The following is a 68,624-nucleotide window of genomic DNA, read 5'->3' as shown; positions in this document are numbered from 1 at the left end:
TCGCTTTAAGTCTGGCTCAATAAACTTTAAGTTGTCAAAGTCTGATCTGTGGCATAATAATTGTTTCAGATGATTTTAGATAATAGGATCTGAGTTCGAACTTGTTATCTGTATGACCCAAATCGACCTGAAATCAGTCTGTCTCAACCACACATGGGAAGTTGAAGTCATTTGTCTTCTGTCTCCGCAATGATTTTCTCCGTCCCACCACCTCATTCTGTCGTTCCCGTAGTCCCCGTGGAAATTCTCAAAACACCTCCTTGATGTGGTCGACCAATATTGGGGTATGCTACTTAAAACATCACAAAAAGTACTACCCAAAGCGTCACCAGAGTTCTACACAAAGTGTCGCCAAAAATGTTATTAGGTTAAAGCGTCGCGAAAGTGCAACAATAACTGTCGCCGAAAGTGAAGCAAATACGTTACAAATGTTGGGCGGAAATATTGCTTCTTATCTTCCTGGGATGGATTTAAACTCACTCACACAGACTGCTTTCTTCATCCCCAATTGTTTCTTCATTTCCCCCCTTTCCTTTCTCTCACTAGAATTTTGTGGGTTTTGAATCTGTTCAATAGTCTCTGAATATTTCCACAAACAAACATGGCCTCCATTACCACTGCTATAATTCCCTCAAAATTCTCTGGAATTCGAATTAAAAATGTAAGTAGCAAACTTCTGTCCAGATTAATCGATGTAATTTTGCTAAAACTTCTTGTAAAAATGGTATCTTGGTAACCCTAGTTTTGATTTGAAATGACTAGTAAGGGTTGGGTTCTAGTTTTGATTTTGTTTTGAAAAGATGGAATTTTGGGTCAGTAGTGAATTTCAGCTACTTATCTAAGCAACTCCATTAATGGGTAAGGTTGATTTTTTTGCTTCTTTGTTTCTTACAGGAACTTACTTTCAGAACCCTTCAAACTCCTTTTAATATTGTTAGTGGGAATACTAAAAGCTTCAGCATTCAATATACAAGGAATGACAATTTTACAAGGTCTACCATTTATTTTAGCTACTTGTTTCTTTTTTAGGGTTTTTACCTGTTTTTTTTGTTGATTTCAGAAACTAAATGTGAATATGCTAGGTGGGTTTGCCTTGTTGTTTTCAAATTATCAAAGGTAGTTATGTCAAGAAGTGTAGTTTAATAACTTTTGCCTTTTCATGTCTAAAGGTTGTTACTTTTCGATCGAAAAGGTCTCGGATGCTCATCCCACATTACTTCTGCAGTTGGTTCTGGTAAGTTTAGGTTTTCGTTAGAACATCAGAACACATAACTTGTTCGTCTTGCTCGAGAAAATGCAGCCTGTGTATATATTATATTATTTCGTAGTTTCATCTATGATTGCTTTCTTTGTTATGCAATTGTGTTATTTTCTTGATCATTTTTCTTTAGGTTTGGAGGCGTCTATTTCGGAGGATAAGGACATCAGCAGAAACTTAAAAGATGCAAAAGTTGTGATTGAGTCACGAGATGATGATAAGATTCAAGTGAGTTTATTGTTCTTTTGGAAATTATTCGGCTTATGTTCCTTGGTTAATACTCAATAGTGGACCAATCATGAACTTGGTGATAAGTCATTTTGAGAGATATTGTTGGAATACTCATATATTGACAAACATTTGATTCTTTGCTTGTAGATGATTCTCTTCTTCCTCTTGTTCTGTCAGATGGTTTAAACTCTTTTAGGATGCCTAAATTGCTTTACCTAAGTCGTGTTCCCTTATTAGCATTCAACTTTCAAATAGATAAAACCCTATATTTATACAAAGAAAGGAAGTAAATTTCGCTATATAAGACCGAAATAGTTCATAAATCCCGAATCTAAATTTCTTAATGAAGTGCTACATGAATATCCCTTCAAATTATTTTGTTTATGAGAATGTATATGCTACGTTTCAAGATGGTATTCTTGATCAACTGATTTTTATTATAGGTTAGAGCGGACATAATTGGGAACGAAACACAAAAAGTATTTGATGACGTTTTAGAAAACTTGGCTCGTGCAGCACCCCCAATCCCAGGGTTCCGGAGAAGAAAAGGAGGTAAGCTTTTAGTCTAACCTGTTTAGTTATACGGGCTGTCCTGTACATATTGTTTCCTTCCCTCATCTCCATGTTTATAAGAAACACTGTCCATAATATTTCGGTATTCTTGACTTGTGAGCTCCAAGTCGAGTCTCTCTTGCACAATTACAAGCCTGCCCTGATACATAAACCCTAAGCATCTTGAGTTTGACCTCTTCCGAACTCTGTGGATCTAGGTTATAACTCATAACGGGGCATGATTGGGCCGTTTTTGCAGTACTAGGGTAATGTGGTAACGCTTTATGAAAGATGTTATAAAACATAGCAATTGCTTCTTTGGTCTGTACATAGTTTATGTTTTCTGCAGATTTTTCTAGTGGAATTAGTATTATCTAGTTATTTCTGAAATCTTGGAAATCTGACATCTCATTTTTGTCTTACTCCAGGGAAAACATCGAATGTAAGTAGCTTCTACTCTTGTCTCATGTGTTGGTATGCCCTTTCTTTACTTTATGTCTTTTCTAATTCAAAACATTTGCAGGTCCCGAAGGACTTCATGTTACGGGCTCTTGGTGAAGAGCGTGTCACGAAATTTGTCATTCAAGAAATTGTCAGCTCCACCATGGCAGAATTTGTAAAGAAGGTAAAAGCTCATATTTACTCCATCTTAAAAAACTCTAGCATTATCGTAGGAAGTAATAGTAATCCTGTTTTTCTTTGACAACAGGAAAACATAACTGTAAACAAGAAATTCAAAACAACCCAATCTGCTGAAGAACTTAGGTCGGTTTTTTCCCCGGGAAATGATTTCGGTTTCAATGCTATTCTGGAGATCGAAAAACAAAACACAGAAGTGACCAGTTCAACACCCTCGGACATAGAGGTGCTGCCACAGTGAGCTGAGCATCTGCAGCAAATCCAATTTTGTAATTCCCTTGCTTTAATTTCATCAACTTTAGTTGTAATGCACAAGAAGAAATATAGCTTATGATTGCTCTAGGAATTAACTTTTCTAAATCAATTATAGTATGTTACCGTATCCAGTTTTACAATTTCAATGTGCACTAGAGAATCCGATTTTTGACTCAGCAAACCGATATCTTACAACTAGAAATGTGTCAAATGGTAGATTTATAATGATCAAATCAAATTATCAGGGTATATATACAAACCAGATGGGTGGACACTTCAAACAAGTCTTATATGGTATTCATGAAAAAATATCCTCTATATAACTTGCTTCTTATATAGAGTGAGGAGGGCAAACAACACCACGTCCCACCGAAAATAGGGCTCCATACTATTTCTTGGAAAATGATACTTGGCCCGAAAATCATGCCCGCGCATGGCCCGATTGCTATGCTAGGTGACACGACCAAAGTAGAAAATGAGCACGCCAGGTCAGCATTCATGCCATTGTGGCGCGGGCCGCCCGGGTAACATGCCCAAAGTAGAATATGAGCATGTCTAGTCAACATTGAGGCCATTTTCGGGCACTGACTTTCAGGCCTTGTAGCACCGTTGTTCATTGTTTGCACGTCTGGTGAGAGAGTAGAATATGAGCATGCCAAGTCGCACTATTTTTAGGCCATGTAGCACCGTTGTTCTTTCTTTGCACATCTAATGAGAGTGGAGGAGAATGAACATGCCAAGTCAACATTCTGGCCATTTTGGGCATGATTTTCAGGCCATGTAGCAACGTTGTTCTTTCATTCTTTCTTAGCCGGACCGATGAGAGAGAGAGAAAGAAGCATCATGCAACTTGCAAGAACTTAAAGTGGAGCAACTAAATATTAAAAATAAGTCATGATAAGGCACTGAGGCTCAAAAGTTGGAAAACTATGATACTTGAACAGAGTATGTCTACTTCTGCTGTGAATATACACCAATCGAACAAGTACTAGTAAAGTTATACATTTATCATCTGAGTAAGCTATGATGTTCCACTGGAGTTAGCAGTAGTGCTGTATTTGTACTTGAGGTAAGCTTTGATAAATGGTTCCAATTCGCCGTCCATAACCGAAGAAATATTTGAAGTTTCGTGTCCTGTTCTGACATCTTTCACAAGCTTGTATGGATGAAAAACGTAATTACGTATCTGCTGACCCCATTCTGCCTTCACTGTATCTCCCCGTATTTGTTTGATTTCAGATGCTCGTTGCTCCTCCGCAATGACAAGTAGTTTTGCTTTCAACCTGCTTAGAGCCTTGCTCTTATTCTGTAGTTGGGATCTCTCCTCTGTCATTACGAAAATTATAGTCGTCAGACTAAGTAAGAAAAAAAAAATCGTCTGTTTGTATAGTCTACACTCTACCACTTGAAATCAAGATCATATTTTTAACAATCAGGGTTTACGGCAAGTAAACGTGATTTGACATCCATATTCGTGTTCTAGATATGGGATTGTCAAACTGATTTTGGATTTCACACTATCCAATTGTCAGAAAGTACCCCTATGAAGGAATTATTCTCTGTTAATAATGATTAAGATCCAAGCTTAAAATAGACGGAAATCTAATCGTTTATAGAAGCTTTATGTAGAGTTTCAGAATCAAAACCTAAAAGAAATTTTATATTTTGCAAACATACCTGTGCAACGAACAGCAACACCGGTAGGGATATGGACAATTCGAACGGCACTTTCTATTTTGTTCACATTCTGACCTCCTTTCCCTCCTGCTCTGGAGAAGCTTATCTCAAGATCTTCTTCGGGTATCTCCACATCTAGAGATTCTTCAGGAAGAAGAGGCATTACTTCAATTCCAGAAAAGCTTGTCTACAAAAGATATAGAGTAGATCAAAGTTAGTGAATCGGAACTATCTGCCCACTTATAAAAGAAGAAAAAAAAATCTAATTTCTTGATTTCTTTTCATTTCCAATGGTAGTCGATCTACTAGCAGTTAATACTGATACCTTCAGAATAAGTGATGTTTTCCACTCATTTGAGATAAAATTGCATTATATGTGCCAAAAACAGGAAACCTCAGAAGCTTTACCTGCCGAAGACCCTTGGAGTTAAATGGAGATTGGCGAACGATACGATGTGTACCCTTCTCTCCTGACATGTATCCATATGCATAACTTCCTTCAAGCTCGAGAGTTGCTGACTTTATTCCAGCTTCTTCTCCCATGGATTTTTCTACCACTCTCGTTTTGTAACGCTGTTTTTCACCCCATCTCACATACATTCTAAGAAGCATGTCGGCCCAATCCTGTGCTGGAGATAATGCAAGAGTGTTATATAAACATCAAAAACAAAAGCGTCGGATTTGAGTGATAGCCATAGGCAACAAAAAGCCTATATAGTGAAGCACACTTTAGTTGCGGGGTAACGGAGAGAAGCGCCCGAATCTTACTGTTTAAAAAAACCCATAAAAGCTCATATATGTGATCATTAAGCTGCCATTGACCGAACTCAATCCTAGAAATTTGTGTCACGTTACACGCAAGTATAACGTGGAAGCGTCAAACTTGATACATTAGCCCTACGCATCATAAACGTCCAAGTATGTGGCCATTAATCTACTAGCATTACCAGATTCAAACCCAGATTATTGAATCCGGCCAGGAGCCACTTTACAGAATCAAGACATTCAAGTTTGTGGTAATGGAGCACTTGGATTGATTTTGCATGTTGCCAAAACCCAGAGTGGGATAAGGCGTAAATAGTAAGATGAAGTAGAAGAAAAAAAAGCATGACAAACAGAAATACACTATGATCAGATGTTCACCTGTGCATCTGTACCTCCAGCACCCGCTGTGATAGAGATAACAGCCCCCTCTTTATCATAGGGTCCAGAAAGAAGCTGTGTCAACTCAAAACTATCCAATGCCTTGTTCAAATCTTTGATTATTTTCTTGGCTTCCTCAACAAGTCCAGTATCGATAGAGTCCATTTCCTCGGTTAGTTTAACTATCATGTCTGCGTCCTCAACCTGCATTAGAATGTCCGACAACATCTTGCATTAGAATTATAAGCAAATAACCTTAAAAAAGTTTCAGCTGTCCTTTTATTTCTATAAATCGAACAAAATTCTGAAATGAGAAATGCCTTCCCCATCCTAAGACCTTTACCCCGGACACAACAAGGCACTCCTCACCTTGAGAGGAAAATCATGGAAACTAGTTCTTTTAAAGTGAAAAAAAATCTGATTTCGGCATTTCCAAGCAGTTTGTATAGATTATAACTTTCATAGAACTTATATTGGTAGTTTGTTTGGCCTTCAAAACAAGTCACATGAGGTAAACTTTATGGCCTCTAATTCCTAAACAACTTAAGAACTTCATGAACGTAGAAATTATAAACGAAATATCTTACCCCAAACCTGTTCGGAATAAGAAGCAAATACCTGTGATTTGAAGTCAGTGAGCAGTTTAATTTTGTCTTTGACCTCAGTCAAAGCAAGAAGAGTTCCCTGTGCTTTAGCACGATCATCCCATAAAGAACTATCGGCAGCCTTATCTTCCAAAACCTGAAGTTCTTCTTCTAGTTGCTGCAGACCAGAAGAGTTCCTAATCTCTGAAACACGTTCCATGGTAGTCTCGACATCTTTCCTTAAGGTGTAAAAATCTGCCACAAGCCCGAGTTCACATTTAAATAACATGGGATTGTCAATTTACCATATAAACCACCAAATCTAGATTGAACAAGTTTCATCAAAAATAAGCTTTGAAATTACTAGCAAGAAATAAATGGAAGAGTTCAGTGGGAGTAGCCCATCATGAACAAACGAATGTTTCACGACCAAGAACGTAATATCTAAGGTCTCTCAATTTGCTGCCAAAACAGTTTTGAGTCAGATGTCTGCAAACTGAATATGGTACCAGAGTTCCACCACCACTTGGTGTAGTGGTTGGACACCTACTCCGCATACAAGAGGTCCCAAGTTCAATTCCCATGGAGGGAAATCCATGATTTATTGACTTTCGGTATAAACAAGATAAAAGTATGAATAAATGGCCTCTCATGCCCCATAGGATGACCTTAAGGTTCTTTATATGGCGTTTAGGGCCTGAGATGTTTTCGAGATGGTAGTTATTGAGCTTATTCAATTCATGATGTATCAATGCTATGTAATGATGTAACGGCTCTTAAGTCCATATCAAAAAAATGGTACCAGAGTTAGGCCCACACCCGCAACTGCTCACACGTGCTCCACATTACACAGCTAAAAGACATGTGATAGGCTCAAAAAATACAACACATGAAGGGCGAATGAGAATACTTCCACATGAAACAAACGAAGCCTCATGTCCAAGAAGATAAATCAAGGGTCTCTTTTCTTTTTTACTTATATATCTGGGGTCTCTCTCCATTAATCGGCCAATTGGTTTTTGAGTGGATAACCCACACTTAATATTCAAAACCATCAAAATTTCTAGGAAGTGTTTGATGATAGTTGCAAAGTTTTAAGCATAAGAACATTTGAATTGTGAAATTCAGATTGATGCAAAATGTACCATAAAAACAAAAGTATATACCTTGCATTGCCCATTCAGCAGTTTCAGAGCTGACTTCAACATTCGATTGGCTATCAGATGTTGCAGAATTGACTGCAAGAACACATCAAGATGTTAATCAAACTACATGAACTAAATTGAAAACTAACAATTCAAATAGATAAGATAAAACCCTGAACAAATTTTATGGAAATTGAAAAAGGGTTGTATTAGATTGGCAAATTCTGCAAAGAAAAGAAAACCCTAGAATGGATAGAGTTAAATTGCTCACCAGAAGAACGAGAAATACAAAATGGGTATGATTGGTTTATGGGGAAAACGAAGTTAGAGTAGAGATGGGAATGAAGTGAAGTTAGTGAATATGTAGTTTTGGGTTGATTTTTGAGGACAGAGAGCTTCTGTGTTCTTGTTGGAGAGATGAAGGTAAGGGTATTGGGAATCAGGCGAAGAGAGGTCGGATGGAGTTGCAGAAACTCCATGGTTTAGAGAGAGAAAGTGCCTGAGTTCATTAACCAGTAAGACAAGGATAAGTGAAGTAGTTTCACTCACAGACCAAGACTGAGGAGGCTGTGTTTGTTATGTTGATTCTCTGAGTTAAAATCTGAATCGTCTGACTCGAATAAACTTAAAATCATAAATGTATTATTCATACGAGTCAGACCTACGACTCATAGAACGACTCATAGGTCTATCTACAAATCAATCCGAAGACTTCAGTTGTTGGTAATTCAATCTTAACCAATCCCTTTCAGTTATCAATCCGAAGACTTCAGTTGTTGGTAATTCAATCTTAACCAATCTCTTTCCAGTTCGGTTCATAATCTATCTAATCGGTTTAGTTCAATTGGATAATTGAACCACAAGATTATACTCAGAAAGAAATTTTCATAGTAAAATCTATTGCAATTTTATTTAGAATGAAGTGTTATGATGTAACACTTAAATGTATACAAGTTTTGATGGGGAGAGTGTACTATCAAGTCTGTCATTTTAATCTCCAGACTACTTAAATTTTCACTGTTCATCACTATTTAGTATATATAATATAAAATATTTTAAAATATACAACTGATATGGTTTAGTTAGTATTCTAAAAACTAGGGTCAGACCAGACTATTTTGTTTTAATTTAAATACCCAAGTCAACCCACTATTCGTTTGGTTAGGTCACCAAAACCAAAATCGCAAAATTTTGTGTGTGTTCGGATAATTTTTGTACAACCCTATGAAATATCATTCTAACCAATTATGACTTTAAATTACATTTTCAATCTTTCAGATCTGAGTCAGAAAAACAAACAAATACAATGTGAGCTGTGGGATTTGAGTGTTTGATTTGTGTTGCCCCTAAAGGAAAAGTGTTGATATGAGTCGTCTGTGTTAGAGAATAGAGTGTTAAAGAATAGATAGTCATATGAGTTATGTTAGATAGTCTCACATTGGATGGGCTATTATTAGTGTTGGTTCCTTGAGCCTATATAAAGGCTTCATATGTAATAGTTTATTGTTCAACTCACTATCAATATAACACTTCTCCCTCTCATATCATTTATCTTACATGGTATCAAGAGCTTATATACTCTAAAGAGTTCGATCCTTGGGTTTCCGATTAACCGACGGCGGTAGTCCGTCAATGGCTACCGTCTGTCGGAGTATCGTCGGAATATAGTTTACTTTTTCAATCTAAATAAGTTAGATTTTGTTTTTTAGTAGTCAAGTGTAGGTTCAAAGATTTTGATTCTTCACGTAAGTCTTCAACAATATATGGTTTTCACCATTAAAAGTTTGAAGGTTTGAAGATCAACCTCTAACTCTTAGATCTATCTATCCCTACTAATTAATAGTAGGAGATGATGATTTAAAAGAGTAAAGCAAACAACTATATATTGTTCAACTTTCATGGCGGTCTTCTTTAACACTCTATTCTCTAACATAACTCATATGACTATCTATTCTTTAACACTCTATTCTCTAACAGTCTGCTTTTCTCAATAAGGCCAGGCCAGCCACAGTCAAATTTTAGTCGGTCTATAATCTAACAATGAACTTAGATTAACTCTTAAATTAACCCTTGAACCATTCATTTGTTGATTCTCATATTTTGAGATTGACAAAACACGCATATTTACAAAATTATGAAAATTAAAAAACACAATGATTGCTCACTTCTATAAATATGCTACAGTTTTAGGAAACTATTTAGAAATCAACAAAATGTTGGCAAATAATTAACTAGTTGTTGGTCTACAGTACAAGAAAAAAATTGCTCGATTATACTATGGAGTTTGTATAGAATATTGAACGACTCTACTTTTGTGCGTATATGTAAAACTAAGCAGTACAATTGATTATGGAGTCGGATCTCTCAAGATGTTGCTTGAAAGGATTGTGAAGTGAACTAAGCCCTTGAAAACACAAATGGGATTAATAACGAACAACTTGATGAGGTTGAGTAAGAAAGAAATGTCTCATCAATCAAAGCAAAATATGAGTTGTAGTTGTAGAGGGAGTCTTCTTCTTAGTCAAGTCACAGATATGCAAATTTGCATGTCAAATGAACTATCTTTCTTTTTGTGACATCAATATACATTTTATAACAATTCTGTCCTCCAATATTTACATTCAGATCTTGAAGTAGATTAATAAAAGTACGCGTTAAGTCCAATTTTGAGAAGTGGTTCAACTAAGTCCATAGCAAGCGTATTGTGCATGTCACTATTTCAAATATTTCCCAAATTATTGAAGTTTGCATAAACCAATTAATGTTGTACCAAGTCTGTAAATTATTGAAGTAAGAGAGAACTAGCTCATAAATTTAAGATTATATATAAAAAGAAAAAATAACAATTCTGTCGTGTCAGAATCCTATGCTCGCGATCACTTTGTAATCAATAATCATACACTTGATTATTCAGTTTCTTCCTGATATAGCAAGAGCGTGATAACTCGACATAAAAACATTTAAAATCAATAACCAGCCTAGGTTTATCATAGAATTCAGTGCGTAAAACCCAAATAAACCCTAGCTAGTTACTTAGATTTGCTTCTACCATACTGGCACAAGGTATTAACAATTGTAGAATGTGCAACTTGTACAAGTGAGGCCTACTCTACGCGGCATATGACCCAATAACCTTTCCTTCTTACTAGTTAAAGCTTTAGTTAGTAAAAAGAAAATACCTATTAATTAACACTAATTAGTCCTCAAGTCAAATATAGGATAGACAACTTGGTTAATTAGTATAATCATGTCGACTAGTTTGACTATAATTAAGCTTTATAAGCTAGACATGCCTCAAGCATATCAAGAGAATAAAGCTTACATAATTCATTGACAAGTTAGCATGAACAAATTAAAATGTTCAAGTCAAACCATTAAACAATATTGTTGATTTAAGATTAAGAATCCAAATTACACATTAAAGAGTTATACCTTTTTGCAAATGTAACATGAAAAGTAACATAGTTGTCATGACAAATTAAATTATGCAATTAGTTAGACCATATGATACTTGTAGACAAAAATTTTGAACACCAAAAAGTTGAGTGCAATTTACTTTTTTTTTCCTTGATTATTATGTAGGGTTAATTGGGTCATTAGTCCATCACTTCTAATATTCAAACGTAGGATCACCATGATTAAACTTCAAGTTTTTTGTTTTATTGAAACTAAGTATTAATCAGGTTAAACTTGAGTGCAACTCGATTAATCTATCTAGAACTAGTCAGAAGTTTTATGGCGCGACAGACTAATTTTGTAACTCCAGGCGAATTTAAACTAGTATTCCCTTATAAAATTACCTTCCGCTCCTTTAGCCAAGGCATGTTAGTGTTTCATACAAGATACAACCCTAGATAGAGTTAAAAGGAAACTTCATATAGACAAGATAGTCTTGAAGAATGTTGATGAAAGCCCTAGCTCCTCGGCACATGTGAAGAGCCATTGTTTATGCATATTATGACATCAAACTTCCCTCCTTCGCACGTGCCGCTAGTTAAGGAAGACCATAATTCAAAGCTTCCATCTATATTTTATTACACTTTTCAAAAAATACCAACTTGAATATTTTCACCCAAGGTAGTAGAAGCATCTTACACTAGAATCTATATAAAGGTCCATATGTAAGACTTTCTCTCTCACCACTACCCCAACACATTATCTCTCTCTCCATTTTTTTTCTTCTTTTTCTCTAGATTTTTACAATTTTGAGAAGAAGAAGTTGATGAAAATGATGAGGAGAGAAGGGTATTGCAATATCGGGTTTGTATTGGTGTGGGTCGTTGCATTAGTAGTGTGTCCATTAACATCAAGTGTGGAGGGCGCAGTCGGGGTGCCCTCAACAGGTCTAGTGAGGAAATTCTATAAGCTTGATGATAAGTGTCCTGATTTAGAAGAGTATGTGAAACACCAAGTTAAATTGTTTTATGATAATGATAAAACTATTGCACCTAAACTCCTTCGTCTGCTCTATTCTGATTGCTTTGTATCCGTAAGTAAAACTCTAAGTGATTGTATTACTCTCTTTTTATTTATTTTTTCTAGATATGTTTCTCGTGAGGTTATAACCTATACTCTAATGTGATTGTAAATGTGTGTATGTGTATGACTATATAGGGTTGTGATGCATCTATTCTATTGAATGGGCCAAACTCCGAGAGAACAGCGCCACAAAATGCAAGGCTTGGGGGATTTGCATTTATTGATTTGATCAAAGAAGTTGTAGAGATAAAATGCCCTGGAGTAGTTTCATGTGCGGATATCCTCGTGCTTGCTACTAGAGATGCAGTTCATCTGGTAATCAATTTTGTTTTCTTTTATTAATATTTAATTTCTTAAAAATGATTAATGATGGTAATTGATTTGTATTAGTCGGCCGGGTATCGTGTACCTTTTCTCCATTTCCAAGGTCAAAAATTCAATTTTTTCAGTGTGGTCATACATGGAAAGGAAATCAATAATACTTTTAGAAAGATATATTTAATACAAGGTCTTAGTTAAAAGACATGTCAATATTTACTTTATGTGGGTTCCTTGTACAAACTCCACAAAACCCGTAAAAATCTTTGCAAGCCAAAGCAAATTGTGTGTCATGTGCAAATTTTGTTATGTGTAAATTTTACTTAGAAAGTTAGAATAAAATAAAATTGATAGATTTGTTCGGCCAAAGAGCATTATTGGTTGAGACAATTTTAACCTATTTTCCCCTTCTATTATAAATAAGATGTTAGAAGTTAGCTATTAAGAATTATGGTTTGGATCAAAGTTGTATAATTCTGACTTCATTACTAAAATTGAGTGTTGGTGGAATGAATAAAATTGCAGGCAGGGGCACCATCTTATCCAGTGCGGCTAGGAAGAAAGGATGGTTTGGTATCAAAAGCAGCATCAGTAGACCTTCCTTCACCATCAATAACATGGCAACAATCTCTTGCTTACTTCAAATCCAAAGGTTTAGATGTACTCGACATGACCACCCTCCTAGGTACATATATATTTTCTTACTCTACTTTTAATGATATCCGAGAGAGAGAAATATTAAATGGTTCAAAAAATAGAGTAAAGAGAATTATTAAATGGTTCGAAAAATAGAGTCGACTACAGGCCGAACATTGATGTGGCTGACTCCCATCGAGTGGTCCCTCTTGAGAGAGAAACAATTCGTCCAGTGAGAGTCAGTCACATTGGTAGTTGGCATGTGCCGATCTCACTTTTCAGGCCATTTAGCATTTTTGTTGGAGAAAAGACTTGTATACACACAGAGTTGTCAGACAAGTTTAACTGGTCGAATGATGTGTCATGTGAGAAAGTTGTATGATTGTATCTATGTATAGTAAAACAACCATTTGTTCACACAACAAATTTATCATATATAGGAGAATGAAAGAGTAGATATGGAGTAATTTTTTTAAAAAGTGTCCCTAACCAATTCCCCTTAATTGGTAGTAATTCTTTTGTTTGTTCGGTCGACTTTTTCTTCCCACAATACCATTCCTGTAGTGTCGTAAGATATGCATCTTCTATATCAAAACTATCGATATCAACTGTAGACGAAGACGGAGGTTCATCTAACGTCAACTACAAAGTGATAACTTTCGAAATTTTTAAGAAAATCTTTACCGGTAGAAAATACTTCAACTAGTCTAATCGTAGATTAATTAATCTCAATACTGTCTTTCAGTCAACCTTTTGAGAATCACTAAATTTGTAAGAACTGTCATCTTTGCCTAGCTTAATTTCGTTATTAAAAAGATACTCATTTAGCTTAATACTTAAATGTAAGAATATATATTAAAAATAATTTATTTTGACAAATGCAGGAGGACATACGATGGGTTCAACAAGATGTCGTAACATTCTTGATCGTCTATACAATTACAAAGGTACAAGAAAACCCGACCCGAACATGGACCCATTTCTATTAGCAGAACTAAGAGCCCAATGCCCATCAAAGTTAAAGAAAGGCGAACACGAAAAAACAGTATTCCTAAACCCAGAAAACGGTTCAAAATACCGTTTTAGCAGTAGCTATTATTCAAGACTTCTAAGAAAGCAAGCAGTTCTAAACATAGATCAACAACTACTTTTGGATACTGATGATTCTGAAAGCATAACTACTGAAGGTATTGCTAAGGAATTTGCAAATTCCACAACTGGGTTCGAAGATTGGAGAAAAGCTTGGGCTTTGTCCATGAATCGGATGGGTAGTATTGGAGTTTTGACTGGGACGGAAGGGCAAATTCGTAAACGTTGTCAGTTCATTAACTAAGTATGAAAAGTTAATCTATAATTTATCGACTGATTTAAGTTAATTTTGTCGATGTAATTAAAAGAGAAAAAAAAATGAAGAGAAATTATGGATTAATTAGGATAATGATAACTTTAGGATGGAGAATATCGGTTTAATAAATAAAGAGATGTAATGCTCTATTTCATTATATAAATTTACTAGTATATTTCTTTTGCGCCAATTTATACATATTTTGGATTTTGCTATTGTAGTTTATACGTTTAAAGTTAATGGTTTGTAGCACAAAAGTTACTATCTTTGAGCATGAGAGACTTGTTGAGCCCCCTTCTTCCAATTCGTCTAGAAACCCTAATAGCCAAAGGAGAGAACTATTTGCTTAGAGTTTAGACTACAAAACCAGTGATTCCAAGTACTAAGGGTTTGGAATGAAATGTACTTTGTTTAAAATTTTATGGGCACAATGAACATACAATTTCTCAAAATCCCTTAATTGGTATGGGTGATTGATTATCTGCACCATGAGCTCCTTCTTTCTCTTTATTTCTGCTTTGGGTCTTTTACTAGAAGTCAGGGGCGGAGCCAGGATCCACACCTAGCCCAAGGCCAATACCAACTAAGCCGCACTACTTTCTTTGTCAAATATTGCCTTCTAATATAGTTATTTGAGAACTAACCCTGGCTGTTTCATCCACAACACTACCTCCTAATATGGATATTCGAAAACTAACCCTGACTGCAGCCAGTGTTAGTCTCCACGTAGATCCGCCCTTGCTAGAAGTCCTTCTCGCACTCTGGCAGAAGTAGTAATAATGTATTTGGGATCTTGCTCCAGCTGTAGTGCATCCACACTAAGATACGAAGATCACATTTTTTTGTTGTTGAAAGAATATGGAGATCACATGATGGATATTTTTTTAGAAACCATCATTTAGTGATTCTTTGCTATTAATAGTATAAATTATAAATAATGAGGTGTATAGTAGATTCTATGACATTTAGGATGTCTAAATGTTTGAGGAGAGTCATGAGCATATTGTTGTTCTTATGATGTATCTAACCCAATTATTTCAGGATGTATGATTGTTGATATGATTTCTCTCTCCACCGACCAAATGGTCGACTAGTGGGCCGACCCATACGAAGGTGGTATATTTGAGAACTTAGAGCATCTCAAATGGGATACTCAAACTGTAACTCTCAGAGTGTCACATAAGATTTTTTAGAGTTTTTGTTAAAAAACTTTGTCCAATGGAACACTTTGTTAGACATTCTATTATGAGGTGAATGTAATTATTATATAGAGTCTCAATAGAGACATAATAAAATTGAAGTGTCTTCTTGAGTTTTGTAAGTGCCACCTACTCACACTCTAAAACTTCAAACTAATAGAAATCATTGTTTTTAACTACTTTTTCTCTATTGAATTTAGAAATGACGTGTGTATTAAGCAGAGGTATTTTAGAGATATCTATGGAGAAAAAAATAATTTAAAGTGTCTCTATATTGACACTTAGGAAAGAGTATTTCTTTGACACTTGACGACTAAGACTTTAGAATTTGTGTTAGAGTGTCCCAATTGGAGATGTTCTTAGTATCGCATTCTTAACAACTAACACTTATCACCTATAAATATAAACAACAAAAGTATGTCTTTACGTGAAACTCTCTACAGTTGGTAGTAACATGTTTGTTGTCTGCAAATTTGAGCAAGCGTTAATCCCTTGTAATAACCCTAGAGAAGGATCATCAGCACATTACTCTATATTTACCACATCTTGGTGGCAAATATGGAAACCAAGGTGTAGTACTCTGTTCCATGAAACAAGAACCTTCAGTCCCTGATTGCTTAGTGAATGTAACAAGTTTAGTTCAAGCCACAGATTAACTCTTCTCGTTACAATCAAAACATCACTACCAATGGAACAAGGGTTCGAGACACGCTGAACAATTAAAAAAAAAAGTAAGGGCTGGATCCCTCACCACCTAACACCATCAAATGTAACTTTGATGTAAGTTTCACAAAGATAACTGAGGATGCTGCAATTGGTATAGTATTCCATGATTCTTTGTCTCAATGTACTGCAGGGGTGTCAACCATCATCAGGTGTCGGTCAGTAGAAGAAGGTGAAACATTGGCGGCTCTTAAAGATCTATGCACGGCGGCCAAAAGCTTGAAGTTTGTTAACATCATTTTGGAAGGAGATTGCAACAATGTAATACGCGCAATCAATGGAGAAGCTAATACATCGCACTGGACTTGTCATAGACTCATGAACTCTATTAGATTACTTAAACCCGTTTTTGTTAACTTCTCTTGTATCCATGTAAATAGAATAGCTAACCGCAATGTTGTATAGGCCCTTCTTGTTGATGAACCGTTAGCTTGTAATCTCTTTTGATCTATGAAGCAGGGCACTTTAAAAAAAAACTAATAAGGTTTTTTTTGTGAACAAGCAGTTGTCACGAAACTAGTTTCTATCTTCTGTGTCCCGGGTTCGAGACACAAATCTTATATTACCTTTCAACAGAGAAAACTATGCCTCCACTAGGGAGATTTCAAAGGGCCCCCTCATTTTTGTTAAAAAACCTCCCCTCAAATTATTTCCCAAGTGAAATGGTTCATGGGGAGGTCTTTTAACAAAATCGGGGAATATTTCAAAAAAAAAAAAAAACAAAATCGGGGAGGCCCTATACAACTTCCCCCTCCACTATCTCGTTCTTCTTTGAGTGGCTGCCCGTAGTAAGAATTTTGGCCCTTGTACAATGGGAGAGGAGGCCTGGAAATCCTTAAAGCCCATGATAGAGTAATTACTAATTAGGGTTTTTGAGAGATAATAGATATCCTCTGGTATAAACAAGACAAACACGAAGGACTTCAAAGAAATCTGAAAAGGAACCAGCTTGAGACGCTTTGCTAAAGTTTCATAAAATGGTAAAAATTTGATCTTTAATTCCCTCTACTGAATCTGTTTGCTTCTTCTTTCATCTTCTAATGGTTTATATATTATTTGAGTTTTGGTTTATTTCCGGATTATCATTCAATGTTTATGATTTTGTTCATGTTTAAACTCAATGTCTCTAGTAATTATGTGTATTTTGAGATTATCTAATCTGGGTTACAGTTCCTTCACTAGTTATTTTTCTGGGTTTATACTGAAACTACTTAAAATCCATCTTGTTTAATGGTGTAATTGTAAACCCTAGCTTGTAGAATTTAAGTTATCAGTATCATTAGTTATGCAAAATGTTATATAGTTCAAACAATCTCAACTGTTATAGAGGGAACTTATAAGAAGCTAAGGAGACTCCGGAATTTTTTTTATGTTTCTCACTTTTGACAAATTGGGTTTATTTTGGTTTCTCACACTCTCATTGTGATCGAATTGAATATGTCTAAAAGTATACTTCTCCATTATTCATTTGGACCTTTGGGTAAGCTTTAGTATGTGTTATTAAAACGTAAACCTTGATTTTGTTAAGGGAAAAAAATGACATCTTCATATGTGTGCTGTCTTCACGTATGAAGGCTTTATGGGACAATGTTAAAAAAAACGATGAAGGTGTATGCCTTGAGGCATTGCGGTCACTTGATGCCTCGAGGCCTTCGTATTTGAGACCGAGGATAAACTGTGTGCATCTGAAGTCACCTGTTATTTTTGAGTTGTTGGACAACATAAAAACATTAGTATTTTGTTTATTAAACAGTTAAAGACTGTATATTATGGTAGTAAAGTAGAAAAACTCTGTTGTTTTTATATATTAGATGTCATTTTCCTTGCAAGAAAAAAGTTTACGCCTTTTACACATCGAGGCGTACGCCTAAGGTGCCACCTCGCTTTGTTAGAGCAAACTGCCTTGAGGTGTAAAACTGTGCTTAAAATAATGCCATGGGATTCATTTGAACTTCATTTTTGGAGACATTGTAGAGACATGTGCATACTACTTAAAATTGCTCGTCATAGTTTTGATTCATTCTATTTTCCTAACCTTAAAGTTAAATGATATTAGGACACCTAGATGTACTCAGTTGAGTTGTTTATATTACTATGTGTTTTTTAATCTAGTATAGAGGTAGCAGAATAGCAGATAATTAGACTAGGGGCAATATTTTCCCAATTAGACCCTTTTTATGCTGATAGTTTATTTTGTCACCTATCTATCATTCCTCCGCTTTCTATTTCTCTCTCCAAAAAGTGTAATTTCACCATTTTGGGTCATTGTTGTACTGAATTTTTTTCATTTGATCAATAGCCGAAGCAAATCCATGAAATTAAGGATTTCCTTCTCACTGCAAGAAGGAAAGATGCCCGTTCTGTGAAAATTAAGAAGAGCAAGGATGTTGTCAAGTTTAAGGTTAGGTGCTCCAAGTATTTGTACACTCTTTGCGTATTTGACGCAGAAAAGGCAGAAAAGTTGAAGCAATCACTTCCTCCAGGTCAGTACACTATCGATGATACTAGCTGTTCAAATTTTTTTTTTTTTAGTATCTTTATACCGATAAGGATTCCTTTTCCCTGATTAAATTGCCATTAAAGAAACCTACTACATTTACAAGTATAGATTGGGTCATCCCTTTGTTAACTTGTTCTCATTTATTCTCACACGACGAAGATAAGCACTTCTATGGGCAATTACAATCTTAAGAAAAAAGAAACAAGAGACGTTCTTTTTGAAAAACCTTTTCCTTATCACGGCCAAGGGTAGTTGGAAATAGTTCTTTGTACTGGGGTAATTGTTGATGTTGCTTTTCTAGAAGATCCACATATCGATCTGAATTCACCAATGTGTTTCTTCTTTTTGCTTGCAGGTTTGAGTGTGCAAGATCTTTGAAAGAGTAGTAGATTGTTGATGTTTTACTCAAGACTGGTGAATATGAGCTTGTTCTTATTTCCTCAATGTTATTTTTCTTGAATCAGTTAGAATCCCCTTTAAGTGTTCTATTTATTTGAGTTTGGATCATGAGCTTGAGTTTAATGAATTTGTCAACTGTTCTTTATTCTCATTTTTACGCAAAATATACAGGATGAAAATGGAAAAGATGATATGTTTTTGACCAATTTTAACCCATTTTAATATTTTAGAATTGAATCATTGTGGGATGATTACTTGGTGGTTTCTAAATTATGATATCCTCTCAAGTTGTATTCGAAAGCAAATTTCACAAGTTCAACATAAAATGATTCTTTGGTTTGAATTATTTTGGTTTTGAGTTGACGGATTTACACTTTTATGAGAACAAAATGAAACAAAATTACAAGCGATCTACGAACTTAAGACTGTCATAGGATAAAAGGACTTGGCCAGAACTACTTACGGAGCTACTTTGGCTCTTTACAGGGCTCAAAAGTTTGAATCTTTTCACTTTCTCTGTAAATAAGACTTTGCTACTCACAGAGAACATAGGGACTAAAATCAAATTTCGATAAGGATCAAACTGAAAAAATATATATTGATTATAAAGTAGAATATATTTCATATTCATTCTTAAGCCTCACCACTAACACCTTCCACCACCCTAACAATCACCACCACAACTATGAAAACAATCAACTCACAATCACCTACCGGAAACACTAATAACGGAAGAAACCAACAAAATGAAGAAGGTACGTTAATGGAGTCGCTTGGTGGTCACAAAACTTCATTAATGGAAGAGTTTGATATTGAAGAACTCAACTAAACTCTTCATTGGACTCATATAACAACATTCTAAGTGAAGACATAACTTTAGAGGTGTGATAAACTAATTTGTGGTGATTATTCTAAAAAAAACTTTCCTCACTTTTATGAAGACTCAAATTTTCGATCAAATAATGCTTAGAACGATGAACATTTTCGGTGGCGTTTTTTATCAAAAAAAATTCGGTGAAAACCAACAAAAACTATAAGCAAAATATGATAACAGAAAAAAGATGGATTTTTAGTAGGAACCCGAAAATTAAAGAACGTCAAAAACCAACAAAAAATATGGCAACAAAATCTCATCTTATTCTATGACAAGATTTCTTTGAAAACTACCTAAAGAGCTAAAGAGAAATCTATTTCCATGATTATATATGATTCGAGATAAATCTAAAACAAGATTTCACTGAAACTACCTAAAGAAGCCTTGAAATCCTAACACATCAAGATACAAGTTGAAAGCATGGGTTTAAAAATTTTTGGAGGGAAGAGATCAAGGGTTTTAGATGGAGGGAAAGTCCTATCTAGGGGTGGGAATTGGGCGGGTATGGGCGTCCATGGGCACTTGAAGCATCGGGCTGGGCGGGTCGGGCACAAATTTTCAATGGCTATTAGGGTAAGCGGGTTAAGTGGGCGGGCAATTTTGAAATTCGCCTTGCTCATTACCCGCCCAAGCCCATTAAGAAGTTCGGGTAATTCGGGTATGGGCGGGCGGGTAGCGGGTAATCTCATGACTTGAAAAAAAAAAATCACTTTTTCCTCTTTTTTTTATAGAATCTGGAAACACCATTCCTGATTCTAAAGAGACAATATGAGATTAAAACTAAACGTTATTTGTGTTGTTCCTTTTAGGAATTTAATCTCACATCGAAAACTAATGAAGAATTCTCATGAGATATAATATAAACTTACCCCACTCTTTGTTCCCTCAAAGCCAAAGACTACTTCAGTATTCTACTAAGAATTCTCTTGGGCCATTGCAAAGCAATATATTGGGTTCGTGTGTCCCTTAAGCATATTGTTTACCATCTCAACTAAGCCTAGCAACATAGACAGCTGGGGCTTCATCAACCCATAAAGTTGATGTAATTTGGTTGGTTATCATTGGGTGAGGTTAAGTGAGTGCGGGCATGGGCGGGTGCGCGGGTAGAGGTTTTAACCCATGCCCGCCCACTAAAATTTGGCGGGCTGGGCGGGTTGTGCCCGAGACGGGCGCGGGCGTCCATGGTCATCGTTGGGCTCGGGTGCCCGTGGGCGGGTTCGGGCTCATGGGCAAAATTCCCACCCCTAGTCCTATCTATAAAATAGGGGTCTAATTCTAAATACCTAATAAGTTGTGATAAAGTCAAACTATTTATAAATAGCAAAAAGTGTATCTACAAATAGTCGGCTCTCTAAATAGCTCTTGGTAGCTCTGTAAATAGCAGCGGCGAAGGACTTCTGTAAAATCGACTTTTGCAAAGAAAGTTGAAAATAAAGTTTATGTCATTGTGGTCCTTTATCCTTTTCTAATTGCTATTCATCTTCTTCATCATCACGCAACCTATCGTCGACTACTCTTTCCCCGACTATTTCTATCAAAGGGACAGAGGGAGAAGGCGGGTTGGTGGTCAGATAGAGTGGGTGTTTGGCTAAAAAAAGGCGAGAGTTTTGAAACTAGAATGTCTTCGTAAATATCGTGTATCCACATAGGGTGATTTTATAGGCAATGCCCAAAGTTGTTAAAGACAATGTATTTTGCTTCCAAGACTTAGTCAAATCAAGTCGACTAAATTTAGTTAGAAGCAATGCCATCCCCTTCTTCTCTGGTTCGTCGGCAGCCGGCGACAATTTCCGACCAGTGGCGGTAAGTTAAAAAAAAATGCTTTCTTCTGTTTCCTCTTCCTTCTTCTCTCTAACCTCGGCCTCCGGCGACCTTTGCCGAAGAAGAAGAAGGGGATGGCATTGCTTCTAACTAAATTTAGTCAACTTGATTTGACCAAGTCTTGGAGGCAAAATACATTGTCTTTAGCAACTTTAGACATTACATGTAACATCACCCCTCCACAGGATAGTATAACTTCATGGTGTCTCTCTTGAAGTTTTGTCCTACAACCAATTTCAGTGTCTCCCTCACACACGTCTTTAGTAAATGACAAGTCATTACAACAAAAGAGAAAACCAATGCATAATGTAAGATCAATTGTTTACAAATTGTATGTATAACAACATATTTAGTTTTTTTCTATCACGTATACTGAAAGATATATGTCTGAGGCATAAATTCTCATCATTTTTAGATCGACAGTATTAAAAATAAATTTTGACTTATTAAAAGTAGAAATAATTTATAACTTATCAACTATCCCAGAACTACATGCTAGATTAGAATGATCATATTTACTAAACATTTTTCCACTTTAAGTTAGTAGCATTGGTTTGGCGAAATAAAGAAAAATGAATGAATTTCAAATTAGAATGTCCTCGTGACACTACGTTACCTAATAAAATCATAAATTTATAGTTTTCTTTTAATTTTATCCCCACAACCATTTGTGTCTCAAAAGCCACGTCTTTATTAAATGACAACTACTATTAAATGACAACTACAACAAACGGAAATATGTAATTCAAACAAAATAAGATTTAATATTTAAAAGTCATATCTAAAACAACAGAAATAGTATTTCCTATCACATGTTTTAGACATACATGTCTAAGATCGTATTCTTATCACTTTTAGATTCAGAATATTAAAATAAAATCTTTGATTTGAGTGAAAATAGAAATACTTTATAACTTATCATGTGTTCTGAAGGTACATATTAGATCACAAGGATATTTCATCAAAATAGAAAAATCACAAGGATCATATTTATTTAAAAATTATTCCTATTTTACCATATTGGCTAGGTATTTTACACATCACTCCATACAAACTTTCCATATATTTGCCCATTCACCACCTCAATTGTACTCACTAAAATGGTACACTTACACCCTCCAAAATTTGAACCGATGCCATTTACTAATGTGCCAAAAATCTAATAGATCACGCGACGCTCACGTGCAAAACTCCTCTTATGATATTTATCTCTAGAAGAAATCGCCCTTTTACTTTCTCTCTCTATATTTTGCTCAAAAACAACAACTCTACCTCACAGTTTCTCAGTTTCTCTCTCAAACCGGTCTGAAGGTTAGTTTTCTTCTCTCCCTCCTAATTTCATCATTTCTTCCTCTTTCATCTCTTTCTTCTTTTATATTCGATCAAATCGAACTATTTTGCTCTATTATTTCGGATTAGGGTTTCAGATTACGATTCTATTCATATCTTGATTGTGAAATAGAAATGATCATTAACAATGCATGTGGTTTAATTTGTAGGATTTATGAGTTGATTTGCTGATTTTAATTAGAAAGTTAATTGAGAAGATGGATTCAAAGCGTTCAGAGGAAGGAATTGTACCAGTTAGAACAAGTGATAGAATCAGGAGAAGACCACCTGTTTATGGTAGAAATTACTTTTATTATTCTCAACCAAATATTAGTCATCGGAAGAAGAAGAATTCAAAGAGTCGAACTGCTGCTTCTCAAATTGCTAAATTTTTGTCTCCTGGGAATCGTCTTAAAACTGTACGATTCTTCCTCTCTTTAGCTAGTACTACTAATTTGTCATAATTTTTTAGGTGGTAAGCTTTGATTTTAGTTTAAAGTTATCATATTTGATATTGTTGAATGATGATTGAAATTGGGTGATTGTTGTAAATGAAAGTTGGTTGTGATTGGTAGTGTTGTTTGTGTTTCACTCATCTACCCAAAACACTAATTTGGTATCTGTTGCTCTCTTATTCTCTTTCTCTCTCTCTATGTATATGCGTGTATATTATATAAAACATACTCCATGATTTAGAATAATAAAGATTTTGATTTTAGTAATCATTTAGGAGCGAAAGCTGTGATGATAGCATACTAGAGTACCCGACATTTTGAGCCCAATGATACTTAGAATAACTTATAAGTTGTGCATTTATTATTGTACATGACCCATTTTCTCTCCTTTGTTGGTTTCATTTTCACGAATATGATGGCTCGAGATCATTTTTAAGTTTGAATGCTTTAAGAACCTAAGGTATTGTTCTTTGTAGCTTGTTCATGACTAGAGTCTCAATTAGATTTCTCAAGTTGTTTCTTTTTTGAAGAAAGCAAGAATTGTATTGAACCAAAGAAATGAAGATGCAATAACCAAGACGAGGTGCAAAAAAAAAGGAAACACAAATGAAGCCTTTAAACTAAAATGTTACAAATTTGTAATATTTAAGAAGTGCCACCAATTAGTTGTGAAGTCCCTAAAGGAAAATGATGAAGACGGATGCTTTATTTTGCATAAAACTTAAAAAAAGATAGATTACCGAATTTGACTTCCCCTTTTGAAGATAGTGTTGTTCCTTTCGATGTTTTAAAAATCAGTAAATGTGTATGCCTGAGGAGATTCGGTTGCTTTTACCTCAAGGCATATGCATAGGAAAGGCCGAAAAAGGGGTACGCATCTTAGCTGCGAGGGGTATGCCTCTGCTTGGGATTCAACTGTTGAAAAATGAAAGTATGGGCACATTGGTAATCTCTTTCTTCTGTAGTTAACAAAATAGAAAAACGGACTAAAAGGAGATAAATATGTAGCAATTAATGAGTCACATGTGTTCAATTAAATGAAGAAGATGATCAAGCTATAAAATCTGATGACAATGAAACTAGTGATGTTGAGGATGATTAAACTATAGTAATATTTGGTTGATTTTCTTATATTAAGTTGATTGACGAGATGGAGTTTATGTGCCACTTTATACACGTAGACTCCGTATTGTTGTAATTAATTAAAGTATAATGTAGTGATCTCTTTCTATATGAATTTGGTGTCTTTGACTCTTTTCTTTTCGAAATCAATATACGCCTTTAAGCATTGAGGTGAATGCCTTACGCCTCAAGGCAATGCCTTGCTTGTCTAGAGCAAACCTCCTTGAGGTGGAACACCATCTGTTAAACATTAGTTCCTTCCTTTTCGTAGCTACCAAATCGAGGCACGCAGGATAATTTTCCAAATCTTCCTACTCTGTATAGACACAACCACCACTGCCCAACTCTTACGCAGAATACAAACTGTGTGGATACATCCGAGTAGCAGTAGAAGAGTTCGCGTAGAAACTTAAAAGCCTCCATAGTATGGGGTTATGGAGGAGAAGGTAATTGAGCGATTCCTCACTTTTTATTTGCAAAGAAGGAATCTATTCACCAAAACTCCACCTTTCTTTCTAAGGTTATCCATCATAGGGATACTATTACGGGTACCATCCTAGCAAAGAAAAAACGGTATGTGGAATCAAATTTTTTTGAAGAAGGTAATATGAAGATTTGGTTACATTGTGCCCCCTATGGAAGTAAAGAAGGTAACATGAAGATTTGCTTGTGAAGCCACCATCTGGATTTGCCTTCTTAATACATGGACATCTCGTTACTAGTCAATACCATATTAACTCAAAGTTTAAAAAAAATACTAGTCAATTCCACTTGATCAAGGACACCAAGCACATTTTTCTCATGTCAATCATTGTGTGAGAGAAACTAAGGATGACTTTGTGAAGCAAATTGTGTCTGCGTGAGGGATACTGTGGTTAGACACTTTATATGTTACTTTTGAGGATCCAGTTTGGGGACAACAGTGAGATGGCACGGGGAAAGGATTTTCACTAAGTAGTTCTCTCCCCGTCCACTGATACTGCTTTCTTTAGCTGCGACTCTATTTCCCTGTAATTTGGTTGGGTTTTGTTGCTTGGACAGGTTCACTAGTAAATTTGTCATTTTGCTCACAAGCAATGGAGTAGCTTATGAATGTGGAAGCCCCTGCATCTTTTCTGAACATCATTGTGTAATTGAGATTTGTGAGGAATTTTGTAGATGCAGTTGGCATTCACAGAATACATATTTATATTATTTAAAAAGAGCGCATATCTGCTTTTTCACCATCCTGTATATAGCAACAATCATTTCCTCACAATGGGCATGTATAGAGACGAGAGATTCCTTCGCCGTTTTCGCAGTTTAAAACTTTATTTTTTTCGAGAGGATAAGATTTGAACCTTGGTCTCTTCAGTGGAGAGCCATACTTACAGTTCAACCAAAGTCAGCTCCACGTAAAGTTTAGAAACATTTGTAAAACAGACCATAATTGAAGACTACAAATATTTTAGCATTTGTACAATTGTATATGTGATTTGAGCATTCCCGTTGTAGGTAAGAACATAATATGAACAACAAGTTATTTAGGAACAAAAGTAATGTAGCTATGTTGAAGATCGTAAGTGAAAATCAAGTATTTTTGGGAATTAATTTTTCCTTTTCTCTTGATAGTATTTGACTATTTGTAAGTAAGGGAGATGTCCACATATTTGGTAACCTAGGTTTCTTTATTCGCAAAGCATACTTGCGCCTAATTACAAACGCCTGTTCCTTTATAATTAATGCTTGTCACCTTGTGTATACTATATATCTTACGAAAGGGGTACTTACTATATCAACTTTTCCTTAAATGCGTTCAACTTTCGTGCATATTATTTTTATTGAGATTCATGCGTATATAAGGGAAAGAGAGACGGGAACTAAATATGGATCTTCAAAAATATAAAGTCCTCCTTTCTTTCTAATGTTGACGCTTTCTGTTAGTACTTACATGCTGGGGTATTCTCTTTAGCCATCAATTTGGGATGCATATCTGATATTTATCAAACATTTCCCCCGTATATACGCTTTTGTTATGGGTATATTTTTAGGTTCTGATATTTTTCGTTTCTTGTTTTTCTATTCTTGCGCAGTCAGTGGAGACAAACCTTCGGCGTTCTACCAGAAAGAGGAAGCGTTCTAGACATCTTCGGGGTTACCAAACAGAAAGTTCCGCTTCTGCCACAGATGATGATCTAATGGTGAAAATTTATGCTCTTCCATACCATGTGTGCAATGCTTTTATGGTTGATTTAAGCCTAGTCTGCGAAGAAGGATACAATGATAGACAAACTTCTAGTTGGTAGGACGTAGGAGTACATAAATCATGGGTATATTTAGTGTTTTTGAAATTTGCGAGTCAATTGTTTGTGAAAATTTTGGGTACATATCAATATAAATAGGTTATATTTTGAAAATTTTGAAGAATTTCCTGAAAAATGCTACATTCAAATTACACTTTTTTTACTAATTCCAAAATGTGTGCACATTAACATGTATACCATGTGAATTGTTTTTCCAGTAACTACCAAGTTGATTTACTGGGGACTTTGGGTTGGCCATGGAGTAGTCTAGAGGAACCATGAACTTCAATTAATTAAGTTATGGAAACACGTCCGTTTCTCTTTGGGTGAGGTACCAATTTACCGTTTAAGGGACTCAGAGGATGTTTTTGAAAAGTGGGCTGAATTAAACTACATTCGGTGAATGTTCAATATAGGAAAGCTTTTATTTGTTTTGGGAAACAATAGCCACTGACTAATGAGATATCAGTACAACTCAACTGTTTTTTTTTCTTTTGCTTTCCTCCCCTAACATAACTTGAATTTTATGCAGAGGCCGCACAAGTTTCCTTCTAGAAAAAGAGTTGATAATAGTGCTAGTCAAGATGAGTTGTTTACTCCTTCAAGGCGTAAAAAGGTGCCTGAGGATAGACGGACCCCTCGTCGTGAAGGACTACGACCTCGGCGTTCGAAAATGGTGGCAGGTCAACAACTATATCAAGAATCTGATGATGATCAGGGTACGTCAGAAGAGCAGGTTGGGGAGGATGACACAGAAAATGGGAATGATGCTGAGGGTGGTGGTGAGGATGCTGGTGAAGGCGAGGATGAAGGTGAGGACGAGGATGAAGAAGAAGAAGAAGAAGAAGATGGCGAAGACGATGAAGAAGAAGATGGAAAAAGAAGATATGATCTTCGAAATCGAGCAGAAGTTCGAAGGTTATCTCCAGAGAAAGGAGGGAAGCAAAGGAAACGGTCACCTCGCAAAATCCTACGTCAAGGAATGAGAATCAAGAGCAACAAGGATGTTAAAAGGAGTGGTTCTCGGGCCCATAAACACCAGCACTTTACAATGGATGACGACAGTTCAGATGACTCTCTTCTTGTGGATGAGCTTGATCAAGGTCCAATTTTCCCTTGGGCACGTGGTGGAAATAGAAGTGGCCCACCGTTGCTTTTCGGAGGGATTGACACACATGCAACGACAGCATGGGGACTGAATGTTACTGCTTCTGGTTGGGGGCCACAGAGTGATGCCTTTGCTTTGACAACAGGGGTGCAGACTGCTGGACCAAGTTCGAAAGGAGGTGCAGATATTCAACCTGTACAGGTTGATGAAAGTGTTAGCTTTGATGACATTGGTGGACTATCTGAGTACATTGATGGTTTGAAAGAAATGGTTTTTTTCCCCTTGCTGTATCCAGAGTTCTTCGCAAAGTTCCAAATAACTCCTCCGAGAGGTGTTTTGTTATGTGGCCCCCCAGGTACTGGAAAGACTCTGATTGCACGAGCTTTAGCTTCTGCTGCGTCAAAGGCTGGTCAGAAAGTGAGCTTTTATATGCGCAAGGGAGCTGATGTACTTAGCAAGTGGGTTGGTGAGGCTGAGAGACAGCTTAAGCTACTTTTCGAAGAGGCTCAGAGGAATCAGCCGTCGATAATATTCTTTGATGAAATAGACGGCCTTGCTCCTGTTAGGTCAAGCAAGCAAGAGCAGATTCACAATTCCATCGTGTCAACTTTACTTGCATTGATGGATGGTCTTGATTCTCGAGGACAAGTTGTTCTAATTGGAGCTACCAATAGGATTGATGCCATTGATAGCGCGTTGCGCCGGCCTGGTCGGTTTGATCGCGAGTTTAATTTTTCATTGCCTGGTCTTGATGCACGAGCTGAAATATTAGACATTCATACACGCAAATGGGGGCACCCTCCTTCAAAAGAGCTTAGGATGGAACTTGCAGCCAGTTGTGTAGGTTATTGTGGGGCTGATCTAAAAGCCCTTTGCACAGAGGCTGCTATTCAGGCTTTCCGTGAAAAATATCCTCAGGTTTATACCAGTAATGACAAGTTTGTGATCGAGATTGGCTCAGTAGAAATCCAAAAGTATCATTTCTTGGAGGCCATGTCAACAATTACTCCTGCTGCTCATAGAGGCTCTGCTGTGCAATCAAAGCCATTGTCTATAATTGTTGCGTCGTGCTTAAAGAGGCAGTTTCAGGAAATCATGGATCACATATCTGATATCTTTCCTACTCGTTTAGGTTCGTCATATCGTACCAAGTTATCTATGTTGTCCTATGGTTCTTCATTTCCTCTTGTGTATAGGCCTCGGCTTCTACTATGTGGCAATGAAGATACTGGCCTGGTAAAGATCTCAGAACTTTTCATATTACAGAAGTTCGGTAATAGTGAAAACATTATCTGAAATAACTTCCATCTTTTGTTTAACAGAACCATATAGGACCTGCCATTTTGCATGAGCTGGAGAAATTTCCTGTTCATTACCTAGGGTTTTCAGCTCTTGTGTCCGACCCTGGCGCAAAAACACCGGAAGAAGCATTGGTACATGTATTTGGTGAAGCAAGGAGAACTACACCATCTGTACTATATATACCTCAGTTCGAGCTTTGGTGGGAAACAGTAAGTACTGCTCCAAATATAAAATTTTCAGAGCTTATGCTTAACCTGAATACTGTTAAAGAGATTTGGAGACCTTGCTAAGTTCTATTTATGTGCAATTGCTATGATAAATTTAGGCACACGACCAGCTTAAGGCTGTCCTGCAGTGTCTTTTGAACGAGTTGCCAAGTGACGTTCCAGTTTTGTTATTGGGAACATCATCAGTTCCACTGACTGAATTGGACGGAGCTTCTTCAGTATTTTCTCCACGCGATGTGTATGTTATCCTCTTCTATTACATTTAGTTCCGGGATTTGTGGGTTATCTTTGTTAGAATGCTTAAGAAGTTCTATTCGTGATCAGCAAGTATTTTTAGAGCTGAAAATTCATTGTGAACTATTCTTATGCTATCCTTTTGATCCAAGTCGTACGCGTAGACGCGGAAGAGGTATCTTTCACCTTGACTCTTTGGATTTAAAATAATGTCCTTTTGAGGACTCCGATTTTGGCCTTTTGACGACAGCTCCAAGTCAAGTAGTGTGGTTTTTGGCCTTTTGACGCTCTCAATTATTTTAACTTTGGGCTGTAGTAGATTGTACGTAAAGAAATGGGATGACAGTATCCATGAAATGCAGAATTACTGACCTTTATAGATTATACATGCTATATGAGTTCTATACATATTAACATAGTATATGAGTTCTATAATTACTAATATACTATACGAGTTCTTAACATATTGTGTGAGTTCTATACATACTAATATACTATATGAGTTCATACTACATGATATGATGAAAAGCCGAACCCAAATGCCTGTACTGGTTGCCTTATGCTATAAGAGTTCTATACATTGACACCACTAGCTAGTTTTGTAGCCTTGAGTAAGTTTGAGGGGTTTCTCATATTTTATGCTTCTGGCCATATTTGTATAGTGAGGTCTTTCCCGTTCATGTCTTATCAGTACAGTATATGTTGCAAATATTATTTATTATTTGCATGTAATAGTAATCATACTTTGCTAGCACCTCTTTGAAGTTCCACCATGTTGACAGTTATCAGGTGGAGAAACCAACAGAGGAGGACAGGTCTTTATTCTTTCATCAGTTGGTTGGAGCTGTTTTCTCTCTACTGTCCGAAGGAACCACGAGCAAACCCCAAGAACCTAAAACGCTTGAAGAACTTCCCAAGGCACCAAAAGAAACAAGTGGTCTGAAGCCCGCGGAGCGAAAAGCTCAGGCAGAAGCCGAGCAAAATGTTCTTCGTCGTCTGAGAATGTGTCTTCGAGATGTTTGCAACCGGTCAGGCAGTTTTTCACAATATATTGTCTCCTCTGCTCAGATTGTCTACTTATTATTTGCATTTGAATACATTTACCTGTTTACCCACTTCCAGGATTTTTTCATTGTTGACATGAAAATCTGAAATCTCCAAAGCTCTGAGCCGTTCGGTTTTCCTTTTTATGGAAAAAGCATAATTTTAGCTTTAGTGTTGTTTCACATTGTAAAAGATGCAGCATCAGGGGTTTTGATATGGTAAGAGGAGCAGATGTGTGCTACCTCCTCGGACCAATTTCTTATGTTACTTGAACACTGGGTCTGTCAATTTGCCCGAGATGTCTAATAATCGAATTAATTAATTAGTGTAAGAAAAGGCTAACGTGTTCTTAAATGTATTTTTATAAGTTTAGAATAGCTATCTATTTCACTTTAGTAAAGATTCCTGAAACAATTAGCTTGAGCAGAAAAATTGTTTGAAAAAAGAACATTTATAAGCTTATCAAATGACTTTATTATGCATAAATTTTAAAGAAAATTATTACTAGTCATTAGCTACTTGAATAATTAATCTGTTTATGTGAAGCACAACAACCCTTTGCTTAGGTATTTACTATTTTTTGTATAGAATTGTCAGGTGGCATTGGGGCTACGATTCTCTGGATATTTAAAAGTTTATCTCTTTCATTTAATGCAGGATTCTATATGACAAACGGTTCAGTGCTTTTTACTATCCTGTGACTGATGAGGATGCACCAAATTATCGTTCGATAGTCCAGAATCCTATGGACATGGCTACTCTATTGCAGCGTGTAGACTATGGGCAATATACGACAGTGCAAGCATTTATGCATGATTTTGATTTAATAGTAACAAATGCAAAGGTATGAATGTGACAAGTCTTGGTGCGTTGGTGGATGCTTTTTGTTGAATAAGTTTTCCGTTATCTATCTGAATTATCCTCTACTGAAACTTTTCTACCGTCTGTATGACTCGACATCGATGTTGTCTTTCCCTTTGGTCTCAAGATAAGAGGAAAATCTTTTCCTGTATAAAAGACTGTGACACGGTCAAAGTTAATTTAGGCCACTTTGTCTTTGTTAGATTTGCGATGAAATGAGAAGAAGAAATTTGGGATAAAAGATGAAAAACACTCGATTGTTGTCCTCTATACTCTTTTTTTACATGCTCCTGATTTTAGTTCTATTGGTTGTATTAGTATGAATTAATCGTTTTTGGAGCTGATTTCAGGCTTATAATGGTGAAGACTACAACGGGTCTAGAATCATTAGCAGAGCTTTTGAACTTCGTGATAAAGTAAGTTATTTTATCTCTTGTTGTAGTCATGGTGTATAATTTTTGGGGCATCATTTATAAATACTCGTCTGTCGAAAAATATTCACTTTTCAGGTTCAAACAATGCTTTCACAATTGGACCCAGCCCTGATCTCATCCTGTGACAAAATCGCAGCCCAAGGAGGGCCTATCCAAGTACCAGATGACATTGGAAGTCTTGCTTCTCCCTTGCCTCCTGTTGTTCAACCTCCAAGTGTTACTAGAGTTAGTGCTAGACTTCGAAATGTCCAACCGGAAGTAAATCTATGTCAAAGTTACGAAGCATTGAAGCGCCCAAAGAAAATTGTAGATGTTGAACAAGCAGGTATTCTTATCATGTTTATGTACTTTTTCTTATCATGTCCTTGAGAACATTTAGTGATATCGACATTTATCTTAATTGAAGAACACATATCCATGGTCTGATTATTTAAGGCTTTCAACAAAAAGCATGATCTCTGTATTTTCTCTCCACAGGTGGGGATCCTCAACAAGCTTCAACAATGGCAGAAGAAGCAAAGCCAAATGTAGAATTGCCAGTATCATCATCAAAGACAGCATCATCATCTTCGCCATTCCAAGAACAACAACCGTATCAGACAAATGGTACAAGCACTAACCCAATGGAATTGGACGCAGAAGAGCCAAAAGATAGTTCTCCTGCCAAAGCTAGTGGTAGTGCCAATGCCAGTGATGAGCACTTGAAACAAGTTCCTGAAAACAAGTCTTCTTCATGTCCCGAAGAAAATCAATCTCAAGATGAAGCAGAAATGGCTGAAGGAAAGAGAATTCTCAACAACCACAATGTTGTTCGTCTCGAATCTATTAAGACGAAGTTAATGAAGCGTACCGAAGGTTGTGGTATGCCGCTGCTTGAAAGGGTTTACAGTCGCCTAGTTAAAGCTGGACTTGATTTCATTGAGAGTGAAGATCAGAATAAGCTTTCAGCCATAGAGTTTCTATCGAGGTTTGCAGACAACGAAAGAAACTTTTGATCTAGTAAAAATCATCATCTCTCACCTTTTTTTCTTCGTTATAGGATTTTCAGTTGATATAAAAATTTTGAACAAATTTGTGATGTTTAGTACTTGATTGATAGATTTATTTAGAAAAGGATTGAACCAAATTGTGTTGTTACATAGTTCTCTTTTTTATGTCGGTTGGTATGGAGGGCGCTCTCCGTAGTATAGGGAGAGCATCTTATAGGGAGATATCCACGTTTGGTGAAGGGAGGTCTCCTTTTCTTAATGTTCTGTCCAAAAGATTTTATAATTATTTTGAAGACCCCGATAAAACCAAATCTTACTCCTGGAAGCCCTTCTCCACCCAAGTCAAACAAAAACTAACGCCTCAAATCTCCACCAAAACTTTACCAACCAAACCTGAAACTTTATTTTCCCCCTCGGAAGTTTTTTTAGGCAATTTTCGAACCTATTGAAGGCAATGCGCTAAAGACAATTCCTTTATAACATTAGTTAGAGACAAGGCGAAGTTAATGTCTTATAACATTAGTTAGAGACAAGGCGAAGGTAATGTCTATTTGAAGTTGACCTCACGACACCCGACACAATTGAAGTCGTTAGGTAATAGCCAGCGGGTAATTTGCAGTCCGAAGGCTTTTTTTCTTATAAATGTTGTGTGACTACATACTCCGACTAGGATTTTGCAGGAACTTTGGTTGGTTAGAATACTCGGACTAGGATTTTGCAGGAACTTTGGTTGGTTAATTTGTACAAAATAATTATTTTTCATTAGAGATACAATTAGGAATGACAAAAAAATAAATACGACGCCTGAGAGATTCGAACTCTCGCGGGGAAACCCCATGTACTTAGCAGGCACACGCCTTAACCACTCGGCCAAAGCGTCGTTGTTGTAGTCATCTGGTCTTCTTATTTATTTGAAAAAGCCCATCTTCATCTTCTACCCCACTTCCTCAAAAACTAGAGAGAGAGAAAGAAAGCCTCCTGTAAAATTGAAACAGAGAACATAGAGCTGGGGTTCAAATTTTAATCAATCAAACAAGATGTTGATCTTGATTCTATTTTTGTTATTTCTCTCTCTAATCTTCGGTTTCCTCTTCAAATTTGTCACCGCACAAGGTACTTTTTAACAATCGTTTCATTCATCTCTCTCTCTCTATAGATTCATTGATTTCATTTCTTCTCTTTCATTTTTTCTAAGGGGATTTCACACTAGTATCCAAAAGACATCCCAAACGAGAAGAAATTGAAGATAAGGTTTGTTATAATTAATCCCAACAAATATGATCCCTAGTTCAAAATTCAGTTTTTTTTTAATCATTGATGATTTCTTTTGGGGGAATTAGGTTTTCTGGATAACTGGAGCTAGCCGTGGAATTGGTAAGTATTTGATTAGTTAGCAGTTCACACTAAAACACAAATTTTGATACTTGTTTGATTTCTATGATTTTTTTGTTTAATTTTTTGCTACTTAAACTTGTTAAACTTGGTTGATTTGGTATGTGTTTAAGTTTTTGATTTTCTTCTTGGTAATTTCAGAATGAGATTCTTGTGTTTTTGACTTTTTTCACATTCTATGGGTACTTGTTTAATATGGACTAGGTTATTCTGTTTCAGTCTTCTTAGATCTTAATGATTCTCACAATTCGATTGGATAAAGAAACAAAATTTTCTTTCGAAACTACTCTACATGTGTTAACTCTAAGTACTCTACTTGGGTAGTTTCTTGTCACATATTTTCACTTGGATTCGTAGGGGAGGTTCTGTCGAAACAACTTGCTAGTTTAGGAGCCAAGCTCATTATTTCTGCACGAAACGAAGCTGAACTAGAACGCGTCAAAACACAACTTGTTGGTAAATCTCTCTCTAAAATATAAATGTTTTTGTGCTTCGTTTTTTACTCATTTATGTTTAGTGGGTGTATTTTGGATTTCCCTTTATTCGATTTTTTTTAGGTAAACATGCACCGGATGCAGTTAAGGTTTTACCTTTGGATTTGACGTCTGGTGAAGGTTGTCTTCGAGAAGCTGTAGAGAGAGCAGAATCGTTTTTTCCTGGTACTGGTGTTGATTATATGATCCATAATGCAGCTTATGAACGCCCTGTAAGTAGATTTATTAGAGTTTGTGTCCCGCTCTCATTAACATTCAATATAGCGTAAACCAAACCTATCTGAACAAAACAATGCCTTTTCTTTGAAGCAAACATTAATATTTAGTAGAAGACATTTACATAACAATGGTGTAGGATAGAATGATCCAAGGCAAATGTTGCAAGTTCATGAGCGACTTCGGTGTATATTGAAAATGAGATATGAACCTAGTGGCTAGTGGATCTGAATCTATTACTTGAAACTCTGAATCTGATATCACGAGTATCTATTGATACTTGTTGGGGATATGATTTTGGACCATCATTGGCATTAGCTATTGAGGATGCTCACCTTCAACGCGGTGAGAGATATGAGTTCGTATAAGAAGCCCTCAGCTTCAGTGGGAGATTTAGATTGAAGAACATTTGAAAGGAGTAGAATAAGATCACAGAGAGGAGTGACTCCGTAGTAGGAGATATCGGGTTATAGAGACATGAAGCTTATGATAGTTCCCTTAGCCTCTAAAAACATATATTTGCGTCTGACTATTGTTTTATTGCTTGAATCTATCTGTGCAGAAAACGTCTGTATTGGATGTGAATGAGGAAAGTCTTAAGGTACCAATGAATAGGCTGTACCATAACATTAAAATGAAAGTCATCGCTTAACATATATTATTCAAGTCTTACTTTAAATGTGTATCTCGATGTGTCCCAACAATAAGCATGACAGCTTCCTTTTTGGCAACTAGGCTATGCTCGATGTAAATGTTCTCGGGACGATAACTATCACTCGGCTCTTGGCACCCTTCATGCTGAGTAGGGGAAAAGGTCATTTTGTCGTGGTATGTTGAAGTTGAACTACATAGTTATCATTCAGCAAATCATATTTTTATTGGACAGTATCATTCAGCAAATCACTAGTGGTATTATAAATCATGGTTACGCTACCTCATAACTGGACAGTATCCCGTGATATTTATGAACTTTTTGAGTCATCTTATGTCATAAAACGTTTTACGCGACGTCAGTGTCCATTTCAAATAAGAGTATTGAAGTGATTTCAGCTTTGTGGTTGATGTGTCTCCTATACTTATATTTTATTACATTTATGTGCAGATGAGCAGTGCTGCCGGTAAAACACCTGCACCAGGTCAGGCTGTGTACTCTGCTTCCAAGTTTGCACTAAATGGATATTTCCATTCATTACGTTCTGAGGTATTTTTCTGAATTAAGCAATTCATTGCGTTGAATTCAACTAATATTTCAATTAATCGACTTTGAGAGAAGGGCTGAGCTCAATGGAACACGAACATGCGCTAGGATTTATCTTTAGTTGGGATGGAATACTTAATAATCAATCTCTGATGAGTTGGTCTATAGTCGAAACTAACACGCATAAGAACGAGAAGATCTTGAGGGCAGTGAACAGAAAGTCTATCTTTTACATGTTATCAGATTAGAATTATCGTCCTTTAAAAAAAGATTAGAATTATCGTGATCTGTGAAGAAGAATCTGTTTCTTGAAGATATCTTGGAAACATTTATGAAGTTCTTGAAATCAGAAAAGTTATATATACCAACTACTCTGGAGGAAAAATAAAAATCAACATTTGAAGGAGAAGGTGATGAACCATAGATTTGGGTTAAATTTTCATGATAGTTCATGGATGTGAGTAGTTTAAGTGTGTACCTGAGCGCCTTTGCCCATAGAGAATACTGGGGACGAAAGTCTCTGGGGGTTCCTACGGAGCAAGTCTCCCGTTGCTTTCGCAAACCAGTGGGGACAACCCCCCAAAAAAGCTAGTTTTCCACGCTGAGATCTATTAGATGGTTCTTGCCGCCTATTTCCATCTCATGCTTGCAGATTCGGTATTCCAAATCTTCTACGACATATCTGAATTAATGCATGATGGATCTTGACATATAACAGAGCCTATTATTCTATTTTTCTTATGTATAGCTCTATCAAAAGGGGATTAAAGTAACGGTGGTTTGTCCTGGACCAATAGAGACTTCAAATGGGTCTGGAGCAAGCTCTTCAGGACAAAAAGGTTCTTCCGGAGTAAGCATTTCAAATTCCATACTCAGTTAGGTAAAGATAATCATCAAATTGCTTCGTAATTTCTTCAAAGTCCACGTGTTTTTTGTCAGAAGCGTCTCTCATCTAAAAGGTGCGCAGAGCTGACGATTATTGCAGCAAGCCACGGACTAAAGGAAGCTTGGATATCAAATCAGGTAGTAGTCTGTAAATTTAGTTTTCTTTCCCCCCAGTATTTTGTTGTAGAATGGTATCAGTGAAGAATTTGATTTATTATCCAACTACAATATTGTATCTTTTTGTTTCTGTTAACTGATTTGATTTCATATATTTTTTTTTTAGTAAAACGTCTTAGAGAGTTGCTCTCTTATTTGCAGCCTGTTCTTGCTGTTATGTATTTGGTACAATACATGCCAACAATTGGGTATTGGATAATGGACAAGGTATGTACAGAAATGTTTGATTTGATCATGCGAGTAAAAATGAATACCGGCATTAGATTTCCGACCTTTTGTTATTGAAGGCAAATGAGTATTTAAAACACCTACCTTTTATTAGTCCGTGAGAGCGAAAATTATACCTTTATGTTCATATACCCTCCTACGTCTTTTCATCGGTCAATGGAATGCTAGGATCAATTTCATTCTTCAGCCAGTTGAGCTCCCCCTAACAGTAAGATTAAATGTCAACTCGTCAAGTGAACTACTTCCTTTTTTTCCATGCTTTAATCCCATTTCCTCAATTTCGCTGTATGCGAATCCAGTACAAACTTTTGGTATTCATCTTTCTCAGTTTCTTTTTCGTAATTTCAGGTTGGCGCAAATAGAGTAGAAGCTGCAGTAGAGAAGGGTAACACTTACTCATGGAGCTTGCTATTCGGCCAGAAGAAGAAGACATCATGAAGACGGTCGCTTAAACGAGTTTGGAAAACATGGTAATGACCTTACAGCTAGACGATATCGATCCAGACAATTAGTTTCATCGATAATGTTTGAAGCAGAAGCCGTCAGTAGTATAACTTATCCTTACTCAATGAGAAATTTTTTTGTAGAAATTACTCAATGAGAACTTTTTTTGTAGAAATTACTCAATGAGAACATGAGGGCTGAAAAATGACCTATTTTAACTAGTTTTTTGAAATATTTTTGTAGCTAGTCTTAATTAACTGCTCAAGAAAGACTTCAGATTTGGTTGATTTTAGACCTTTTTAGCATTACCATCACTCCACCATCCCAATCTTCTTCTGTCCATGTCTCATTTCTTCCTTTATTTCCCTCTTTGGTCCATAGTTTTTAATGCAAGGAGAAGGGAAGAAAATCAGTTTTTAGTCTAAAGATGTCAAAATGCTATCATACTTCACTTTTTACTTAATTCTCTCCCTTGTGTTCTTACCCAAATTTTCCCCATCAAAAACAACTACGAAATGTCGAGAATGAGTTGCATTATATTTAAAAACATTTTTTATGGGAGCTATACGAGTCATGCTTACAAACGATTTGCTATGATCAAAAACATTTGTAAAATATTGAGAGCAAACTGCGAACTAATTTTGCATAAATAAAATAACTACCTTTGACATTTTGCAAAATTTGCAGCATGTAAAACTATGTTATGAACAAAATAATTTAATGTCATCTAGAAAACAACCACAAAGGCGGAACACTTCACTTGTATCATTTTTTGTATTTTTGATGTACCAACACTAGGCACTATGTTGTAAAATTATGTAATTATGGTGAAACAACAAAAAATAATCAAAAAGCGGTTAAAAGTAGATGAACAGAAGTGAAAGAAAACTTCAAAAAATGAAATTGTTTATCAAGTGAGGTTAAAATAGTAATAAAAGTAAAATAAAACACAAGACAATGTATCTTTTGGGCTAAATAATATTGGGGATTTACTTTTAGGACTAAATCCATCTAATCAAAAAACATACATTTGGACCAAAAATTCATATTATTGTAAGGTTGGACTAAACCCTTATTAAAAGTGTACTATTCAGACCCATTTTTTATTTGTTAAAACCCATTTAAGCATAGTTAATCATGAAGTTGATTATTCAAATAACTATAATAAATCTTGAAGTTGATTATTTGAACCAAGAAACAAAATTCCTCAAAATAAATCATGAATAATACAAGAGAACTGTGAGAAACCCTAGTCTACAAAACACACTACAATAATTTAACACACCAAATTCCAAAAGCAGAATTAGCACTGTCGAAAAGATTTAGCAAAGGTGAAACATAACAAAATGGATATGTATAGACAGATATAACAGGTGATCGAAAGTTTCAGATGTTGATGAAGATGCATTTCAGAAAACATAATCAGGCAATTGGAGAGTGAATCTAGCAACTTCGACATTGATCGGGTCAGCTTTGGGATTCGCCAACCTATTTAATCAACAAAAGGAATTTCCATGAGAAAAGACAAGTACTAGTTGTTCTCCTCCCAAGTCTATACAAGCATATGAGATTCATCATAAAAGAAAAAAAGGAAAGTTTTGTAGTGATTTTAATTTTGTAGTGAAAGATAAAGAAAAAAGTAACAGGATAAAGAAAAAAGTAACAGCATTTTCGTATGACATGATTACGACTACAAATATGTTACTTTTCACAGGGATGAAGTTTTTGTGTGGTCTATCCATGTCTGAGTTGCCGCATTGGATCAAGTGACAGTCTCCAGAAGGAAAACCTAACTGCCTGAAATGCTGTATATGTAATGGTTGGACACAACCACTTCCTCTTGAAGCTCGAACATGCAAAGAGGGTTATAAGTTTTACAATTATGCATACGCTAAAGACGGTCCGTTCTCCTAAATATGCAATGTAACATGCAACAAGTAGATAATCGTTGAGAATATGCCGTGGTTTCCTTTCTTGATTCATCATTTTGATACTTTAACTTCACTTCCACTTCCTAGGATAACAAACGCTATAACTCTTATTAAAATATTCTGGATTCTGGAAGATGGAATACCTTCCAGGAATAAATGTGAAAGAACCTTCGATAGAACCAGAAGAAGCTTCTAATGGTGTGCAACTTTCATAAACGAATTCCTTCCCGCCTGGGACCAAGAGAGGGTACTGCAAAAGAAAAAAATAAACAAGTGATAGACAACCTTCTACACCTTGATAGAGAAACCACTTTCACACCAAGATAACTATTTGTTGGTCAAGTGATGCTCAATACTTATTTTATAATTGGTTTGACTAGTTATTAACTTATTATACTGGTACGACGAATACAGGGAGAAAACGAAGCCCATCAATCAAGACTAAGGAGTAAAAGCAAGAAGATGAACATAGAACGTACTTTCCCTATCACAGCTTCTCCATCCACAGCAGAGACAATGGTTTCATTAGCTCGGATTACCCAACGCCGCCAATAAAGCTGGCAAGATTCGAAAGACATACCATTCAGCATGCATCCTTCTAGCTGAAGACTCATGCGAACCGAGTAAGAAAACCAATATTTTTCAGCATCTTCTTGAAGGTCACTTAGCTCCGGGATGAATACAGCTGAAGCACGAATCTGACAAAATAATCCTTTAGTTGATAATGTGAAACCGAAAAAAAGGACACTGAAATAATAAATCAAGACGTAAAAGTCTATTACTAAAATAATACATATGAGGCTAACATTTGATTTGTCCATCAAAGATGAACTTCAACCTGAAAATAACTGTCACATATAAACATTTTCGTATCAGAAGTCAGAACAGATCCAGACTATTCTTTCCGTTTTCGTTTACAAACAATGGATTTAGACATCGGTTGATTACCTCTACCGTCTACACAATCAAGAATCATATCTTCTGAGTCCCCCCTAACCCCCCGTGTCCCAGAAAACGATCTCTCCACCTAAAATTTGCTGTGACCACTATGAGGAGACCAGTGATAAAGTAAGGGAATCTTCAAAGGAAGTAAGTCAACTGCTAACGATCTAACAGAGGACATTGCAGCAATCATGCATCATTGAACTAGGATACGGGACTAGGCTAGGACTAAAATATACACAGATTTTGTTTGTAATGGGGGGCTTCAGTTACATAACACGTAGCCTCAACCATGTACAGTTGTCCTTTTTTAAATACCTTTCTGTTCAATATATTATTTAGTTTCAAAAAAAAAAAAAGGAATTAGAGATCATCGACTGTATTGCAGACGCCCTTAACATTTGAAATTGTTAAGTAGAGTTTCTGTTAAGTTTTAGATACAACGCATGCACAGACGCGTGTAAGAGCGGCAACAAGAATTTACAGAAGAAATACGAACTCATTGATACCTTAACGCCATGAGTAACAGCAGTAGAACAGAGTGGTGGCGATTCAGGGAATAAATTAATACGCCGGACTTTTTCTTCCTCACGAAGGTGAATAATCCCATTGTGCAAGCGTCGGCTGTGCTCTTCTAACCATAACAGCATTCCATCTTGTTGTCCCACACTATGAATATCATGCACCGAGCTTATTAATGAACCAGGTACGCAGGGGATCATTTCTCCATCTGCAAATAAGCTCCTTGTGCCCACAAAAAGTTGACCACTACTACAATTAAGGAAAAAGAGCTTCTCACTGTAAGTGGACGAAGCTGCCACTACAATGTATTTAGACTTCCTCGAAAAACCAAGCTGACGTACAAACTCTTGTGTCTTCGTAATTACCTCAGCTAGAGGTAACAAATACACATTTACGAGGTGGTCATAAAAAGAGTACCCTCCTATAAGACCCAAGGCGCTCATAGGAATAGTCCCTGAAGAATTCATTTCCTGACCGTCACAAAGACGATATAGAATCTTGGTTGGAAGTGGTAACCTCACTCCTAAAATATATTCAACCTCTTCTATATCATCTTGAGTTGCACCCTTTCTCAACGTATTACTAACTTCAGGGAAATTAATGTCAGTCCAATTTTTAAGTGATCCCCAACATGTTTTCGCTCGCTTCACGAGGGGCCATGGATACATACTGTACTCCTGCCTCCATGTTCGATATGCTTCCTGTATAAAGGAACACAGTACAGAACATTCAAAAGCCAATTATAATAGTCTAAAACCATAAATCTTTAAAAGGTGCTCTAAGGATCATGGGAATCGCAGTGGACACTAAAGTCATTCTTTACGGCTGGTACCTAACTTAACCCTAAAAGGTTAACTGTAGATCTTTGTACAGCTTTCTTCTAATTTATAGTAGTTCAAATGATTCAGAAAAATGACCTAGCCACCTATGCACACTTCCTTAAACCCATTAGACCCACTAACGAACAACAATTACACTACTATTCCATTTCATAAGAAAGAACATGTCAGGCAGGGAAGGAACCAGAATTCTAACTTGAGAGGGGCCGATATATACACAAAAATTGATACTTTTACGCAATATTTGCATATTATGCTGAGTTTTAATTTATAATCTATTAACGTGATACATGGTGTTGTTATTATGTCTTAGGAAATACATGATTCTTTGTCACACTTAATCCTGCTAGCAGAAAAATACAATATCTAAGTTGACTTCTTGAAAGGAGCTTGCATTTAGCGGTTAGTCGTTCAACTCATTCGAGCCTCTAACTATAAAGAAACTCAAGGGGCCACTTTTTGTACTGGAATCTAATTTGTATCCTGCTAAACAGACAGTGAAGCTTACGGATATTGGTAACGGCTTATGTTTGAGCGCAACAGTAGTTTTTTAGACAAAAAGAGAAAGATGATCCCTCTAGAGTCTAGAATATCTGTGACATTTCCACCTTTCTGTAATCCGTTTTTGATGATTGATGCAAGATACTGTTGTTATACAAGAAACAAGAAGGCACTTTATGTAACTGTATTAACGAGTAAGAAATAGGCTCATCAAATTACCCGTAAGTTATAACACTTCGGCTTTACCTCAATCAAATAAATTAGTCTACTGGTGATTAGTCCACACTAGCTACCTCTTCACCGATATATGGTGCGTAAGTGTCAAACTACATTAGCTTCATCCATCAATTTGGTTCTGCAATGGAAAGGTCGTATAAAACTATTCGTCAAGGGTGCAGGGGAACGTTGCCCCTTGGTCTATAAATATACATTCCGATTATGCAAACACAGAAAAGGATGATCCGCGACCCACTCTCACCAGAATAACCAACCACACACCATGGGGTTCCTCTGAAATTTAAAAATCACCAACTTGGAAAGCCTTAAGATGTCAAAATTCGCAAAACTCACCTACCCAGACAGCACTAAGATATTAAAAAATACTCAACAAACCGCAAATTCAAAATTTTATCTACAAATGTTCAATTTTTCCCCTACCAGAAGAAATAATCGGTACATATAAATTAAGCACGGCAGTATAAAAACTGAATTCTGTTTTCTCAAATCAATTAGGTTTTGGTTTTGTATAATAAATATACCAATAAGTTATTAAAGGGGTTGCAGTTTGTATTATTAGGACAATATACGAACAACAAACGATTAAATGAATTAATGGGGAGGAGTAAGAATTTGATAAAATCAGAATTAAATAAGAAAAGGGAAACCGGGGTTTGATTTTTAATACCTTGAAAGAAGAGGTAGGGTTTCCAAAAGGATCTTGAGGGGAAGTAAGATTAAGATCTTGAGAACAGAAGTTAAGCCAGATGTTGTCTTCGGATGCTGAAATCTTGAGTCTCTTGTTCACGCACCCTACAAATGCTGCATCTTTAGGACCTAACTTCGACAATATCACGTTCAATTCCAAATCTCCCAATTTCTCTAATCCCATTTCTCTCTCTAACTATTCGCTCTCTTTCTCTGTACAACAATATATTACTCGTATAGATGGAGAGTGAGAGGTAAAAAGTACGTGGCGCGAAATTAGCGCGCCAGGAATTCGATGCACCAAAATCTCTAGCCTTTGTAATTGTGACTAACCAAAAGTGGGACATAGTTGCCCACAAAGTAAGTGTTCCTGGTTCTTGTTAAATTTATCTCATCAACTCTTTTGATTTGGGTTTAACTATTTTGTTAGCCATTTGGTTGAGCAAGTGGTCCATTGTGTTAGACATAAATTTTAAAAATCTGGAGGTTCCGGATTCGGTTTCTATAAGAAGTAAAATTCATGGTTGTTATGGAATAACAAGTTTGTCAGACTTTAAACCTATTTAATATGTTGATGGGGTAATTTAATTTTGACGGTTATCGTGCTTATTATATCTTAATGATGTCTTAATAATAAATTGTTTTTGTTAGAAGAACCTCTGAATTTGGGCTCTAAGTCTCCTAAATCAGTAGACTCCGCTCTTGATCTGAAGTTACGGAATATAAAGTGTATTCAGTAGAAACTACTTGGTATTTTTGAAATAAGTAGATTGAGCTGATTATGTGACGAAATTAGCTCAATCTAACGAGTTTGAGCTAAAAAAGAAACGCACCAATGCCTCTTTTGAAAAAACACATTTTGAATTACTTTTAAAACTTCCCTATTTTATTTTGAGGTATTAATGTGCGCCGCATGACATCCCTTGGTAGGCCACAATGGTGCTTGTATTTTTTTTTGAGACGGTGTATTTGTATTGTTCTTGCAATAAGGGAGCACAAGAAGATACACGAGTGTACTTATTCTTGAATCTTGATGGCATTTAACAATGACACAGTTCTTGTAAGAAGAACTGAAATGATCATTATTATTACACATTGTCCCCTTCTATATATTCTTTACTTTCTACTTTATACCATTGTTAGTATCTTTGGTTGTTTTCTCACCGGATCTTATTTTGACGAGAAAACTATTAAAACAAATTGAGCAATCTTATTTGTTTACTACTGATCTTTATGAATCTGATAAAATGATCAGATGACTGGTGGTATAAAGGGAACTCACAAAAATAATCCGTTTTGAGAGCTTAAGTTCATCACTAATATCTCTCTCATGCAAGCTAGATTATAAAAGAAATTCTCATAAAAAAAAAAGATTATAAAAGAAATCCAAACTGGTAACTTTAAGTCCAAACATTCTCCAAATTGAAGTCCAATTACTATGAAACCTTTATCGGAATTACATTTTCTTTTACCTGTACATGATATTAATAGTTTGTTGATATCAGAACTCAGTGGTACACATATAGACCTTCTTCTACTGGTATTTGTATTCTACTACAGGAAAAGGAGAAACCTAAGTAGAGAAAAAGTACCTGCAATCGTAAGAGAAGTAAAATTCATTCATACTAGTCTAAAATCAGATGTAAACCTAAAAAAGCAAAAATCAAACAACACAGTGGATTAGTTAAACAACATTGAAAATTGTTTCTGACTGCATTTAGGGCTACCAAGCACTGTTTTTGATATTTGTTTCTCAGCTTCTTCGAGTCAACTTTTACTTCATTATTCCTAACTTGCAAAATTATATATCTCACAAGTTCGAAATAATCAGAGTGTATAAACTCTCCTTTTGAGGTACCACATATGCAACATTGCAACCACTAGTTTTTTTTTTTTGAATTGTTCAACGTGTCTCGAACCCTTGACCTCTAGGATGGAAGACTATACCTCTTACCACTCCAACCAAGGGTTGTTGACACAACCACTAGAGTTAAGGTGTGTACTTCGTCGCACTGCCCTTCTGATTTAGCGCCTTTTTGAGTGGCAATATGTTATTTTGGTGTTCGGTCATGCAGATAAGTATATCTAATATATCAAGTTCTATCATTTACTTGTTATTCAATTGACTTGTTTATTATATATTATATCAAATAGTTGTATTCTATAATGCTAGGTGTAAAATGACTATATGCTATATAATCTGGGTGCCCCACCCTGCCCTCACCACCCCGCTCCGCTAACCGTTTCGCCCTAAACAATTATAGAAGTAGCGGATTAATAGATATCCTGCTTCTTTACCACATCCCTAGCATGAAAACCTAATATCGACGAATGAGTAAGAAAAAAAAAGATAGTAGTAGTAAAACTCACATTGATATTTGTAAGCCACTACTCCTAGTGTGTCTGATCATTCACATCAATGATCCCCACCTCTTCGAAACCCATTATTTGGTAACTCTTAAGGAATGAAGCAACAGATGCTGGTAATTTCCTCAACAATAATCCCTTGGTATTCTTTATACCAATAGAAGCAACCTTTGTTACAAAACGAATTTCATCTTCATGTTGCTCATACACAAAGAATAAGGTAAAGGCGAAGACAATAGCTGCAATTACGAAAACATAAAGCGATGTCAAAACAAACAAGAAGAAAAATATATGAAGGTAGAAAGAAAGTTTATTTGTAACGTGGCACGTGGGACAAGTTAGAATTAAGTTGTTTACCTGTTCGGATCAAAGTAGAGATGGGAAGGGAAAGAAGTAGCTTGATCAAGTATAGGGAAGTTGTTACCTGTCATGTTCAATATTTTCAGAGCCCCACGAGAAAAATGAATTAATGGTGTGTTTGGATGGCGGAATCATGAATCCGCGGATTCATGGTTCCTTGGGATTCATGATTCCACGGATTCATGAATCCAAGTAATATCTTGTGGCTTGTTTGGCAACTAAGAATCCTATGATTTATTATTATTTGAGTATTTTTAAACGCCTTAAGAAAAAATATGATTTTTGAAAAGAATAATGATTTTGAAAAAAATAATGATTTTGTAGAAGGAAATATTTTTTTGTTGATTTTAAGTTTGAAATTTAGGTTCATTAATCCAAAATCCTAGCAAATCCTAGGGGGTAGGGTGGGATTTTGGTCCAATACAAATTTTGGAATTAGGAATCCTTAGAATTCAAGAGTCCTAGGATTCTTGGTAGCCAAACAGACCAAGGATTCATGATTCCTACCAAATTCCACTTTTGATAGGAATCCTACTTAGGAATCCTGCAACCAAACACACCATAAGATTGTAAATCGCTCAAGACAAGAACTTGAGGAAATTATTACCTTGAAGAAAGTATTCCAATTGTCTCCATGGGCAAATGCCCTCAACATACGCACTGACTGGTTCCAGGTAGATGCTGAGGATACAACTAGATCTTTCACCATTGTTTCTGAAACTTCAAAATCAGAAGGCTGCATTCTTCTAACACTAAGATTAAACCTGTTGCAGAAACTTCTATCAAAGTTTATCGATAATGGATGAGAAGAGTGCTCAGTCAGGAGAGTTATATATTTTAATATATGAAAACTTGAAAGACTGCCTATCTTTTCAGAGATGCAATACCACAGTCACATTTAAGCTAACTTTATGGAAAATTAATGGCTGAAAGCACATGTACTTACAGTGGAGATGGTAGTTTGCCAATGCCGTAAAGGAACACTGTCAATAGGAGTAAAAGCTGGGATACCGAAGATATGAAAGTTCTTCCAGAGAGGAGAAACCATTCCAAAAACAAAAATAGAACAACAAAGTATGTAAAGGTTTTCTTCTCATCTCTCCACAATAATATGCTTGCCACTGCAATAAGATAGTAAAACTTCATTTTCAGAGAGACTTACAAAATACTAAAGATGTTTACACTTCACATTTATAAACAAAAATGAATACATAGACTAAATATATGATCAATTTACGGTTTAGCGTTTAAAAACAAGTTTTATTTCAATTTTTCGTACCAAGCAGATAAGAGGTTGATTTAGTAGAAGTTTAGCACAGCCACAAAGATATTGCTCTCTACTTTGAAAAATTCAAGGGGGTTGATATATTATAACATCATTCTAGAATATGGTATAACAATAATGAGAACACATAATAACACCATGGCTTTTTAAGCAGGGACAGACTTAGATCTCTAAAATTGTAGCATTTAATAACATTGACAAATCAATTAAAATTTCCAGTGTTAATCAGTAACAAAAACACATGTCCAGAAAATATAGAAGATTGAAACTACAATTGAAAAAAGAAATAGTTTGTGCCATACTACCAATAAAAAAAAATTGGAGTCGTACTCGTACCTCTTCCACTGCCTAAAAGTTTCTCAGTTTTTGTTTGTTCACCGAAGTCTGCATATCCAGAATTAGATGAATCTTCATTTGAGTGCAAGAATGATTTGGTCGTTAATGCAATACCTTCCTGTAAAGTCAGTAAAGACACACAATAGAAAAAAAATCGAACACGCATAAATGAATTCTTTCCACTAGGCTATAGTAATCAGCAGACACAACCTCGTTTCTACTCATAATGGGGCTGAGATCAAAGGAATCCACACTTTTGGTTTATGCATCAGCGGCAAAGTATGAGACACGCGACTCATGATGTCATAGAAGCATAACTCATGGTCATCGCATCCTCATTGACAAGAAATTCGAACGGTATAAATTTATGAAAGTCATGAAAGATATACGAAGTGGATCAGAAAACTGTAAGATTGTTTTGCTCATCGAATTCTGACAATTTAGACATGGACCTCGAGGATTTAATTGTTCAAAATCATCCGTTGGTGGGTCCTATCACTAATTCTCACCTAGTCCTATTAACACTTAGTTGGAGAGAACAATGCATCCCCCTGAATACTTACCTAGATGAACATACCCAGCGAAGCTAGTATGAGTCATGCTCTAATATGCAAAACATTACTGGACCTAATGTCTAAGGTTTTTCTGCTTTCACAAGATAAAATAGTATGACATGGAAAACTTCACTAGGATTGAAATCTTTCTTAAGTTCATAGAATCATAAGTATGGTGACTTCAGCTATACACATCAACTAAAGCACCAGAACTTACCTTAAGTGAGACAACTGGTGAATACCCAATATCATTTTGAGCTTTAAAACAACTGAAAGTCCTAGTTCGAGACATGGCATGAAGAATTGGAGTATAAGCTGATTCGACATTTCTTTGCTCCCCCAACATTCCTACAAGACTGTTGGTGATCACAAACAAGCGGCGCACCAGCTTAACGGGGAACCGGAATTTTGGCCTGCAATTATGACAGTACCAGCTTTAACAAAACGTAAGAGCTCGTACATACAATATGAAGAAACCAGATGAGCTGAGGTTATTTCAACAATCGACATAGCGAACTAAAAAAAAGAAAAATAAACCTCTAGGGATGGAACAAGACAAAGACTAATTTGTTTTCTGTATTCACATCATATGAATATATGATGCCATCCCTAACTTTTACTAAACTATAACTGAATTAGCTTATCAATCATATACAAGTTACCGTTACGGACTTCAGAGTGACGACGATCTATGACTAATGATTTTTACTTAGTTCCAGCTTTACAAAGAAAAATCAAGATGTGCATGTCACCTTTTGTAGCCAACGCCTTCCACTACGAGACATACAAAATCCCAGAACTTCATTGGCTCCACATTGGTGATGAAAAATGCCTGAAAAATAGTTCATACATCAGCATTTCCTTGAATGTGAAAATCGTTTAAGAAGTCAAGTTTGAGAGATTTATACTTTAAAGCATGCACAATAGGTAGTAATAGTGTAATACCTTTCCGGCCACAGATGCCATCCTAGAGCGAAGAGCTTCCTCTGCACAGATATTTGCATGTGCAATATTATCAACATATGTGAAATCACACAAATTTTCACCATTGCCTACAATACACTGAAATGTGAACCAGTTAGCTTAAACAACATTAATGAAGATACGCAAGCGATGCTTTCGTGAAATAATAACGTGAATTTTCTCAAACCTTCTCAAAGCCCACTCTTGCTGGAGTCAAGAGAAATGGTATAAGATTTGTATCCCCGGGTCCAAAGGCAAAACTGGGGCGCAATGCACATGTTAAAAGACCATCGCTAGAATTCGAGAACAAAACTAATGCCTCCGCCTGGGCCTTAAAATCACTTAGCACGTCCTTAAACTGCACCAAAAATAATACCAAATGAGGAACACATCCATGAAATTAAACCCAAGTACCCAACTCCATAAACAACTTATCTGGAGGACAAAGAATGAAAGCTCCGAGAAAATATACCTTCCAAGGGTATTGTAATGACTCATCCCCATCGCATATATCATGCAAACCGTCGATAACAAAATCCGCAGAACTGGTATATATAAGCCTTTTGACTTTGCATTCTCGGCAAGCACTAATTACATTTTTGGTACCTAGGTATTCATACCATTTTGAGATTTAGCAACAACATTTTGCTTATCAAACAGCCCTCGCCAAATGAAGGGTGGATTTTACCTTGAACAATTGTCATATACTGAAGATAGGCATCATTCAAGGATAAGTCTGTTGTATCGGTGTAAAATACGATTGTGGAACCTTCAATAGCTGCAAAAGGAGGATATTAGAACATACGATACAATCACTTCTCACTCTTTAATTTTGGAAATAACTGAAAATCTATAATTCCAGCAAATGTTTGCAAGATTAAGGAGGAAAGCAATGTAAGAACTAGATAATGAAAGCCTTACTACGATATCTTGTTTTTTGAAACAAAGGAATATAGACTGGATGGCAGTGAGAACGAAACAAAATGATAAAACGAATACAAGAATCAAATTAGAAGAATAGTGATTAAAGACTAAAGCTACATCTTACTCTTAATTCTTTGTTTCTCTTTGTGCAAAGTAAGCAGTGACATAGATAAGTCGTGATAAATACAACGTATTGATAAGTGATCATTACAACTATTTAGATCAATAGAAATAAATCATTAAAGTAATTTAGCCAATTAGCCCCTGAAATGGCAGAACCAGTCTTTCAAGCAAATCACAAACGTCGGAACTGTATCAGAACAATTTAGAATGAACTTGAAATCCTTTTTCATAAGGATACATCATTAGCTTACTAGAAATCGAAAAAAGATTACCTACTTGTTTTTTCTTTCGAAATATGTGTCATCTTCTCATTAGAGAGATCGACACCCTTCCAACCTTATCCAAAATTTCAGTGTACCAATCATGGCTCGTATCCATAAGCAAATAAAAATATTCATTAAAGAATTCCAAATCTTGAAAAAAACTGAGTTCAATTTAAACATTAATTAACAATAGACTTTTTATATGATAAAAAATTGAAATCAACGAATTAGTCAAAATGGCGACTGAACTACTTCATTAGAAGTAGTGATATCCATTAGGACAAACAATGAGGAGTTAATATCGGATTAAGATGCAAGAAATAACTGTTTATTCATATCTTGAACTAAACTCAGAGTTAATCGATCACTAAAATGTACCAGTAAATTTATCATCGTTATAGATCAGTTAACACTAATAACACATTCTTGATCAAATCTAAAACGCAATGCAGAAAAACTAAAGATAAATTGAAGCAAAACTGAAGATACTGATTCACCTCTATGAATTTGCGACTTATCTCGAACATTGACTTGATAATACGAAGCCCGACCAGAAGAAATCGCATCATATAGAAGTGAATTTTGATGATTAGAATCAGAAGAGGGAGAAGGACTACAATCAGCAACACGAACGATCCAATTATCCGATTTCAACAACATAGAAACGAGTGATTTTCCTATGAAGGTTTGGCCGCCTAAAACTACACAGATTCTAGGGTTTCCGTCAAAGGATTCCTCTTGAATCGCCATTGAAAAAGAGAAGAAATGAGAGAGAAAGAGTGAGATCAGTCCAAGAGAGAGAGAAAAAGAGATGAGTTTAGAGAGAGAAAAAGTGGGTTTAATGGTTTATATAGTATTTGGCGCCCAAAGAATAAGAAAACCCATTTCATTTGCCGGCTTTCCTATTTACGGGTGGGTTTTTAACTTTTTAACAACTAACGCTAATTTAGGTGCCGTTTGGTGAAACTGACTACCAAAACCCTTGACTTGAGGTTGAAGGTTCATGATTTATTTTAGGATTAATTCTAGTTTAACCCCCTAATATGACCAATTTGCATATTTGGCTCCTTAAATGTAACCACTTAAGCCCCTCTTAAAGTTTTAGGATTGTGTTCAATATAAATTTGGGCAAGTTAATCCCATCTTTTTTTTTTTCGGAATGTACCCTTATGGTCCTACAAATTACTAGTACTGTATTTTATTATAGGTTTTAGTGATTCTTCGAAATAAGATTAAATGCAGTGAAATGCAGCCTTTCATCCAATGATATGTGCTACAATGCTACTTATAGAGTGAAATGCAGTCTTTCATTGGTTGACTTCTTAATGTGAGCAAACAAAAAGAATACAACTATGCAAGTATAATACTCTTGTGATTTGCTCAAGTTTCTACTATCTTAAAATGTATTAAGAAGATAATACATGAAAAGAAATACAACATGATGTATCTTAATTCCCATTTATAATATTATCATTGATATCTAAATTCAATCGATTAAAACATTTTTTTCTATTAAGGGACTAAACTTCCAGTGTGACCAGTAATAATAACTAAAACAATACCATAACTTTAGTTTTAATAAACTTTTTCACTTAATACACTTCTTATCTAGATTTTCGGTATAAGAAAAATACCGATCTATTCATAGACTTTTAGTGAACTAAAAATCGATTAAGATATCTAAGTTGCGCACTAGTGTTGCTTAAATACCAAATTAATATCATTTTAGGTTCATTTCTTTAAGCAAATATGTACAATCCCTTGCAAACTATTTGTAAATTATATGCAAATATTACAAATTCGTAAAAACTTTACTCTGTCGATATAAACTCTAAGATCCTCGAGGTCTTAAGTTCAATTCCTAGAGGAAGTGGAATCCATAGTTATTGAATTTGGGTATAATAAGTTTGTGGGCCTTTAGATCTTATGTTATCTGCGGTTTTAGGCCCCGTGCCATGTAATGACTAACGTGTGAAACACAAAAGACAACGATAACGTGTTAGTCGTCAAGGCACGTGCAAGTTTCACGTGATTACCCACACTAGGATGAAAAAACTGGTCTTCGTCCCTCCGGCATGAACCGAACGGGTCGGATTTTACAAAGGAAAAGAACAAAGAAAACAAGAAGCTATAGAGAAGAAGAAGAAGAAGAGTAGAAGGTATTATCAAGTAAGTTCCTTGAATTTCCTTTATTGTTCTTTTTCATGGTGTTGCCTAATTGGTAGTTACTGAAAAAAAAACCCTAGAATTGATTTGAATTTCCTTCAAATCAAAAGCAATTAATTCTTCAATCTTTTCAAATTTCAATTTGTAGAACTTAACCCTAAAATTCAATTGTACAAGTCGATAAACCGGCATATGCTCTATGTTTATTGAATGGTTGTATTTGATATTGCCACCCCACCCACCCTTTATATCTTTCTATCCTTTTATCTTTCTCTATTAGCTCTTCTCACACCATTAAGATTAGGAAGAAAAAAATGGGTGAAAGTGTTTATGCATGCACCTTAGGTTTAGGCTAAAATTTTCAAGTCGATATCTTTTGGTATAGCTTATAGGAAATCCCATTTCAGAATAGTTTAGAGATTAGTGGAACTGGAGTTTAAGTTGATGGAACTGAATCACCTAAGCTTGAAAAGTCGGAAATGAGGAAAAGTCTAAAACTCATATCTTTTGGTATAGCTTATTCGAAATCCCATCTAGAACAGTTTAGAGACTAAATCACCTAAGCTCGAAATATCGGAATGTTGGAAAAGTCGGCTAAATTGGGCTTAGTAGGCACCTGACTTTCTCAGCTTTGAAAACAACGAGAGCCCCAGGCTCTAGTCGAGTCGGATAGTCATACCTTGCGGGTTTTACCAGCTAGACGCGGTTTTCAAGCTTAGAGAAGAAGTGGTCCAAAATAATAATCCATAAGATACTCTTGTAGTGGATGTTTAATCCGTATTTATTTTTGTTCATTTATAGTTTTGATATTGGTTTTGTTTAGTACATAATCAATATTATTATTCCAACTCTTTATCCTCTTATATCTTGTTTTTCTTCATCGGTTTTGAACTAGCTTTCTTCTAATGTTGTTGTAGAGTTTCTTTAGGCTTTACATATCGGTTTATATTTTTTTTAGCTTTGTAGGCTTAGATATATTTTGAATTCTCGAATATTTTTACAATTTTGTTTTGAGCTCTACTAAGAAATTGAAGCAATTTTTTTTTTGTCACGATTGATTAAGTCTCTCGCGTCTTGTCTCTTTAAGTGCGTTCGATCATTACTGTAGTTTGTTGTGCATTTAGGCACTAATATCGCTTTAATCACAGTGACCTTTTATACCGAACTTATCTCTCTCTCTCTTTTTTTTCTTTAAGTTGTTTATCTTAGTCAGTGATGTTATATGAGCTTCACCTATAGTAACATTTTTTTGTGGAGTTGACACCATAATCAGAAACTAATAAAACTCTTCAAATGCTCTCATCATTTTAGTTTACCATATTTGTTAGAGGTTTACCTAGGTCAATTCAGAAACTAATGGAAAGTAGAAGTAGGAATTAGTAATCAAACGAAATAGACAGTCTTAAATGAGTAAACAATTAATAAGTACTGACCAGGCTCACCAGGGTATGTACAAGACGACCTATCCTGATCAAATGGTCGGGTAATTATCACTTAAAAACTTACCAAAGAGGAGTCCTGCATACAGCCACCTGAATCTGGCACAAATATTATTTATTAACCATAAATATGAATCCGGTACAATGAGTTTGAATAAGCATGTTATATCATAGGATATCTGTAGAAGTGTCAACTTTATTACCCCAAATTGCATTGGCTACGTTGTGGAACTCCGGTAATTAAATAGTTTTCTATCTATTTTGTATCCCTAAAAACGAATTCATGTGTTCCATTTTACAGTGAACTTTGCAGCATATGTGGGTGAAGATAATGAAATAATGTTAGAAGATTCTGTGAGAATGGAGGTTGGCGCAGATATGGACAATAAGATGGTAGAAAGTTCAGGTGTGAGGGATGCTCACGGGAGGGTGGACGGAGAAATTATTGCTATTCCTGATGAAAACGAGTTACATATACATGAATTAGATGGAAATATTGAACCATGTGTAGGCATGGAGTTCGAATCTGAAGAATCTGCAAAAATATACTATGCTACATATGCTAGACGAGTTGGTTTCATTACTCGTGTTGGTAATTGCCATCGATCAGGTCGTGACAATTCTGTAATTAGTCGGAGATTTCTTTGTAATAAAGAAGGGTTCCGTTTAAATAATAATAAAATAAAACGTCTTGAAGGCAGGAAGCCTCGAGCAATTACAAGGGAAGGTTGCAAAGCGATGATTATGGTAAGGAAAGAAAAATCAGGAAAATGGGTCATTACGAAGCTTGAGACAGAGCATAATCATCCACTGGGGATACCATCCAACAAAGGTCGCCGTTCTTCCATTCAGGCTAGGCCACAGGTTAGTTCATTTCTATACACATTTAGGTTTCATCTAAAGTAGCTTAACACATTTAGGAAAGTGGAGTCTGTTTCTACACCAGGACATATTTCTATATATATTTTACGGGATTAGTTTTTCCTTCCATGTTTTGCTGTCTTTACTCTTCACTGTACCTGGTTCGCTTTGTTTGTTGTTTCCACGAGATTTGAGGGATTTCATTTTTGTGCTACTCAAACTAGTCTCGAAGGATATATGTGTACCATATGGATGTGATGACTAAATTATGAGCGGAATTATTAGGTTAGTACTCGAGATGACATAATTCATATGTTTATACTCAAGACCACTGCTCCCCCCCCCCCCCCCCCCCCCCCCCTCAATCCACCCGTGGTGATATTGAGACACTAAATCAATAGTAAACTAATTAAGGACTTAATTGTTAGACGAGTCGGTGAGTGGACATTTCAAATGTCCTCCAAGTACATTTGATTCCCGGAAACTGGGGGACCTTCTTGTGGATAGATCTGATGAAGGAGGTAAAGGAAGGACTTTTTCACTGTTGACGTTTAGAATTTGAAAATTGATGGTGATGCACTTTTACTATCTAGTGACAGTATATTTGTATCTCTCATGATGTAACGAGAACGTTGATGAGTCCAAATTTCATGAAGGTTATCTTCATTTTACTAGCCAATAACTTGTACAATTAGACTTTCGATAATATAGAATGTAATCTAAAAGCTCACTTAATTCTCTTTTTTCTTTTTTCTTTTTTCTTTTTTCCTTTTTCAGGACGAGAAGGACAAGAAAATCCGAGAATTATCATCAGAGCTTAATCGTGCAAATCAACAGTTAGCAGAGTGTAGGCAACAACTAGACATAATATTGAACGATATTGAATTACATACAAACCGTCTAACAAAAAGCGTTCAAGAGATAGTCGAGAATGTAAAGGAAATTGAATCTGAAGAGCAAGAGAATCAAGACTATTCTTATCATACTAACATCTAGCTATCTAGTTCTGGTATATTTTCAACCATTTCTTTTTAACTGAGTACTTACCTGCCATCTTCATTCAAAACACTAAACGATGTTCGGGAAGAAGTACTATGAAGTGCTTCCTATATTTATATATACATATTTTTGCTTAAATTTTTTCATGTTGGGGTTGGGGGATCTATAATTTTAGGCAAATTTGAATTATTTCCTGAGATTGTGAATGGTTCTTCTTTTAGATTTGCATCTACTTTTGACTAGTTCGACTTTCGGATGCTATTTGGCAGCATTGTGTCAGAATAATTCTCTTCCTGTTGTATCTTGCGAAGATCTGAATGATTCAGAATGATCGGTACTTACTAACAGTTCAGTCTTTATTGGGAAAGAAGCTTGAAGTTCGAAAACTTGAAGAAAATGTAAGAAGATTGTCTCCTGCTATTCGTGGTTCATTTACTCCCTTAGTTGTGCAGAATGGAACTCATCAGTTTGTTTGCCTGCTCCTTTTCAATAACCAACTTGATATTGGTTTTAGTTTTACAAAGAATATGGTTTAGTTTTTTTTTATTCCAAATTTGACTCATCTGACTCAGGCTGACTTCAACTTTTTTTTTCTTCTGTTTCGGGTTTATCTTGATTTTATTTAAATCAACATATAATATTTTTATTACTATTCTCTTAATTTGAATTTCTCTTATCTGACTCAAATGGGCGTAAAAAATACTTGGAACCATTCAGACTGGTTTTTTTTTTTGTTTGATGAAAGGAAATAGCATTAAACAACAAAATATACAAGGTCTCTAGAGTAGTGAGGGAACAAAAGAAGGTACAACATTCCAAATTTCTCTCTGCCCATAACGTCTATCCCATTTCGCTAGAGCATCTGCCTGGACATTGTTTTCCCTTGGAACATAGGTGAAGATAATGCCCGAGAACTTATCTTTCAGAGCTATCACTTGTTTTCAAGATCTTCTTAGATTGCCAATGAAGCCCTTCACTGTTACTGTTGATGAACTGGATCACCACTTGATTGTCACTCTCTATGTGTACATGATTGATGCCCAGTTGTATTGCCCATAACATACTAGAATGAATTGCCATGCTTTCACATTCTTCCGCGTTCTGGCATCGCACTGAGTCAGCTGCTGCTATGATGAAGTTTGCATCTGCATCGTGAATGATGCAGCCAATTCTTGCTGGTTCGGTGATTGTGGAGAAGGACGCGTCGACGTTTAACTTTAGGAATGGTGACGATGGAGGTCTCCATTTTTTATTCTTTGGTTTTGCCCTGCATTTGTTAGTGATAATAGACTCGATTTTGAGTGTTGGTAGAAGAATTGTTGATCCGTGAGATCATTTGTATAGGAGTTTGTTTATTGGTTGAAAAGCAGTTTTCGCACCTGGCTTTCCAAATAAACCATAGTATTTTCGCATATAAATTGTTAGTCTCTTCATCGAGGCTTTTCCATTGTTTTATCCATAGGTTTACCGAAGTTAATTGCTCCGTTCTGACCTGAAAATGAAACCAAATTGCTTTAGCAAAAGTACAATGTAACATCACATGGTCTGAAGTTTCGTATTAATTACAGTTAATACAAGAGTAAGAGTTGCCAATAAACTTTCCGATTTTGTCTTTTACTGGTAGACTGTTCGTACAACACTTCCATAAAAATAATTTTATGCGCGGGATCATATTCATATTCCAAATAAAGAACCAATCATTTTGATCTTGCATTGGTTCTACACTCTCTATCTTAAGAAAGTTATACATAGATTTAATCGAGAAGTTACCTGATTTAGTTAGCGTCCAGGTAGGTTTGTCCTCTTTGTCTGCCTGCAAATTTATGCTCGCAATTGAGCTGCAAATATCATTATTAAAACAATTATTTATGACACTCATATTCCAGTTATTATTATTAATGAGTTGCGCCACCCATTCCAGATTCGAACAGCTCTGATTAATGAGAGGGGGAGGGTGATTGGGATTCCAATAGTCATGCCAGATATTGATGTGATTACCTTTGTTAATATCCCAAAATACCAGACTCTCCACCTGATTGAATTGTTTGCTGATAGATTTCCAAGACCAGGAGTGATTAGCTTTGGAATGGGAAGGTTTTTTAGATTTGGGGAAGTATTTCCCTTTGAGCACTTGAACCCATATAGCTTGAGGGTTATTCAGAAGGCGCCAATTAATCTAGTTGAGAAAGGCTTGATTATCAAGGAGGGGGAGGCGAAAGCCCAATCCGTCAAGTTTGCGAGGCTTGCAAATGGCTGACCAGTTCAGAGTGTGGAAGGTTTTGGATTTTCCCCACCAGAAAGTCCTTTGGAGGGACTCGATGCTGGTGCAAATGCCTTTAGGGATGACAAAGCACTACATTTGGTATCGGAGAACGGCCGCTGCGATCGTTGAAATAACTACCGAGCGACCAGCTTGGGAAAGAAGATTAGCTTTCCACTTGGCGAGTTAGTTTTTTTATTTGGGAGAGAATAAGATGGAACGCTTGCTTTTTGTTCTGATCAATGAAAAGATTGGTACCAAGGTACTTATCTCCCGCGGAAGATTGATGAACCTTGAGTTCCCAAATGATCATCCGTTTCAATTTAGGGTACGAGTTCTTGGAGAAGAAAATGTTGGATTTAGAGTAATTTACCATCTGCCCGGACGCCTCGCTGAATTCCTTCAGGATTTGCTTGAGCTGGTAGATATTTTCGAGGGAATTTTGCCCGAAGATGATACAATCGTCTGCGAACAAAAGATGTTTAATCGTGAGGTCCGAGTTGGGGATGGGAAAACCTATGAAGGGGGTGTTGTTATTGTTCTTCTCTAATAACCGACTGAGGCCTTCCATGGCAATGGCGAACAAGAAAGGAGAGAGCGGGTCGCCTTGTCTGATCCCTCGACTAACGTCAAAAGTCAAGCCAGGGCGACCATTGATAAGAACCGCCATTGAGCTGGTAGCTAGGCCGGTATTAATGAGATTGATCAAAGTGGAGAAGCCCATCAGTCTCATGTGTTGTCCAAGTAACTCCACTCAATGCGATCAAAGCCCTTCGACATGTCAAGCTTAAGACCGAAATAGCTTTTGGGCCCCTTGATCTTTTAAAAAAAATGAATGAGCTCCTGACTGATAATGATATTATCGATGATTTGCCTAACGGGCACGTAAGCGGCCTGAAAAGGGGAAATAAGATCAGACAAAACAGGCTTGAGACGGTTCGCTATAATTTTAGTAATGATCTTATAGGTAGTGTTAAGCAGACTGATCGGTCTGTAGTCAGTGGAAGATTGGAGGGTTTTAGTTTTAGGGAGGAGACAGATGTGAGTGTGGTTTGAATGAGCTGGAAGAGAAGTATTGCTAAATAATTGGGAGACCATGAGAATAATGTCTTCATGCACTGTATCCCAGTTGGCCTGGTAGAAGAAGGGAGGGTAACCATCCGGATGATGGGTCATGAAAATGTCCCATCTGAGTCGTTTAATTTAGTCGAGTTAGTTCGTTTCGAGTCTTTATTATAATAAAATGGTTGGTTTTCTTGATTAGGTGTCTTTTGGAGAGTTAGGTGTGAAAAACGGTTAAAAACGATGAAAAGGTGTATGAAGGATATTTTGGTCATTTGGAGTGAAGGAAATTCTGGTAATTTGGCCAAGGTCAGTGCGTGGTTGAAAAGTAGAGGTCGAGACGAGTCCGTAGGAGAAAACGGAAGTCAAATCGGAGTTCGGATGAGTGAAATATGCAAAGTCAAAGTCAGTCAACATTTGGTGCACATTTGTTCAACACTCGGGACAGTGTCGGGCACAGATTTGGCGCGCGGTACACCAAGGAACACGTGGCGCGCTATGGAGGCTGGTGCATCCAAATCCCATGTTTCCGCTAAGCAACGAAATGGACCCTATAGGCTTGATCCGGTGGAGCGCGCAGTAACTTAACCCGGTAGCCCCACTTCAACCTTTTAATCTTGACCGTTCTTCTCCGCGTGTCCCAGATCGACGGTTGCTGAGCGTCCTTCTCAATTGATGCTTCTGTGTAGCCCGTTGCAACTTAACTCCGTGCACCCGGAAGCAACATTTTAATCTTAGCCGCTCCCTTCCGCGTGTCCCAGATCCGACGGCTTCCGTAAGTCCCGTCCTTTATTCCATTCTCATGTTGCCCGTAGCAGCTTAATTGGATGCATCCGATTACGTGTCACTCTCCCGACCCTCCAGATCCCGCGTTCTTTTCCATCCGACGGCTACTGAATCATCTCACCCTATTATCTTATAACCGGGTGCACCAAATCACCCGAATACCCACTTTAAAGCCCTAGCCACCTGGTTTTGTCCTTTTAACCCATTACGTTCCAAAAGTAACCCTTCCTTTTAATTCTTTTTACCATTTAACCCAACCAAAACCCTAACCCACCCATCTATAAATAGCACCTTTCTCCTCCATTAAAACCTAGACTTGCAAACCATCTCAATCCCTCTTCTCAATATCCCTTCTTCTCTATTCCCAAACCACCTCTTCTTACCTAATCCCTCTTCTCTATTACCTATTTCTTTCTCCAACCTAATCCATCTTTTCCATTCTTTTTCTATCTTTCTCTACTACCACTACTACCTCTTCTCTACCACTATTATTCTTCCATTAATAGTCATCTCCTTCTTTCTTCCATATTCTTCTATCATCTTTATTCCCTTTCATCTCTTCTTTCTAACTTCTTTCTACATCTAATTTCTTCCTTCTCTTTCTTTTACTTATTTGGGTTGCAATAAAATAGCTATTACTTAGATTTCTCGGAGTACAATTCTTGAACACAAATGAAGCAAATCTTGGATAAAATGAAGATACATGGGAATATGGATTTTGAACATTCTTGGTGATCTCTTTCCATTAATTTCTTAGTATTTTCATTTATTTTACAATGTCAATGAATGTTACTCTAAATTCCATGTATAGTTAACTTAGCAATCTAAGGTTGTGAATGAAACCCATTTTGGATCTTTATAATACTTGTTCTTGATTAATTAAATCCTTTGATGTGCTTTAATGTCTATTGATTGTTTATCTATATGGATTGGATTTTCTTTCCATTACTCATGCCTCATAATTAGATATTTCATACTTTCGTTAAGTTGTTAGATGGAGTATGCTTTTTAGATGATGAATAATAGTTTAGCAATCCGAATCTCTATAAGGTAGACAATTAGAATTAGTAATTATAAAATTGTTTTAACTAGAACATCATCTGGAATCCAAATAGTTCATTATATTGGATCCCGAGTAAATACAAAAGAGATTTAAGTAATTAAGTGTTTGTTTTATAAAGTGAAATTGTGCGGTGGATTTCATAATCTCAGATACCTTCTCACCTCTTTCTTATAGATAGTTTAGTTAGTTTTATTTATTTTCTTAGTTTTTCCAAATCAATCATCAAATTTATGAGTGGGGTGTGTGTGTGTTTTAGTCTAAGTTAGATATTGACATTTTGATTATTGGGCTAAACTTACCGTCAATATCCGAAATTGCCTACTTATCCCTTGGGACGATACTCGATCTTATTATAAATACTATAACTTGACCCTGTATACTTGCGGGAATAGACCTATTTTTAGGCCCATCACCGGACCTGGGGTTGCACCCAATTTAAGAGAAAAAATGGCTTTCCGAATTTCCTCCGCAAAAGGAATCGCTATCAAAGCCTCATTCTGAGTGTTAGTAAGCTGGGGAGAGAAGCACGCAATAAGGTTAGAGGACAGGGTAGAGCCAGCAGTCGAGGAGATATTAAAAAGGTGGTTGGAAAAGATGGCTGAGATTTCCGCCTCATCATCGGTCCACGAGTTATCATCCTTCTTAATGGAATGAATTTGATTCTTGCAATTTCTAATGGTAGCTTTAGCATGAAAGTATTGGTGTTTCTGTCTCCAAGATTGATATTCGCTATCCGCGATTTTTCTTTCACAAGCTTTCCTGTTGGAGCAGTAGAGTTTCGATCTGAGTGAAAGTCTCCTTAAAAGCTTCCAGATCTTTTATAGATTGGATCTTTTTGGTGAGAATTTGAAGTTATTATCCAGATGACCGAAAACTTCTTTGTTCCATTTCGATAGCTTAATGGCTAAGGAGTTGAGTTTGGCTTGTGGGATTGGGAAGAATAAGCCAGTTAGTTTTGATGAAATGAGCACACTTGGGATGGGACATCCATGTGCGAATGAACTTGAAAGGTTTTCGACCGAGAGAAGAGTTGACTTTAGTGGTAAGAAGGATAAGGGTATGGTCAGAGCCCAGAGTAGGAAGATGAGAAAGTTTAGACTGGGGGTAAATGGTAAGCCACTTATAATTGACCAGAGCGCAATTGAGTCTCTCCTGACTGAGGTTGCCTTTAAATTGTTTGTTAGATCAAGTATAAGGGTAACCAGAGAAGCCAATGTCATGTAATCCCAGATTGTTTATGGCTTGCTTGCAATGGAGCATATACGGATTGTGGGCTTCTTTACCACCCTTCTTTTCAGAAGGGCCAGGATGCAATTGAGGTCTCAAATGAAAAGCCATGGGTGTTGGTTTTCAGGGATGTGTCGGGTCAGATTCTCCCACGGCTTCATCTTGTTATTGTTGTAAGGGCACCCATAAAAACCCGTAAGATAGACATTCAGACTAGTTGGTGGGGAAGAACTTTTTTTTTTTAATTTATTAGATAAACCAACAACTGTCAACAGAGTGAGATTATCAATGCATATGATTCTTAGGTGGTTATGTTTTTCTCTAAATTCGTATAGAAACTTGTCTGAATGTCTGACTCAGAGAGTTCAAACAGTTTGTTCTTGGCTTAGGCTGTCTGAACAGTTGGCTTGGACTCTTTTCGGCGGACCTCTTTCTATCACCTCTCTTCTCTTGTGTGTTTCTAATTGTATTCGCTTTTTGTAAATTAGATTAAGGTCAGTATATATAGACTCCCCCTTAACCCTAATTCCCCCGACCCATAGAAAATCAACTTGGGTACGGATTTGGTTTACTAGACCAAACCCAACTAGGTTTCCCCGCTATGAGGAAAACCTAAAAACTCGCCCTCCGACTAGGTGGGAGAAACAACCAACCTTGCTATCCCTTGGCAGACCTTCAGCTTCCCCTTTGCAGAGTTTTTGTCACCATCTCTAATGATACCTCACATCGATGCACTTCGAACTTGAATGAAACGTCGAATTCTTACCGAGATGTATTGCACTTTGACTATCACAAAACAATATATACTTATCTTGATTGAATCCGAACTCCTCAAGATAATTTTCATCTACAACAACTCCTTACAAGCTTCAGTTGAGGCTATGAACTCAGCTTCAGAGGCAGAAAGTGCAATATACTTTTGTAATCTTGACTGTCATGCTACAACTCCCCATGCAAATGTTACCAAGGAACCCGGAGTAGACTTCCTTGAATCAATATCTCCAACCGTATCAGCTTCAATATAAGTAACCAGTAATGATTGATTACCTCCAAAGGTAAACTTCAAATCAGAAGTCCTTCAAAGATATCTCAAAATCAACTTCACTGCATTCTAATGTCCCTTCCCCAAATTTGAAAGAAACCGACGCACTGTACGAACCGCATGAGCTATGCCTGGCCTGTTAGGTTGTGGTGTCTCCTAATGTTGTATGCGGAATCTCAGACATTAGTCCGCCTTTTAATGTCTAAACACTAGTATCCCCACGATCTCGTGCAAAATGTAATAATTAACTAAGAGTTAATGATTACCTTAATCGCTTAATTTTCCCTCGAACCTTTCCAATCGAATGTGAAGACCAAGAGCCTCAATTCTTGCTTCTCTACTAAAGACACCCGAATGATTAACTTGATCTCCCACCTTGTTGCTAGCTAGATTACCAATGGAGGTTTGATAAAAGAACACTTCTGCTTTTAGACTAGATAAATAGTTGGGAATAATCTCTCTTTCTTTGTCTACTTGATGTTGTAGAGAAGAAAGCTCCTTGAAAATTCTTCCACACCTTATTAAGTCCTAAGAGACATTATATAGAACACTAAGTTAGAGTCCAACCCTAATTAGGTTCCCTAAAAGTCCTTTTTGAACAAGATTAAGGAAATACTCAAAAATAGAAACTAGTTTCTATTTGTTGGTATCCCTAGCATGGCCGACCACTTCAAGCCCATCTTGGGCAGATCTGACCGGCCCTATAAGGGCACCCGTCCTGCCAAGGCTGACCCCTTAATGGGCCCGAAAACATGCCTTTTGGTGCCCGACCCAAATTCCCTTCTTTCGGGTTTTTTGCACTATCTTTGCCTACACTTGTTTTAGGCCTATGGGACATATTTATGGGTCTTACCCAACATCATGTCTCATCCCTCTAATCATATCATCCGATAAAATAGACATTCTTTTGTGTAACCCTATGTAGGATCCGGTCGAAGTTAGCCGTGAATTATTTAGTAATTCGACGATCGTAGTTGATTTCTAGCTAAACACTACGATCCCTAAATCGTTTGGAGTTGATGATTTTCTTCATCGATTGTCCTATCTGACAAATTTCTCGCATTGCATCTTTGGTCGAAGGACCTCTCCTTCATAGTCTGGTACACACACACATCAAACTACCAACTGTAGAAGTATATAGAACCCTTTCCATATCTTCCTTCTCTGAATCTGTACTCAAACTATGTTGACTGCTCAATCTAAAGTGTCCAGCAAGAGGTGTGCTGACAGCTTTAGATTTGCGCATATGAAACTTTTGAAGTATCTTCTCAATGTATTTCTCTTGAGATAGGTGAATCAACTTTTTCTCTCCATCTCGAACAATTCTTATACTAAAACTCTGCTTCGCTGAACCCAAATCTTTCATGGCAAAGAACTTATGAAGTTGTCTCTTCAACTCCTGAATTCTACCAGAGTTCTTGTCGATAATCAAAATATAGTCAACATACAACAACAAGATGATAAAATCCTTCACCAAACCTCTAAACAGACACACAGTGGTTGGAAGCAGTCTTCTTATAACCATGTTTCCATAATTGACTCAAACTTTTTATACCATTGTCTCGGTGCCTGTTTCAATCCATATAGGTTTTTCTTCAAGCGACAAACATAGTCCTCTTTTCTCTTCTTCACAAGGCCTTTCGGTTGCATCATGTAAATCTCTTCCTCCAAATCACCACGGAGAAAAATAGTCTTTACATCCATTTGCTCAACCTCTAGATCAAAGTTTGTTGTCAATCCAATTGCAAACCGAATGGATGACATCTTCACAACAAAGAAAATATTTCATCGAAATCGATTCCCTTCCTTTGGTTGAATCCATTCACAACCAACCTAGCCTTGTATTGATGTAGAAAACTGGTTTCTTCATGCTTAACTCTATATACCCACTTGTTAAGCAACACCATCTTTTTTAGGTAACTTCACCAACTCAAACGTATGGTTTTCCTCTAGAGAATCCATCTCGTCTCTCATGGCATTCCACCATTCATGTTCTCCCCCATCAGTAAGTAACACATACTCACTAAGATCATACCTTGTCGAACGTCTCAGACCTCTCTCAGATCTTCTAACAGTAGGGAGGTTCTCGGTAGTTGGTGTTTCATCATGATCGTCACTATGACCACCACTACCATTATCTTCATGTGTGGGAGCATCTGCACTAGGCACATCAACATGAACCTCACCCTCAACCTGCAAATCAGTCAAACTCTCATAACTCTGAGTTGGGTTTTCAGACTTGTCAACGTCCTTAATCATTTGATCTTCCATTAACAAGACATCCCTACTCCTGATGAGCTTCTTCTTAACTTGGTCATAAAATCTGTACCCAAAATCATCCTTACCATACCCGACGACACATTTTCCTGATTTCATCTCCAGTTTTGACCTTTCATCTTTAGGCATGTGCACAAATGCCTTACACCCAAAGACCTTCAGATGACCATAAGAATATCCTTACCGGTCCAAACCCCGTCTGAACTCTCACCCTCCAATGGAGCACTTGGTGACAAGTTCAATACATGAACAAACGAGCTCAAAGCCTCTCTCCAGAAAGTATGCGCCAAACCTGATTGTGAAATCAAACATCTAACTCTCTTGACAATCATCTTGTTCGTCTTCTCAGCCAACCCATTCAATTGTGGAGTCTTGGGTGGGATTTTCTGATGCATAATACTGTGTTCCCTACAGTAAGCATCAAATGGTCCAAAATACCCTCCACCATTATCTGCGAATGCACTTCAGCTTCTTACTCGTCTGTCTCTCAACCAATTTTACAGAATGCTTGAAATATCCCAAAACCTGATCTTTGGTTTTCATAATGTAAACCCACAACTTTTTAGAGTGGTCGTCAATGAATGTGACAAAATATGATGCGCCATCAAGAGATTTTGTCTTCATTGAACCACACACATCTGAATGCACCAGATCAAGTATCTCGGGTTTCCTAGAAGATCCAGAAGACTATGAGACCCTGTGTTGTTTCCAAGTAAAACAATGTTCACACTTTTGTAATTGCAAACCAAAAATGCCTGTAATGTCCTCCCTCTTGGATAATACGGACAATCCCTTCTCACTGATGTGATCAAGTCTCTTATGTTATAACTCCATGGCATCATCATTCTCCACTGCATTAACGACATCCATGGAGACCTTAGCCTTCATCCAGTAGAAATATGAAAACTTATCACCTCGAGCCACAACCACTGCACCCCGTGAAAGTTTCCACTTACCATCTCCGAATAAGCTATAAATCCTCATCATCAAGTCTCCCTGTAGAATTTAAATTCAATCTAATATGTGGGACATGCTTCACTCCATTAAGCAACAACCTAGTACCAATACCAGACTCCAAGAAAATATCGCCAACGCCAACAACCTGAATCTAACCATCATTACCCATCTTCACAGAACCACAACTACCCGAAGTATAGAATGGAACAAATTCCGCTGCAATGTAGCATGAGTAGTCGCTCCACTATCAAAAACCCGACTGGATTCATGGCATGCAACATTAATGACACCACTCTCACAGAGAATTAGAAACTTAACTTTAGTAACAATCACTCTCTCTTCACTATCTTTTTTACTTCTTTCCTTGCTTGTTTTCCTTTTTCAACAACCAACAATTCTTCTTTAATTGTCTCTTCTTATGAATAATGGTACTCCACATTCGAAATTTATTAGATTTGCTCCCGCTCCTATTCTTTTTGGACTCTTTAGTGAACCCCTTCCTCTCGACTCAATAACCAGCATATTTGAATGCGAGGAAATAGGATTTGACCTCCTAGTTTCCTCATTCAAGACATTGTTCTTCACTCAGTCCATTGAGATAACTCCTTCGGAAGTAGAGTTACAAAAAGACATCTTGAACACCTCCAAAGAATCTGGTAATGTACCAAGAAGTCATAAACCATGAATCTCCTCACCAAAGTTTATTCCCACGTCACTTAGTTTATTGAGCAACCCCTAGAACGCGTTCAAGTGATCAATCATCAGAGTTCCCTCCTGATATCTCAACTCGAGCAATTTTTTAATCATATTCATCTTATAGTCCTGCCTTTCGAGCAAATAACAGCTCCAGCTTCACACATCATCTACCCATTGCCTCATCAAATCACACACTTGGCGATGTAGCAATGCCCACTGATCATCAGTTTTCTCATCGGATTTCTTCTCATGAAAAGTCAGAGCGTGAAATTCCTTAACAAAGAGCAAGTCTTCCATCTTCTCTTTCCATAGATGATAATTAACACCATTCAAAATTATCATTAATCTAACCATATTTTCCGTCACTAACACAAACAAAACTAATAAGCAAAGTTATCACAATCCGAAACTCTCTAATCTGGAGCTCTGATACCACTTGTTGGGAAAAATAAGACAACGATTTTTAACGTGGTAAACATCCTCAATATGAGAAGTAAAAATCACGGGACAAGTAGTCCACTCCAATTCCACTATAATAAGCAATTGAATTACAACTCTTAGAGACGCTTAAAGAAGTGTATGATTATATTAACCGTACCGAGAGAAGTTCAATAGGATTTGTCAACGGTCAAGTATCGCATTTCAATACTATAATATTTCAAGACGAATTTAAGGAGTGTGATTTCAACAAGGTTAGGAATGGTGGTCAATATATAGACAATCAAATATCTTACACAACAATTCTATGTGGACAAA

The 68,624-nt window shown here is 36.5% G+C and overlaps 9 protein-coding genes and 1 non-coding gene across 18 annotated transcripts; 6 read left to right on the top strand and 4 right to left on the bottom strand.

The window, feature by feature from the left end:
* The first annotated feature begins 424 nt into the window (after window positions 1-424).
* Window positions 425-3,075, top strand: LOC147550820 (uncharacterized). Of its 2 annotated transcripts, XM_086667750.1 has the most exons (8): window positions 479-661; window positions 895-992; window positions 1,170-1,234; window positions 1,392-1,486; window positions 1,933-2,041; window positions 2,470-2,483; window positions 2,565-2,666; window positions 2,751-3,075. In XM_086667750.1, exons 1-8 carry the CDS (start codon window positions 602-604, stop codon window positions 2,919-2,921), a joined length of 714 nt encoding a protein of 237 aa, XP_086523876.1. In that variant the 5' UTR covers window positions 479-601; the 3' UTR covers window positions 2,922-3,075. The 2 variants fall into 2 exon arrangements, with proteins under 2 accessions (XP_086523877.1, XP_086523876.1); XM_086667751.1 differs by lacking the exon at window positions 2,470-2,483 and having other exon boundaries at window positions 425-661; window positions 1,933-2,052.
* Window positions 3,076-3,814: 739 nt separating this feature from the next.
* On the bottom strand, window positions 3,815-8,096 carry HCF109 (high chlorophyll fluorescent 109). Its single transcript, XM_086667749.1, has 7 exons — window positions 7,756-8,096; window positions 7,506-7,577; window positions 6,374-6,594; window positions 5,756-5,959; window positions 5,021-5,236; window positions 4,613-4,799; window positions 3,815-4,261 (listed from the first exon to the last, which is right to left on the bottom strand). The coding sequence occupies exons 1-7, from the start codon at window positions 7,961-7,963 to the stop codon at window positions 3,957-3,959; spliced, it is 1,413 nt and encodes a 470-aa protein (XP_086523875.1). The 5' UTR covers window positions 7,964-8,096; the 3' UTR covers window positions 3,815-3,956.
* A 3,481-nt stretch (window positions 8,097-11,577) lies between these two features.
* On the top strand, window positions 11,578-14,452 carry LOC147550818 (putative peroxidase 61). Its single transcript, XM_086668990.1, has 4 exons — window positions 11,578-11,973; window positions 12,099-12,278; window positions 12,807-12,966; window positions 13,802-14,452. Exons 1-4 carry the CDS (start codon window positions 11,707-11,709, stop codon window positions 14,248-14,250), a joined length of 1,056 nt encoding a protein of 351 aa, XP_086525116.1. The 5' UTR covers window positions 11,578-11,706; the 3' UTR covers window positions 14,251-14,452.
* Window positions 14,453-16,957: 2,505 nt separating this feature from the next.
* LOC147550817 (large ribosomal subunit protein eL38z/eL38y) lies at window positions 16,958-19,289 on the top strand. The gene is made up of 3 exons (XM_086670430.1): window positions 16,958-17,164; window positions 18,484-18,667; window positions 19,040-19,289. Exons 1-3 carry the CDS (start codon window positions 17,162-17,164, stop codon window positions 19,060-19,062), a joined length of 210 nt encoding a protein of 69 aa, XP_086526556.1. The 5' UTR covers window positions 16,958-17,161; the 3' UTR covers window positions 19,063-19,289.
* Window positions 19,290-22,840: 3,551 nt separating this feature from the next.
* On the top strand, window positions 22,841-33,302 carry LOC147550816 (cell division cycle protein 48-related / CDC48-like protein). The gene is made up of 11 exons (XM_086665906.1): window positions 22,841-23,089; window positions 23,278-23,526; window positions 26,757-26,864; window positions 27,499-29,310; window positions 29,397-29,585; window positions 29,702-29,841; window positions 30,620-30,865; window positions 31,539-31,725; window positions 32,093-32,158; window positions 32,252-32,501; window positions 32,654-33,302. The coding sequence occupies exons 2-11, from the start codon at window positions 23,326-23,328 to the stop codon at window positions 33,169-33,171; spliced, it is 3,717 nt and encodes a 1,238-aa protein (XP_086522032.1). The 5' UTR covers window positions 22,841-23,089; window positions 23,278-23,325; the 3' UTR covers window positions 33,172-33,302.
* A 661-nt stretch (window positions 33,303-33,963) lies between these two features.
* On the bottom strand, window positions 33,964-34,045 carry TRNAS-GCU (transfer RNA serine (anticodon GCU)). Its single transcript has one exon. It is a non-coding gene; the product is annotated as a tRNA-Ser (tRNA).
* LOC147550814 (uncharacterized) lies at window positions 33,991-38,491 on the top strand. 2 transcript variants are annotated; one of them, XM_086666698.1, is made up of 12 exons: window positions 33,991-34,278; window positions 34,361-34,416; window positions 34,506-34,539; window positions 34,915-35,013; window positions 35,115-35,263; window positions 35,830-35,868; window positions 36,003-36,095; window positions 36,370-36,468; window positions 37,214-37,315; window positions 37,405-37,488; window positions 37,669-37,734; window positions 38,104-38,491. In XM_086666698.1, exons 1-12 carry the CDS (start codon window positions 34,203-34,205, stop codon window positions 38,191-38,193), a joined length of 987 nt encoding a protein of 328 aa, XP_086522824.1. In that variant the 5' UTR covers window positions 33,991-34,202; the 3' UTR covers window positions 38,194-38,491. The 2 variants fall into 2 exon arrangements, with proteins under 2 accessions (XP_086522824.1, XP_086522825.1); XM_086666699.1 differs by having other exon boundaries at window positions 34,086-34,278; window positions 37,408-37,488.
* Window positions 38,492-39,383: 892 nt separating this feature from the next.
* On the bottom strand, window positions 39,384-44,298 carry SKIP16 (SKP1/ASK-interacting protein 16). The gene is made up of 5 exons (XM_086666697.1): window positions 43,839-44,298; window positions 41,582-42,295; window positions 40,610-40,828; window positions 40,274-40,380; window positions 39,384-39,687 (listed from the first exon to the last, which is right to left on the bottom strand). Exons 1-5 carry the CDS (start codon window positions 44,040-44,042, stop codon window positions 39,609-39,611), a joined length of 1,323 nt encoding a protein of 440 aa, XP_086522823.1. The 5' UTR covers window positions 44,043-44,298; the 3' UTR covers window positions 39,384-39,608.
* Window positions 44,299-45,234: 936 nt separating this feature from the next.
* LOC147550812 (3-beta hydroxysteroid dehydrogenase/isomerase family protein) lies at window positions 45,235-52,016 on the bottom strand. 6 transcript variants are annotated; one of them, XM_086669988.1, is made up of 13 exons: window positions 51,531-52,016; window positions 50,412-50,501; window positions 50,196-50,329; window positions 49,911-50,081; window positions 49,706-49,822; window positions 49,513-49,592; window positions 48,978-49,173; window positions 48,207-48,324; window positions 47,532-47,706; window positions 47,193-47,349; window positions 46,583-46,649; window positions 46,229-46,464; window positions 45,235-45,450 (listed from the first exon to the last, which is right to left on the bottom strand). In XM_086669988.1, the coding sequence occupies exons 1-12, from the start codon at window positions 51,781-51,783 to the stop codon at window positions 46,253-46,255; spliced, it is 1,770 nt and encodes a 589-aa protein (XP_086526114.1). In that variant the 5' UTR covers window positions 51,784-52,016; the 3' UTR covers window positions 45,235-45,450; window positions 46,229-46,252. The 6 variants fall into 6 exon arrangements, with proteins under 6 accessions (XP_086526114.1, XP_086526112.1, XP_086526115.1 ...); XM_086669986.1 differs by having other exon boundaries at window positions 47,193-47,364; window positions 51,531-52,015; XM_086669989.1 differs by having other exon boundaries at window positions 45,235-46,108; window positions 51,531-52,015.
* A 1,025-nt stretch (window positions 52,017-53,041) lies between these two features.
* LOC147550811 (protein FAR1-RELATED SEQUENCE 5-like) lies at window positions 53,042-56,718 on the top strand. Of its 2 annotated transcripts, none has more exons than XM_086671182.1 (3): window positions 53,042-53,202; window positions 54,940-55,502; window positions 56,277-56,718. In XM_086671182.1, coding segments are annotated over exons 1-3 (783 nt in total). In that variant the 5' UTR covers window positions 53,042-53,201; the 3' UTR covers window positions 56,496-56,718. The 2 variants fall into 2 exon arrangements, with proteins under 2 accessions (XP_086527308.1, XP_086527309.1); XM_086671183.1 differs by having other exon boundaries at window positions 53,078-53,192.
* The last annotated feature ends 11,906 nt before the right edge of the window (window positions 56,719-68,624 follow it).

This window comes from Eschscholzia californica, unplaced genomic scaffold (genome assembly GCF_041429995.1).
Source record: "Eschscholzia californica isolate CP2 unplaced genomic scaffold, dmEscCali1.0.p SCAF_3, whole genome shotgun sequence".
Classification (NCBI taxonomy): Eukaryota; Viridiplantae; Streptophyta; class Magnoliopsida; order Ranunculales; family Papaveraceae; genus Eschscholzia; species Eschscholzia californica.
The sequence above is the reverse complement of the archived record's forward strand: the minus strand, read 5'-3'. Positions and strand labels throughout refer to the sequence as shown.

Excerpts from the sequence above, each read along its gene's own strand:
- LOC147550820 (XM_086667750.1), top strand. The coding sequence starts at position 602 with ATGGCCTCCATTACCACTGCTATAATTCCCTCAAAATTCTCTGGAATT. Across the intron at positions 993-1,169 it reads AGGAATGACAATTTTACAAG|GTTGTTACTTTTCGATCGAA; the intron begins GTCTACCATTTA and ends TCATGTCTAAAG. Across the intron at positions 1,487-1,932 it reads GAGATGATGATAAGATTCAA|GTTAGAGCGGACATAATTGG; the intron begins GTGAGTTTATTG and ends TTTTTATTATAG.
- HCF109 (XM_086667749.1), bottom strand. The coding sequence starts at position 7,963 with ATGGAGTTTCTGCAACTCCATCCGACCTCTCTTCGCCTGATTCCCAAT. Across the intron at positions 5,960-6,373 it reads TCACTGACTTCAAATCACAG|GTTGAGGACGCAGACATGAT; the intron begins GTATTTGCTTCT and ends ATTCTAATGCAG. Across the intron at positions 4,800-5,020 it reads ACTCCAAGGGTCTTCGGCAG|ACAAGCTTTTCTGGAATTGA; the intron begins GTAAAGCTTCTG and ends TATCTTTTGTAG.
- LOC147550818 (XM_086668990.1), top strand. The coding sequence starts at position 11,707 with ATGAAAATGATGAGGAGAGAAGGGTATTGCAATATCGGGTTTGTATTG. Across the intron at positions 12,279-12,806 it reads CTAGAGATGCAGTTCATCTG|GCAGGGGCACCATCTTATCC; the intron begins GTAATCAATTTT and ends ATAAAATTGCAG. Across the intron at positions 12,967-13,801 it reads CGACATGACCACCCTCCTAG|GAGGACATACGATGGGTTCA; the intron begins GTACATATATAT and ends TGACAAATGCAG.
- LOC147550817 (XM_086670430.1), top strand. Across the intron at positions 18,668-19,039 it reads GAAGCAATCACTTCCTCCAG|GTTTGAGTGTGCAAGATCTT; the intron begins GTCAGTACACTA and ends TTTTGCTTGCAG.
- LOC147550816 (XM_086665906.1), top strand. The coding sequence starts at position 23,326 with ATGGATTCAAAGCGTTCAGAGGAAGGAATTGTACCAGTTAGAACAAGT. Across the intron at positions 26,865-27,498 it reads CCACAGATGATGATCTAATG|AGGCCGCACAAGTTTCCTTC; the intron begins GTGAAAATTTAT and ends AATTTTATGCAG. Across the intron at positions 32,159-32,251 it reads CTTTTGAACTTCGTGATAAA|GTTCAAACAATGCTTTCACA; the intron begins GTAAGTTATTTT and ends TTCACTTTTCAG.
- LOC147550814 (XM_086666698.1), top strand. The coding sequence starts at position 34,203 with ATGTTGATCTTGATTCTATTTTTGTTATTTCTCTCTCTAATCTTCGGT. Across the intron at positions 34,279-34,360 it reads CAAATTTGTCACCGCACAAG|GGGATTTCACACTAGTATCC; the intron begins GTACTTTTTAAC and ends ATTTTTTCTAAG. Across the intron at positions 37,316-37,404 it reads GACAAAAAGGTTCTTCCGGA|AAGCGTCTCTCATCTAAAAG; the intron begins GTAAGCATTTCA and ends GTTTTTTGTCAG.
- SKIP16 (XM_086666697.1), bottom strand. The coding sequence starts at position 44,042 with ATGGGATTAGAGAAATTGGGAGATTTGGAATTGAACGTGATATTGTCG. Across the intron at positions 40,829-41,581 it reads CTGTTACTCATGGCGTTAAG|ATTCGTGCTTCAGCTGTATT; the intron begins GTATCAATGAGT and ends TTATTTTGTCAG. Across the intron at positions 40,381-40,609 it reads GAGAAGCTGTGATAGGGAAA|TACCCTCTCTTGGTCCCAGG; the intron begins GTACGTTCTATG and ends TTTCTTTTGCAG.
- LOC147550812 (XM_086669986.1), bottom strand. The coding sequence starts at position 51,783 with ATGGCGATTCAAGAGGAATCCTTTGACGGAAACCCTAGAATCTGTGTA. Across the intron at positions 50,330-50,411 it reads GTATATGACAATTGTTCAAG|GTACCAAAAATGTAATTAGT; the intron begins GTAAAATCCACC and ends ATGAATACCTAG. Across the intron at positions 46,650-47,192 it reads ATTGGAATACTTTCTTCAAG|GTAACAACTTCCCTATACTT; the intron begins GTAATAATTTCC and ends TGAACATGACAG.
- LOC147550811 (XM_086671182.1), top strand. Across the intron at positions 55,503-56,276 it reads CCATTCAGGCTAGGCCACAG|GACGAGAAGGACAAGAAAAT; the intron begins GTTAGTTCATTT and ends TTCCTTTTTCAG.